The sequence below is a fragment of the Acinonyx jubatus genome, chromosome E4, assembly GCF_027475565.1.
Source record: "Acinonyx jubatus isolate Ajub_Pintada_27869175 chromosome E4, VMU_Ajub_asm_v1.0, whole genome shotgun sequence".
NCBI classification, from domain to species: Eukaryota; Metazoa; Chordata; class Mammalia; order Carnivora; family Felidae; genus Acinonyx; species Acinonyx jubatus.
Window position 1 is genome coordinate 10,999,620 of NC_069395.1, and position 72,089 is coordinate 11,071,708.

Genomic DNA, 72,089 nt, shown 5'->3' on the forward strand with positions numbered 1-72,089 from the left:
AACGTTAAAAAAAATTTTTTTTTAAAAAGAAGGGACTCTGAACTTGCATTTCATGGTGGGATCTGCAAATTATGTAGCTGGCCTTATTTGAAGATGATATAGATTTATCTAAAGATGATAAAGATTTATAGAATTTTTTAAAAAGGGAATAGCCAAATTCTTAGAAGTAATGAAGGACTTGGAATGTAGGATCCATTTTTTTTAATTAATGTAATTTCTTCAAGCTATTAGTAATCAATTAGAAAATATAAAATACTTATATTTTATAAAAAAATATAAGATATTACTTCTAAAAACTAATAAAGTATCTTCTAGAGAAAATTTCAGCACCCTAATAAAGGATCTAAAAAGAAAATCTAATTAGACAGTCCAAATTCTTGGGTGAACGAAAAAAATATTATGAAGGTAACAATTCTCTCTCTAATTCATCTATAAATGTCACACAGTCCTCACTATAATCCCTGCTGGAGGCTTTTTTTTTTATGATTTAAAAAAAACTTTTTTTTAACATTTTTATTTATTTTTGAGAGACAGAGACAGAGCATGAGTGGGGAAGGGGCAGAGAGAGAGGGAGACACAGAATCAGAAGCAGGCTCCAAGCTCTGAGCTGTCAGCACAAAGCCTGACACGGGGCTCAAACCCACCAACTGTGAGATCATGACCTGAGCCAAAGTCAGACGCTCAACCAACTGAGCCACCCAGGTGTCCCCTGTAAAAATTTTTTTTAATGTTTATTTTTTAAGAGAGAGAGAGAGCACAAGTTGGGAGGCACATAGAGAGAGAAGGAGACACAGAATCCAAAGCAGATTCCAGGCTCTTAGCTGTCAGCACAGAACCAGATGTGGGGCTTGAACTCACAAGCCATGAGATCATGACTTGAGCCAAAGTCAGTTGCTTAACTGACTGAGCCACCCAAGCACCCTCCTGCTGGAGTTTTTTAAAGTACTTAAGAAACTTTCTCTAGGGGCACCTGGGTGGCTCAGTCGGTTAAGCATCCGACTCTTTATTATGGCTCAGGTCATGATCTTGAGGTTCACTGAGTTTGAGCCCTACATCAGGCTCTGCACTGACAGTGTGGAGCCTGCTTGGGATTCTCTTTGCCTCTCTCTGCCCCTCTCCCGTGAACACACCCTCTCTTTCTTTCTCTCTCCCTCTCAAAATAAATAAATACATAAACACTTAAAAAAAAGAAACTTTCCCTAAAATTGTTTATGAAGAGTAAATGCCCATGAATAGCAAAGGCAAATGAGACCAAAGTGAGAACTAGTCAAAGTAATAAAATCAAAAACAAAAAACAGAACAAAACAAGACAAATTCCTGATCAATAGAACTGAACAGAAAGCCCAGAGCAAGGTCCATGCAGAACCTAACATGTGATAAAGTTGGCACCATGAAACAATAAGGAGAGAATAGGCTGCTTGGTAGACAATTTGGGGAAAGCTGGCTCATTCTATGAAGGAAAAAAAGAATCATAAAGCCCCTACTTACCATTTTATACAACTGTATACTCTAGAGAGATTAAAACTTTAAATCTGAAAAGTAAAAGAGTTACATTCATAGATGGTACAGGAACACAGCTGCCTTCATGGGTGTCTGACATGCACAGGGGCCGACACTCAGAAGAACCCGTGTTTGACTGGACGCTCTACTGTTGTCGTCTTGAAATCGTTAATTTTACAAAGGGTCCTGTACTTTCATTTCACACGGGGCTGGCAATTTATGTAGCCCATTCCGCAAGGGACTCTGTCTATGCGACCTAGAAACAGGGAAGAACTTCTTATAAAAAGCCCAAGTTAGAAGGCAAAAGTTGATTTTTGCCTGATAAAAAAAACAGCATGGATGAAGTCATCAGGCATCATCATGGATTGGGGAGAAGTTCTTTGTGAGGTCCCAAACTGGTGACATTAACACCTAAATTGTGGGAGGTACAAAGTAGGCAGCTACCTTAACTCTTTCCAAATTTTCAACTTAATTTTCATAGAAGCAATAATTTTGTTTCATATTATTGTTTATAATTGCTTTATACTCTATTTTAATATCTGTTTTCAATAAAAATTGCGACTGACCTAAACAAGTGTGTGAACAAACACAATCACCTCGTGGGAAGCATTGCACTCAGTTGGTCACAGCAGCAAGGAGAGGGCATCTTGCAGAGGGACCTACTACTATCTACAAGTTCAGAGTACCTCTGGCTTCAGAGTTAGGTTTTACGGAGGGACCAGAGTGTCCCTCAGTAATCCCATGAGTCAGTTAAGTGGAAGTCATTTCATTAAATGCTTCAATTATAGGGCAAAAAAAAAAACAAAAAAAAATCCTTCTAAAAGAACCCAGCCTTTTGTGCCGGTTCCCAAAATTTCCCTTTGGAGACTTTGATTTGTTGTCAATTTTCTTTAAGAGTGTGTTGACTTCCGGCGTGGTTATGTTTGACTCTAGGATGGTCACTGTCAGTTGCATGGCTTTCATAGAGCGTAAGAGCCCACAGAGACACCTGGTGATGCATTTAAAAGTGTTTTCCTGCAGTAAGACATACACTTAAAGCCAACAATTAATGTACTCACTATCACTCCTGTTCTATGAGCTATGCTCCATAGGAATATGTTTAGCAAATTACAATTATGCAAAAAAAGAAAAAGAGCATTGCCTAAAACTAACTTTGCTTCCTTAGAAGGGAGCATTTTTAACAATGTCACAAAAAGACAGGTGATTACTTTGGTTAAAAAATATGCACAAGTTTCGTTTGGAAGTTATGCATGAAGGAAGAGCGCTTCGTGGAAATACTTGCTAACTCCAGGCTTTTTCTCCAATCAGCAAGTTGTCTCCTGATAAGTGCCATTTTGGGGGTGTCTCATACATTATCCTGTTCTTACTGCCAAAGGAAAGCTTCTGAAGTTCTTCTGTTGTTGTTTGATGTTTGGAGTGGTTGCCTGGTACATAGTCCTTATCAAACTAAAGATAAGTTCTTTCTACTCTTTTTTTAAAAAGTTTTTTTAATGTTTTATTTTATTTTTGAGAGAGAGAGAGATGGAGTGTGAGCAGGGGAGGGGCAGGGAGAGAAACACAGAGACAGAATCTGAAGCCGGCTCTAGGCTCTGAGCCATCAGCACAGAGCCTGATGCAGGTCTTGAACCCACAAACTGTGAGATCATGACCTGAGCCAAAGTTGGATGCTTAACTGACTGAGCCACCCAGGTGCCCCGACTTCTTTCTACTCTTATTAGGAAGTTTTATTTGGTGGCTGTTGGGGTCTCTATCAAGATTGTCATGGGGTTTTGTCACTTTGAATCTGGAAATGTAAAACATTGCTTTAATAGATTGCCTCTGTTGAATCATTCTTACAAACATATTAGTTTTTTTTACAAGCTGTCAGATCTTACTTGCATGTATTTATTTATGATTTTGACATCTATAGCCATGAGTGAGGTTTATCTTTACTTTTTTGGTCCTCTCCTTGTCCAGTTAGAGTGTCAGGATTTTGCCAGCCTTGAAAAGGGGGTTGGAAAATATTCTATATTTTTTAATGCTCTGAACGGTTTAAATAACAGAGGAATGACATATTTCTGGAAGCTTAATAGAACGTGCCAGGAAAATCACTTCAAACTTTTCTATAAAGATAGGCCTGTCTTTAATAATTACTTCAACATCTTTTATGATTATTGTTCTTTTCAGGTTTTATATGTCTCCTTCAGTCAGTATTTTTACTTTATATTTTTCTAGAAAGTCATCAATTTCATCTACGTTCTAAATTCAATGATATGAAAGTAATACGTTTATTTAATTTTGAAATCATTTTGTATCTGGTTATTTTCCCTTTGTTGATTTACAATGTAATTGGGTTATTTCGTTTGTCTGCTTGTTTTGTTTTGTCTTGTTTTGGTTTGCACCTAAGCCCTTTATTCAAGAAAATAAAACGTAACAGTTCATATACAAATTCTTTTTGGGGAATGATTACATTTTATTTTATTTTTTTAACATCATTTATGGTCAAGTTAGCTAACATACAGTGTATACAGCGTGCTCTTGGCTCTGGGAGTAGATTCCCTTGATTCATACATACAACACCCAGTGCTCATCCCAACAAGTGATCTCCTCAATGCCCAAAACCCATTTTCCCTTTTCCCTGCCCCCCCCATCCCTTAGTTTGTCTTCTATATTTAATTTTTTTGATGTTTATTTATTTTTGAGAGAGAGAGAGAGAGAAAGAGGCAGAGAGACAGACACAGAATCTGAGGCAGGCTCCGGGCTCAGAGCTGTCAGCACAGAGCCCCATGCAGAACTTGAACTCACGAACCGCAAGATCATGACCTGAGCCAAAGTAGGACGCTTAACCAACTGAGCCACCCAGGCGCCCCGTGTTCTCTGTATTTAAGAGTCTCTTACGGTTTGCCTCCCTCTCTATTTGAAACTATTTTTCCCCCATCCCTTCCCTCATGGTCTTCTGTTAAGTTTCTCAAATTCCACATATGAGTGAAAACATATGATATCTGTCTTTCTCTGACTTACTTATTTCACTTAGCATAATACCTTCCAGTTCCAACCACGTTGTTGCAAATGGCAAGATTTCATTCTTTCTCATTGGCAAGTAGTATTCCATTGTATATATAAACCACATCTTTATCCATTCATTAGTTGATGGGCATTTGGGCTCTTTCCATAATTTGGCTATTGTTCATAGCGCTTCTATAAACATTGGGGTACACGTACCTTTATGAATCAGACTCCTATATCCTTTGGATAAATTCCTAGTAGTGTTGCTGCTCGGTTGTACAGTAATTCTATTTTTAATTTTTTGAGGAACCTCCACACTGTTTTCCAGAGCGGCTGCACCAGTTTGCATTCCCATCAACAGGGCAAGAGGGTTCCCATTTCTCCACATCCTCTCCAGCATCTATGGTCTCCTGATTTGTTCATTTTAGCCACTCTGACTGGTGTGAGGTAGTATCTCAGTGTAGTTTTGATTTGGATTTCCCTGATGATGAGTGATGTTGAGGATCTTTTCATGTGTCTGTTGACCATCTGGATGTCTTCTTTGGAAAAGTGTCTATTCACATCTTCTGCCCATTTGTTCACTGGATTTGTTTTTCGGGTGTTGAGTTTGGTAAGTTCTTTATAGATTTTGGATACTAACCCTTTATCCGATATGTCATTTACAAACATCCTCTCCCATTCTGTCGGTTACCTTTTACTTCTGTTGATTGTTTCCTTTGCAGTGTGGAAGCTTTTTATCTTGATGAGGTCCCAATAGTTCATTTTTGCTTTTATTTCCCTTGAATTTTAAATAGCTGAATACTTACCTTTTCTATTAAGCTTTTTGAAAAAAATCTTTTTGTTTAATTCAATATTGTGTTATTTGTATTAATTTCATAGATTTATACCTCATCAACTTCTGCTTTACCTGTATTAATCCCTTTCATTTACTTTGTATAGGTTTACTTGTTTTTTTTAATATTTTAATTGAATGCCTAATTATTTTATTTTCATTCTTTCTTATTTTCTAAAATAATCATTTAAATTAATACATAGTCAGGGCACCTGGGTGGCTCAGTCAGTTGAGCATCCAACTTTGGCTCAGGTCATCTCGCGGTTCCCGAGTGTGAGCCCCAGTTCAGACTCACTGCTGTCAATGCAGAGCCTGCTTTGGATTCTCTGTTCCCCCTACTCTCTGTAGCTCCCCCGTTCATGCTCTCTCTCTCAAAAATAAGTAACGTTTAAAAATAAATAAATAAAATAAAATAATACATAGTCTCTTGAGTACTGTTTTACATTGGAGTGCTGTCATATTTTCATGCAGAAATTCCATTTTCATATATTTCTAACTGGTCTTTAATTCTGAATGAACTCTTCTTAAACCTTAGTTTTATTTGGAAGAGTGCTTATTAATAATAAGTGGACCCAAGATTTGACTTTTCTTTCAATAATCTCGTTTTATTGCCTTATAGTCAGAGAAAACACACCTATCGATTTGCATTTATGGAACTTATTAGAGGGCCAGTTCTTAAAAAAAATTCTATTCTTTAAAAAAAATATATGTATTTTCCTGTTTCTTGGTTAGTAAGTTATATATAGGTATATTTAATCAATGTGTTAATTCAGTTTTTAAATTTGCATCTTTATGACTATTTAATTTAACACTTTCTGAGGGACAGATACAAAGCAGTTCACCATCACTGTCTCTGGATTTTTCCTTGTATTTCCACCAGTTTTTGCTTTATCTATTTTGAGGCTGTTTGGGAGGACTGCTCTTGACTCAGAGCTTTTGCACATGTGTATTCATTGTGTACAGAGAAACATGATGCTGTTTACTCTGCCTGGGAACAGTTTCCCACCAACCTCACCCCTACTAGTCACATGACTTGCTCACTCCATTCAGGTCACCTCCTCAGAGAGGCATTCCTGACCACCCTGCCAAAACAGAAGTCCTGTCATGTTCAGTCTTTTTACCTCCTTACTTGTATTCATAGCCCTAATAACTACCAATTATGTTTACACATCCATAACTTTGTCAACTTCTTTCACTAGAACAGAAGCTATTTGAAGGCAGCAAATGTATTTCTGTAGAGCAATGTTATATTATATATTATTCCCAGCATTTTGACAGTGGCTGGCACATTGTAGATGTTCAAGAAATACATATAGATGTTTATTAATAAATAAGTGAGTGAATGCACACATTTCCCATACGATTTATTTAACTTGCTTAATGATTTTTATTTGAGTTTTATTTTGTCTGTCATTAATAGTTTTAACATATTATCCATATTCAGAATTTTGGTGACATTTTGCTTCAGGTAGATCTCTCGTGAGCAGCCTATATCTGGTTTTTGCATCTTTACTCACTTCAGGACTCTGTGTTTTAACATGGAAATCTAACTCATTCACCTTTACTGTTATTGCTGATGTGTTTGGATTTACTGCTGTTGTTTGAAGTTGTCTGTTACTATTTCTCCCACCGTTTGTAGCTGATATGTGTGGATATTCCACAATGTGCGAACTCACACCCCAAATACTTCTTAACGTTCAAAATAACCCTATTATTCATGTTGCAAGTAAAGAAACTGAGGCTTAGGAAGGTTCAGTAACTTGTCCAAGATCCCATAACTGTTAAACTGCCAAACCAGGACTCAGGTATTAGCAATCTGTCTCTAGAGGCCATGCTCTTAACCTCCAGATAACACTGGTTCTCTTGTCTGAGTTTTCTTTTTGCTTTTCCCATCTCTCTCATAGAAATGATTTGAACACTACATTATCTAATGACAATATACAAATTTTAATTAACCATATTTCAACATATTGTCAAACGAAATGGATAATTATTCAGCATCTACAACCCATCCCTCCTAAAAAATACAAGACTATTAGCATGCTTCCATTACTGGTCCTATGGGTAAAGAATTTTCATTCTAGGTTGTCATATTGTTATTAATTTTATTTTTCATTATGTTTCTTCAAACTTCTGGCCAATAATTTCTGCCTCATATTCTGGAAAGCTTCTTCCTGCCTACTTTCCATATAACTAATATATTCTTCATCCATATCCATTCTATTACTTGGCTCCTTTCATTTAATTTTGGGAAATTGATCACAAGATCATTAATGTTTTAATTTCTGAATTTTTTTTCTTCTCTTATTTATCCTCTGTCGTTGCAATCTGTTCTCGGTTTGTACGAAATAGGCTCATAAATTTTTCCAAAGCTGCTTGATAGAATTCTTTTCTGATTTTCTCCTTTCTTTTATGCACTATTTCTATTTTTTCCAATGCTGGTTGTTGCTTTATTGTCATAGATTGTTCTCAGCTAATTCTTACTGTCCATTCAGATTTACAACTAAGGGGATTAGCACTTATAGAAGTCTGTTTTACCAACCCGTACAAGGGGAGGATGACTTCAGCTTCTGTGTGCATAGCTAGGTATGCTAGCAGGCAGGTTTCCATTTGGGTGCATGAACGAGGAGCAGGAAATCCCCGATTACCAAAATTTAAAAAAAAAAAACCCTTTCCATGAGGAGTGTCGTCATGTTTTATGGAGTATTTCACTCCTGAATAGAGTTGAGTTTACTTTTGTGGTCCTCTGCATCTTTTTGGATTTCTAAAGTTAACTCAGCCTCTGCTCCACTTGTCTCTTGAGTCCCCCTGGCATGGGTACACCTGGATCTCCCCAGGTGATACATGCTATTAATCATCACGATGAAAAGACTTTTTTATCAAGTATTTTCCCTAGAACATATGTTGAGTGCTTTGTTTGAATTATCTTGCTTCCGTCTCAAAACCACCCTGTGAAGTTGGGACTTTCATTGCCCATGTTTTATAGATAATGGGACCACGGCTAAGGGTGATAATGAACATGAAACTCATGATGATTAAATACCCTGTCCCAGGTTACATACTTAGCAAAAGGATGGAGCCAGGATGTGGATCTAGACAGGCTGGCTTAAACACAGGTCCATACTGCCTCTCTCTGATATGTTGCCACTTTTCTCTAACGAAGTAGGGGATATGGAATCCTCTTTAACCCTTGATTGAGTCACGGAGCTTGGAGGGAAATTCCAGAAAAAAAAAAAAAAGTCTGGATGAGACAAAGGGATGGATTATAGGAAGGTGTGCCTTATGCATTGAGGCATGAAATTCTTATATCTGGGAAGGCAGACTTCTCATAATGGCTTACCCAGGCCACACTTTGGAGATTTAAGGGTCTGTGATAGCTCAGTTTCAGACTGTTGTTGCTATGATTTATAGCCGGGATTCAGCCCTGCACATAGCAGTCATGTGCCATGCCTTTCAGATTCTAGGGCTCAAAAGATTGCCCCCTGTCATTTCGACCCCAGTTTCACAGGAAACACAAGCCACCCTTGAGATGACAGACCTATCTTCTAGCCGTTGACTGGATGTTCAACCCGTGGGCTCTGCAAAACTTGAGCTATTTTTAGTTTATTGTAGCTGAAGACACGTTGGGTAAGACTTGTTTAAGGCCCCCTGCCAGAATCAGCTTGCCACACAAACCAGCCAAAGAGGCAACACAGCAGGCCAATTAGCCAGCGGCTGTCTGTCAACCGAATAAACGAGGTGAGTGGACAGCAAGGGGCTGTCTTTGCCACAGACAGTAAGCAGAACACAAGGATTAACTTTTCTGGGCTCTGAGCTCTGCAGGGAAACCTGCCATTTATTCTATCTGCACGGTCAGACTCCTTGATTGTCATCAGAGACGCTAAAGCAAACTCTCTTTTGGCAAAGCAAGGGGATCTCAACTTAATGGCCACAGAGAAAAATCTGTTTTCCAGGTTGTCAAAAATAATGCTAACATGAACCCTCTATCAAAACTCTGGTTGTGAGGAATGATTTTTATCAAAAGGTGCCTAAAAGCTGTCTAAACATTACACAACAAAATGGTTCAAGAGCATAGATTCTACGATCTGTTTGCTTGGGCTAGTTGCCACTCTTCCTAACTCTGTGTTTTCGGACAGATTGTCTGACCTCTCTGGTCTTTTTTTTTTTTTCTCAAGTTAGTTAATATACAGTGTAGACTTGGCTTCAAGAGTAGAACCCAGTGATTCATCTCTTACATAGGACACCCAGTGCTCCTCCCGAAGAGTGCCCTCCTTAATGCCCATCACCCATTTAACCCACCCTGCCATCCTCCACCCCATCAACCCTCAGTTTGTTCTCTGTATTTAAGAGTCTCTTGTGGTTTGCATCCCACTCTTAGTACCCTAGTTGGTCTTAGTACCCTAGTTGGTAAATGGACACAACGGTACCCACATCATGGACTGGCTTTGAGAATTAAATGAGACAATCCATATAAAGTACTTAGAACAGTCCTGGAACAGAGGAAGAGTTTAATGGATATTGATCGTTGTTGTTAAATCTTCTCAATTTTAGGGGCGCCTGGGTGGCTCAGTCAGTTGAGCGTCCGACTTCAGCTCAGGTCGCCATCTCGCGGTCTGTGAGTTCGAGCCCCGCGTCGGGCTCTGGGATGATGGCTCAGAGCCTGGAGCCTGCTTCCGATTCTATGTCTCCCTCTCTCTCTCTGACCCTCCCCCGTTCATGCTCTGTCTCTCTCTGTCTCAAAAATAAATAAACTTAAAAAAAAAAATTTTTTTTTAATTAAAAAAAAAAATCTTCTCAATTTTAGCTGGCCTATAGAACCAAAAAGTGAGTTATTGTCATCACCAAACTAAATAAAGGAAGTACCAGCATCGAGTTCACACATTTTGTGTTTAACTGAACCAGAATGCAACCCTCAGCTGTTGGATCATGAAGTCTTGGAATTTTGTGTGAGCATCACTAAAATTTACTCCTCGTAGAATAGCTTTTACTGACTTGTTCTTTGGAATTACGCCAACTACCCACAAGAAAGGATCTTATGAGACAGACTCATTACGTCAGTGATTGGGGCTCTGGAAGGGATCGTGTTGGGACCGTTGCCGGCCACATCACACAGCACTTTCTGCATTCAGGGGGAGAAATTCCTGGGAAATCAGTTTTCAATAAAACTGTGTTTCTTCTGAACAAGTGGTTTGTTTTATTTTTCTTATGGAGAAATGTGACTAATCATGATCCTTCTTTATTTTGGCTATGAAGAAGCTTAGAGTCAAATTTGTTGCCTTTCTTTAGTGCTTCCATGTACTAATCTTATTCCAAATTTATGTTCTTCCTTTTCGTATTTCCCCTGTACTCTCAGTCCCTCGGTAATATATTGTATCCCATTGAACAGTGTATATACACTTCTATAATGCCATTTTGGAATAAAATCGGAATGAACGTATAAAACAATCTAAAAATATAGCTCACTACATGTTCCTCTTTTTTCCTGGATTTAGTTTTTGCTGGTCCTGCCGGTTCAGATGCAATTATTTTCCCAGGATTGGATAAGCCTTACTGGAACATATGAACACAGTACTCAGAGCTTAGTGATATCTAGTAGGTAAATAATAGATGGAGGCTAGGCTGTGTCTATTTTCCACAAATTTACAGAAATTTATGAAAAAAATGTTTCATAACCAACCATATGCTAATTTTTTTCATACACAAGTAATTGGTTCCTAGGGGCAGAGAAAATCAGGGGCAAGGGACTAGAAGAGGAAGCAATTATATCAACTTATGGACAACCTCCTCAGAAAGCCCCTCTCTATTCACTCGATTCAAGTCTCATTAACATTCCCCTTCACTGTATTCTCTGCTATCTTTGCATTTATTATATTCAATGTAATAAGGATTGTTTCCTGTTTTTTACTGCTTTTCTGATGCCCAGGATAGTGTGGTAGATAGATAGATGATAGATAGACAGATAGATAGATAAATAGGTGATAGAGACCCAATTCATTTTTTGAATGAATCCATCAAGGGTGCAGAGGAAGGACACTCGACAGAGTGGAATACCTGGTAGACTTGGAAGATTTCTGGGGAATTAACATGTATGTTGCATCTATTAAATAAAAATATGTAAGCCAGACAAAGAAGAGGAAGGAAATTCTAAGAAAGGAAACAGTGTGTGCAAAGTTACAAAGCTGTAAAAAGCATGACCTGCTTGGGGAATTACAAATATTTCAATTTGTCTCCAGGCTGGGTTAAGAGGGAATAGGAGAGATGAATTTGGAATGTGAATTTTATCTTGAGCCTTATAGAGAGTCATTGATGAATTTTAGGAGGGGGACGGGGCAGGTTATGAGATGATCACATATGTGTTTTAGAGAGATTACTTTGACTCCAGTGAGGACTGTGGATTGATGGCAGACATTTAGGAGACCATTACATCAATCCAGGAGAGAAATGATGAAGGTTGAAATTAATTAGGTAGTGGGAGTGTGATGGAGAGGAGAGGTACGCTTGAGAGGTTTTAAGGTGGTAGAATCAACAGACTTAGTGATCAATTGCATAGGGACGATGTGGGAGACAGAGGAGTCTGTAATGCTTCTCACATTTCTATATTGGTGTACAGGATGGATGTTGGTGTCATATTCCCAAACAAAAAGTAAAAGAAGGAAAGGGGAGTGTGATTAAGTCAACTTTGAATACATTGTGGTCGTGATGCCATGGGTACAGCCAAATAAAGCAGGCCTTTAGATACAAGGATCCAGAGCTCCAAAGACTGATTTGGCTAGACACTGCATAATTTGAGAGGCATCAGTGTATAATTAATAGCTGACGGCGTGAGTAAGATGTGTTTTCCAAGCAGATTAGAAGAGGGCAATGGATAGAACACTGAAACATTGGACTTTGGGAGATGAGCAGAAAAAGAGGATCCAATGAAGAAGGCTAAGAAAGGGAGCTAGAGTGAAAGGGAAAAATTAGTGAGGTCTCAAGCCAAGGTAGAAAAAAATATCAAGAAATCAGAAGAATCTTGCATTTCCAGAAATTTTACAGTCTAGATATCCTGAGAAATTCTCCTTCTTGTTTTAAGTTTAGAAGCATCTGAGTTTATTCACAGGCTAAGGGCAATTGACTGGCATAGCTGAAAATAGAAAAAGAAAGATAATTGAAGAAGAAGAAGGGCCAGAAGGGTGACTGACATTCATCCATTAACACAGGATACAAGGAGAGAAAAGACTCAAATAAATAAAACCAGAAAAGAGGAGACATTACAAATTCTACCACAGAAATACAGAAGGTTGTCAGACACTACAGTGAATAATTATACACCAACAAATTTGACAGCCTGGAAGAAATGGATGCATTCTAGAAACATACCTTTTAATGATAAATCGTAAAGAAATAGGAAATCTGAACAAAGCAATTACTGGTAAGGGCACCGAATCATTAACCAAAAACCTCCCAACAAACAAAAGTCTAGGATCAAACAGCTTCACTGTTGAATTCTACCAAACATTCAAAGAATTAATAGCAATCCTCAAACTCCTCCAAAAAATAGAAGAAGAAAGAACACTTCCAAACTCATTTTATAAGACCAGCATTACGCTGATGCCAAAATGAGATAAGAAGGCCATTTGAAAATAACATACCAATATCCCTAATGAATATAGATACAGAAAGCTTCAACAAAATATTAGTAAACCAAATTAAATAATACCTGAAAAGGATCATACACCAAGACCAAATGGGATTTATTCCAGGGATGTAAGGATGGCCCAGCGTCTTCAAATCAATCAATGTGATACCCCACATTAACAAAATTAAGGGCAAAAATCATATTATCATCTTAATAAATGCAGAAAAATAGCTAACAACATTCATCATTCATTTATGATAAAAACTCTCAACACAATGGGCATAGAGGGAATATTCCTCAACATAATAAAGACTGTATGTGACAAGCCCACAGCTAACATATTTAATGGGAAAAAGCTGAAAGCTTTTCCATTAAAATCAGGAACAAGACAAGGATGCCCACTGTCAACACTTTTATTCAACATTGTATTGAAGTCCTATGCCAAGCAATTAAGCAAGAAAAGGAAATAGAAGACATCCATGTTGGAGAGAAAGGAGAAAAACTGTCACTATTTGAAGATGTCATGATCTTATATATCCAAAACCCTAAAGATTCTACCAAAAAAAAAAAAACCCTGTTAAAACTGATAAAAGAATTCAGTAAAGTTGCAGGATACCAAATCAATACACAAAAATCTGTTGCATTTTTATATAGTAATAGTGAATTACCAGAAAGAGATTTTTTTTAAATCTCACAATTGCATCAAAAAGAATAGAATACCTGGGAATAAATTTGGCCAAGGAATTAAAAGACCCACACACTGAAAGCTACAGGACATTAATGAACAAAATTAAAGGCACAAAGAAATGAAAAGCCCATGTTAATGGATTGGAAGAATTAATATTGTTAAAATGTCCATAATATCCAAAACAGTCTACAGATTTGATGCAATCCCTATCAAAATTCCAATGGCATTTTTTCACAGAAATAGAGACAATAATCCTAAAATGCATATAATTGCAAAAGACCCCAAATAACCAAAGTAATCTTGAGAAAGAAGAACAAAGTTGAAGGTATCACACTCCCTGATTTCAAACTATATTACAAATCTATAGTAATCAAAATGGTATAGTATTGGCATAAAAATAGACACATAGATCAATTGAACAGGATAGAGAGCCCAGAAATAAGCCCTCAAATCTATGGTCAATTAATATTCAACAAACAATCCAAGAATATACAATAGGGAAAGGATAGTCTCTACAATAAATGGTGTTAGGAAAACTGGACCGTCACCTGCAAAACAATGAATAATCCACTGTCCCATACCATAAAGCAAAAACTAACTTGAAATGGACTAAATACTTGAACATAAGACCTGAAATCATAAAAAATATTTTATTATTACTATTATTATCATCATTTATCTTGAAAGAAAAACAGAGGGAGAAAGCAAAGGAAGGGCAGAGAGAGAGGGAGAGAGAGAATCCCAAGTAGGCTCTGCACTGTTGGCACGGAGCCTGATGTGGGGCTGGAACTCACAATCTATGAGATCACGAAATCAAGAGTCGGATACTTAACCACCTGAGCCACCCAGACATCCCATCAATAAAACTCTTAATAAGAAAATATGGTAAGTTCCTTGACATAAGTCTTGGCAATGATGTTTTTGAACCTGACACCAAAAGCAAAACACAAAAGCAAAAATAAACAGATGGGACTACATCAAACTAAAAAGCTTCTGTACAGCAAAGCAAACCATCAACAAAATGAAAAGACAACTTACTGAATGGGAGAAAATATTTGCAAAACATACATATGATAAAGGGTTAATACCTAAACTATATGAAGAACTCCTATAACCCCATGGCAAAATAGCAAACAGTCCTATTTAAAAGTGGACAAGAGAGGGGTGCCTGGGTGGCTCCGCCAGTTAAGCGTCTGACTTGAGCTCAGGCCATGATCTCACTGTTTGTGAATTTGAGCCCTATGTCGGGCTCTGTGCTGATAGCTCAGAGTCTGGAGCCTGTTTTCGATTCTGTGTCTCCCTCTCTCTCTGTCCCTTCCCCGCTCATGCTCTGCCTCTCTCTGTCTCTCAAAAATGAATAAACGTTAAAAAAAAAATTTAAAAAAGGATACATGGTAACAATGGGTGTAGATAATTATATATTAAATACATAATTGTAAATTATGTTATTGTCTGTAAATATATAATTATAATCAATATATTGTATATATATACATATATATGATTTTATAAGGACATTAAAATGAGAAAGTGAAAGCAGCCAAGGATAAGTATTTAAAAACAGTAAGAAATGTTCACAACAGCTGTTTAGGGAAATAGGAAACTAATTCAAGATCTGTAGAACCATGGGGCATGATTTACAGCCTAACTGACGTTCAAAATGGCAGATTTGCAGGGAAAATGTCATGCATACTAGTATGATTTTTCTCCAGCAGTGCCCAGCAGGACGTCAATGGAGGAAAGAGAAGTTTGAATTCAGAGTTGAGATTTTGCTGGGCTTTGGACCAGAAGTACAGGGAAGTTGAGTAGGAATAGAGGCACGTTAATGGTGAAGCCAACGAAATTTAAGCTGGGGTCCTCTGCCCTGTACTGCTGGGAGGGCCAAGCAGAGCGCTCATGTGATCATACCGTTACTTCAATTTTAGGAAAGTCAAGTGTTTCATTGGTTCAAGCCACTCTATTTTTCCACCCTGGCTTCAGGTCTGCCCCACTTCTCTTGTCAGGTCACAGGCATTTTTGTGATCCAGCTTAAGGGAAGCTGAGCGAAGGGTTGGGTTTATGTGATTTGCAGACACTTCCAGCTACTGTGGAGTTATGGTCCTACAGTTAATTTCAAGCTAGGGTTGGCTTTCAGAGAATTTCCACTGCTCCTTGGTCGCCTGACCCTGTGAGATAGATTCAGGGCCAAGAGTCCTCCTGGGGTGTGCCCGTGTCCTATCGTGCCCAGCACCGAAAGGATGTGGGACGTGGTTAATGGGTGCTGACAGTTCGAAGAGCACTGAAGATTAGTCATTGCACGAGAAAACCCGAACCGCCAGGAAATCTTAAAGCTCATAAATGAAAGAAGCCTGAAGGAAATTTCCCCAAATCTGACCATAATCCTAAAACTGGCATGGCATTACCATAACAAGTTGTAAAGCTGGAGGAAAATTTACTAACTATTGATGATTAAAAGTAAGTTTTAATCAACCAAACCAGGTCTCAGCCTGCAACTGTAGCCATCCCATTCATGGTGAATGTACTTACTGGCCACTGACTGTTTTCTTTTCTACCCTACTTGTGTCTACATACTTATGCATTGGCCTTATTGTATCATAAAGGTTTCCCTTGGGGCACCAGGCGGGGGTGACTCTTTATCTCAGGGTTGTAGTTTTGAGTCTCACATTGGGTGTAGAGATTACTTAAAAATAAAATCTTAAAAAAAAAAATAAAATACAGGGTGCTTGAGTGGCTCAGGCAGTTAAACATCTGACTCTTGATTTCAGCTCAGGTCATGATCTTATGGTTTGTGGATTTGAGACCCGCGTCAGATTCTGTGCTGAGAGCACGGAGCCTGCTTGGGCTTCTCTCTCTCCCTCTCTCTTTCTCTCTGCCCCTCCCCACTCTCTTTATCTCTCAAAATAAACATTTAAAAAGATAAAATAAAAAATAAGTGTTTCCCTTTTATTATAGTTAGGGCATGATATTCTTTTTAAAAGTATATGTTCAGGGGGTGCCTGGGTGGCTCAGCTGGTTAAGCATCCAACTTCCAGCTCAGGTCATGATCTGCAGTTAGTGAGTTTAAGCCCTGCCTCCAGCTCTGTGCTGAGAACTTGGAGCCTGGAGCCTACTTTGGATTCTGTGTCTCCCTCTCTCTCTGTTCCTCCCCCACTCGCACTCTCTCTCTCTCTCTCTCTCTCTCTCTCTCAAAAATAAATAAAGATTAAAAATAATAATAATAGAGGCACCTGGGTGGCTCAGTCGGTTAAGCGTTCGGCTTCGGCTTAGGTCATGATCTCATGACGTGTGAGTTCGAGCCCCGCATCAGGCTCTGTGCTGACAACTCAGAGCCTGAAGCCTGCTTCGGATTCTGTGTCTCCCTGTCACTTTGTCCCTCCCCTGCTTGAGCTCCATCTCTCTCTGTTTCTCAAAACTGAATAAACGCTAAAAAAATTTTTTTACTAAATAATAAAAATTAAAATTAAATTAAATTAAACTATGTGTTCAGATAAGTCACTATTTATGATGATTGATAATGAAAAGGATGGGGATAATGAAAAGGTTCTTATAAAATATTTGCTCTAAAAAAGAAGCATTAATCCTGGTCAGTTTGAGAACCAGTCTTCCAGGCCAACCATGTAGGTGGAGCTCAGATTCCTTTGTCAGGATTCTGCTCTGTGTCTCTCACCTCTATATATGCTTCCTTCAATTTGTGACCTTTGACCACCCTCGCCAACTTTGAGGAGGGCAGAGCTGTGTCCCTAGCCACTGCAGCCCATTTGACATAAATGATCCAATTGACATAAATTCCAATTGATGTAAATGATCACTTTTGTCTCACTCACACTGGCTTTCTCTCTGTTCCTCAAAGACATCAATCAATGTGCTCCTGCCCAAGGACTTTTGCGCACTCTCCTTCCCATGTCTTTGCATGGCTTGAATCTTATTTTCAGGTCTCAGCTCTAACATTACCTCCCAAAAGGCCTTCTTCTGAATGCCCTGTTCAAAGCCGCTCCCCTATATTCTCCATTACACAATCCTATTGGGTCTCCTTCATAACACTTACCATTCTCTAAAATCAGCTTATTACTTTACCTTTTTAGTGACCTTCCCCTCCCATTGAAACAGAAACTCTCTGACAGCAAGGACCCAGATTCTTCCTCAGCTCTGTACGTGCCACCATCTAAACCGTATCTGGCACATCGTAAATGTTCAACAAGTAGTTGTTGAGTGTATTAATGAATCCAAACATACTGGTATGCTTGGAGGCCATAATAAAATACCACAGACTGGGTGGCTTAAACAACAGATACTTATTTTCTCACAGTTTAGGAAGCTGATAGTCCAAGGTCAAGGTGCCTACAGAGTTGGTTTCCTCTGAGACCTCTCTGGTTGACTTGAACATGGCTACCCTCTGGATCCCCCTTCACATGGTCGATCCTCTGTTCACAGACACCTCTAGTCTCTCTCCACCTGCGTCCTAGTTTCTCTTTCTCATAAGAATGCCGCTCATTGGATGAGGGCCCCACCTTAATGGCCTCATTCAAATTTAACCTCTGATATCATTACATTCTGAGGAGAGCTAGGGGTTGGGATTTCAACAGTTGAATATGGAGGGTACCCAACTCAGCCCATAACTTCACGAGTGGCCCCATCCCTACCTTTAATGCACTTGCAGTATGGGAAGCAGGCATCATTGCAGCCTCAGGAAGCCATTAAGAAACAGCCTAGGCCAGCTAGTCGTCAGGTCTCCCCAGGTGCCTAGAATAAGGACAGTGGAACCTTTGGTTGGTCACTAACACATCTGAAGCCTACATGGAAGGAGTTTTCTAGAGATGGTTCTAAAGCATAAGAAAGAGCATCGCCACCACCCCCATCCAGTGGTTGTCTCCTGGGCTGGCGTCTATTAACGTCCCCCCCGCCCCCGCCCAGTGGCTCTCTGTGTGTTTGGCCATCTCTAAGACAGATGGGGCCAGCTTGCCCGGCAGGAATAAAGGGTGAGGGACTGCAAGCTGCAGAAAGCAGTCAGTGCAGGGGAGGTCTGGTGGGCAGGATGCAATCAGCCTGCACCATCTGCAGCTGTCTGGGGATCAGATTTCCAAATCACCTGCTCTGGGCCAGGCTGCAGGAACCGGGCTGTCAGACAAAGACTGGTAATTACCCCAGACTCATCTACACCTTCCCTGTCCATGTCCTAATTGAGGTTTAATGGCTTTGGTCACAGGAGGGATCCTTTCCTGCCTTTCTAGACATAGATTCTTTCATCTGAGCATTAAGCCAATTAGTTTTAGCATCTGGGGTAATTGACAGAAGTCAGGCCTGACAGCGTGGAATTCTCAGGCCAAGAAGGTCTTTGTGGTGGTCGTTGTTGTTGTTGGTGGTGGTGGTGGTGGTGGTGGTGGTGGTGATGGTGGTGTGTGTGTGTGTGTGTGTGTGTGTGTGTGTGTGCGTGCGTGTGTGTGCACAGGTTCTCAGTGTTATTCAGATGCAATCTAGATGATGGGGACTGAGGTAGAGATGGAGAAGTCAGAGCATATGAGGCATCTATGATGTAAGTGACATGACCTTTATTTACACCTTCCATTTCTATCTTAAATACTTCTTTTACAGGGTAGGCACTAGATTTACCATATAAGATTGAGCATTAAGATATTATCCTTTTAGCATAGTTTATGATCTATTTAGAGATGGCTCTGGAGACTGACTCACCCCCACTGAGTGGGGTTTCTTCTTTCAATTACCTGCCTTCATTATCCTGACTGCTTGCCTTTCCCTTTTGCCCCCCTCCCCTCCACTGTCCAGTCACCCACTCCAGCAAAGACAGTTCAACTAAACAGATCCCTTGAGATTAAACGGACTGACCACAGACTAGGCAGCACAAAACTCTAGCTAAAAGGCCTGAGGACAGTGATCATTTTCTCCTTGGTTTTCTTACCTGCCAGCCTGTAGAAACAGTTGGCCTCCAGGAACGTTTGGAACCCCTGTATAAATGGAAATGTGGTCTCAGTTCTTGGCAAGTGCACATTAAGGGTTCAGGCCAGACTGCTGGTCCCCCCTTTGTGTGGGTTGGATTGACTTCACCCAAGAGGCAGGAAACAGCTAGGGACATGGATTACTGGTGCAGACGTGGATGCCCTACAGCCAGCACCCGATGGGATTTTAGCTCTGCCCTCTAGACTCCGGAACCCGTACCATGGCTCTACGTAACCCCCGAAGTGGTCTCCCCAAGAGTGGGATGATTATTAGAACTTTGCTGTGGAGCAGCCAGTTGGCTCAGATTTTCCTTAAGTGTGAAACAGAAGATCATAACCTTCAAAAATACTCTTCTCAGAAGGGGAGGTGTGCATGCTTATTGAGTTATTAGGTGATGTTCTAGTACTGAATGGAAACAGGAAGTGGTGAGTGGACCTTCGAAAGCCCGTGAATGAGCAGGTCCTCTGCTGATTTGTATATTTCAACTCTGAGCCCAAGGTGGCCTTCTCGTAGGTCATATTATGGGAGGAAAGCAACGGACATGCACAGGACTTTTTTTTTTAGATATCCAGACACACATGAGTGAAACATTCATGGGGGTCATACATAGTTCATTCTTGAAAAGATTATTCCAATCAATCAACCCACAAGTGCCTCCTAACCTATTCAAGTACACTTGAGATGCTACAGAACACACGAAGGATAACATCCCTTGACATGTTTACAACATCATTGAGGAGGAAAGCGGAGAGCAATAGAAAAAAAAAAAGGGAAAAATTACAAAACCAGCCAGGGTCCAATTAAGTGTTGGATTATATAATTTACAGCAAAAGTACTCTCGGGAGGCCAGGAGGAAAAGAGAGAGATGAAGACAATCACTCATATCTATGGAGTACTTACCATATGTCGAGCACTTTGTAAATACCTGCTAGGCATTCGCTTAATTACTAACCTTTGCAACACTCTACGAAGTGGGTACTCTTATCGTTTCCATTTTACAAACGCTTAAAGAAGTTAAATAACTTGTATGAGGTACACACTTAATGAGTGACTTACTACTTTTCTTTAGCCAAATAACTAAGTCACACAAAAAGACTGTTACGTTTAAAACAAACAAAAAAATCCTGTGTATACCCATCACCCAGCTTGAGATATAAATGTTACCAAGAGACGGAGCTCTGTGAATGCCCCTCCCGAATCACATCTCTCCTTCCTCCCCCTAGAGTTAACCCCTCTCCTAAAAGCACAGCTCAGATTTTTAACTTTTTAAAACTATATCCTAAAGAAATGAACAAAAATGTTAGCCATCAGAAAGATGTCACGAGGCGGTTCATTTGAATGGTGATTGGGATTTGGATTAGCAAAGAGAAGGGGCTCTGCGGCAGTGAGAAAGCGTGACAAAGGACCAGAAGGCTGGGTTAGGAGAAGGACACCTGGGACAAGTCTTGCCTGGAAGAGAGGAGACATACTGGTGAATGCTCAGAATAAGATGTCGTCATTACAAAGTCAGATCATAAATGGCCTTGATCAAGGCAATGTGATAGGCAAGAAATGACAGAGCAAAATGAGGTAGTCATGCATAAGTCATGCTTTTCAGACTTCACCAGTGAATCATTCTTGTTTAGCATTGTGCAGAGGACCTTGCCCAGGGCCTGCTACATAGAAGATGTTCAACAAATGTTTGTTCAATGAAAAATCACTCAATGAACTACAAGAAAGACTGTGTGCCCTCTGGCTCATTAGAATTGCCAGATGTGTGTGTGTGTGTGTGTGTGTGTGTGTGTGTGTGTGCATGTGTGTGTATGTGAGAGAGAGAGAGACAGAGAGAGACACAGAGAGAGAGAGAGAGGAGAATGGAGCAGAGCACAGAAGACCGGTATTATTGAACATGACAAACTTTACTGAGCAGTCGAAGAGGTTTGCTTAGAGGCAGATGCAGTAAACCTGGACCAGTTCACAGAGAACATCAGCACATCCCAAGAAAAATCCGAAAGAGATGAATCTTTGTTCCACAGATGAAAATCACTTGAGAACCCTTGGTGTCACATTGGTGACAGCCATTCAGCTCCAAGAACCAGGCTTCTTTGTTCCCTAGAAGAGGGGATGTCGCCGTTCCCCCAAGGGACTCCAGGCCCAGAGAGTTGCAGTCTTATGATTGCTTGTACTTTCCTTAATGTTATATTCCATCATCAAATGTTCTAGCAGGAGCTCTTACCAGTACCCAACCTTCATGCCTTTTCATTGTTTATGGGCTAATGTCCAAAATTACTGACATGGCACACAGGGAAGGATTTTTATACTTTGGCCTGTATTTACTTGTCCAGTCTCATCGTCCGTCACTAAATTTATGCTATGCCAGGGTTCTTTGCTCTTTCCCAAGCAGGCTGGATGCTTTCCTACCTCCAGATATTTGTACGTGTGATTTTCTCTAGCAAATATGTCCCCTACTCCCTTTACCATCTACAGCATTCCTACATTCTTCCTGAGGTGCAAACCACATGGTACACCCTCTATGTCATCCTCCCACTCTTCCTCAGAGTTAAATTAATTTCTCCCTCCTCTGGGTGCATATTTCTATTACAGCATATATCCCATTGCATGGTAATTATGGGTCCATTTATCTTCACAGCTAGACTATAAATTCCTCAAGAGCAGAGACTTTATCTCCGAAACACCGGGGGCCGTCAGCACAAACCATTATACACTGATTTCTAATTAAATATCTTAATGGTATTTAATTATATGGTTAATTATAGATAGCCTCAGTTCTAGGGCAGTATTATATAGATATAGATATAGATAGCCTCAGTTCTAGGGCAGTATTGAAGTTGAGACATACACCCGGGGTAACTTTTTACCCCCTTGACCAGCCCTCAGTCTACCTCAAGAACAACACCTTGTTGATGGTCACGGCTTTGGAAAAACGCTTGCAGAGCCTGGGCGGGGATGCACCTGTGCGTTCGTGTCAGAAAGTTAATGCGCAGATGGCACCAGCTCCATGGCAGAGTTGAGGCTGCCCTCTCCCTGAGTCATTACGGGAGAAGGAAATTCTGTTCCACGGTATTCATGATTCAGTTCTATAGAGCCACAATTCTGAGCCTTCACGAAGACCTGACATTTGGTTATGATCAAACAAATGCCAACAAACTACACAGTGCAATTGTTCACCAAATGCAATACGGAAGTGACGATTTTTAAACGACTCATCCGTACGTGATGCCGGATGACTTGTGTTGTGCATCTCCCCCCCTTTGGATAGATCTACATATCCGGTTTCTGAGGCTCTAGATGTGGCGACAAACTTTTAATTTTTTGTAAGGGCAAACTTTTTCAATTACAAACACGTAAGATCTCCCTGGAAGCAATTGGATAAAGAGCTAGTCTCCCTTTATATGCAGGGGATGCATTCCAAGACCCCCCAGGGGATACTTGAAACCATGGATAGTACTGAACCTTACATATAGTATGTGTTTTTCCTACACACATGTACCTACGATAAGGTTTAATTTACTGATTAGGCACGGTGAAAGATGAACAACAATAACTGATCGTACAACGGAACAGTTATAGCAGTACATTGTAATAAAAGTTATGCGAATGTGACCCTTCCCTTGCTCAAAATATTATTGTGTTGCCCTTACCCTTTTTCTTGTGGTGACATGGGATGATAAAATGAGATGAGGTGAAGTGAGGTGAAGGACAGATAGCATCAGGCTACCATTGACCTTCTGTTATCACAGGCATAATCCGCCTCCCGACCGTGGCTGACCACAAGTAACTGAAACCATGGAAAAAGAAACCACAGATAAAGGGGCCATACTGTAATGGGAAGTACAAGGTGTGGAGAATACTGATCACTTCTGATTTACCAGTGACCCCAGCGAACATAGCGGAAGGCATGAAACTCCCTTTCTAGTCTCTCCACATTCACTTCCAGTTCTGTGCACCCCTCTACGCATCCCCACCTCCTCGCTATCTCAGCAGTAACTGAAACCTTCGAGGCCTCGCGGACTCAGGGCTGGGACACAGGATTGCTCAGACAGATTAGTGGTTATGAATGATGAAACCTCAGCTTCGCTTTCAGTTGATTTTCACGGATGACTTCAGGAACCTAAGCCGGACTCTTGGTACTGTCATTATTGGAAGGTGCCTTTCCAGTTGCCAACAACAGGCTTATCAAATAACCCATTACACATAACCCATTTCTAAGGCTGCCATGTTGGATAACTCATGGTGGGGAACCGCATAGGAAAATAAATCCGCATGTCTCTTGCACGGTATACAAGAGGAAGTCTTTCATAATAAGACGTGAGGTAGCTGACTCCTGCGGTGCATTCCTATATGACAGACAGTTGTTCATTTCGGCACAATTAGCACTTCTGCCCAGGAACAGATCTTTACATTGCTAATGAGACATCTGATGCATTATTGAGGTTCCCTAAATCTCAGGAAGTCAATGACTTGTTATACAGCTAGATTTGGAGTAACCAGTTCAAGATAAATGACTCTATTTGCTATCATAGAAGATACACATCTTCCCAGGGAGACAAATGGTCAATTAAAAAAGAAAGGATGAAGACATCTGGGCATTTGGTTCCCTTTGGGAGCTTATTAACTTCACAAACAAACATGCCTTTTCATTCTCAATTAGAAATAATTTTGAGATAGATTCATCTGATAGAGGACAGCACTAATGGGTTCAGAATCGGTCCCTCTGAGTATTGCACTCTCGGTCAAAGGTTTTCCTAGACATCAAGAGAAAGACTGTCGACAGATTTGGAAGTTACTTACCTTATGGGAGAAGAAGAGATAGGTGGCTAAAACTTCTCCAATCATAATTTTCACAACTGAAGTTGTCTTGCTCAACTTGGTAGGCCCATTGCTTCTTTGACAAGTCTGAAATGTCTAACAAAAAGAAGGAAGAAAAAGGAGAAGAAGGAAGTAGAGAGGAAGCAGAGGGAGAGAAAGGAAGAAAGAAAGAGAAGGGAAAAAAATGGACCACAAATAAAAATGTTTAGCCATAAACTGCTTCACACTTTTCATCTGGAGAATGTCATGAAATAGCAACATTCCTCATTTTTCAGGCTTTCTCTTATTTAAAATATTTCTATGCATTCATAATTTTCTTTTTAATTCTCAGAAAGAGAATCTTGCCTTTGTGACTTATGGTGTCAAGGTCTCATGAGTCCCAACTCATCCATCATTGGTTATAGAATAGTTGAACACTTCATTAAAAAAAAAAAATTACGTTCCTTTATTTTTGAGAGGGAGGGACAGAGCGTGAGCAGGGGAGGGGCAGAGAGAGAGGGAGACAGAATCTGAAGCAGGCTCCGACCTGGGGCTGGGGCTCAAACCCATGAACTGCAAGATCATCACCTGAGCCAAAGTCAGATGTTTAACTGACTGAGCCACCCAAGCACCCCCAGAAACAAAAATTTTTAATTTACATATATAATATATATGTTATATATGTATATTCTAATATGTATCTTATAAATGTATATATTTAATCTTTGCCCATTAGATGCTGAGTGTTTCCATAATTTATGTTATTCATTCCTCACTTACTAGTTGACAGAGTCAGTAAGTGACATAACAAAGATTCAAAGTGAATACTGGCTCCAACCTCGGTCTCCAATCACCAGGAGATATGACCCCTATCAATTGGTTAGTAGTCTATGCATTTTACTAACTCTGTCATCTCAACCACATTACCTAATCTCAGAGAGACCAAGTTTTGTCATATGTGACTTGTAGGTGGTAAAAGCTAGTCTATCATATTTTTACGAGGATTCCATAGGATAAAATGGAATAACATCCAACAAGTAGAGGCCACTTAGAAAACTTTAGTCCTCTTCCTTATAAATAAGACATTTGAAATTACGGAGCTTCTTACTTTGCCCCAAGCATCTCCCTCCATCTTGTTTCTCAACGGTTCTACTGAGAAAATAAATAAATAAATAAATAAATAAATAAATAAATAAATAGGAGGTTGCTCTTTATGGCTTCTGAAAACGTTCATCTCAGTTGCTTCCACAAACGTGAACTCAAAGGCATGGAGGTAGACTTTGAAGAAAGTGTGCCTCAATTGCATCGCTAAAGCAGGTGGCCCATGACTCTAACTTTTCCAAAAGCCAAGTCATTCCTAAAGTCAGCAGTTCAATCAATGGACTCTGACTCATTGGTGGGTCATAATATTCATTTCCTGGGTTACAACCAGCATTTTCTTAAATACAGTGGAACACAAAGAAAACCAAATAGAATTTGAAATATCAGTTTATTACACACAGATAGGAAAAAGAAAGTAAGTTTTGTTTTGTGTGACTTATTTCGGTTGTCTTTCATCGGTGCACACTACTTTACCATGTAATTGTCACTTCAACTCATCGGTGGTTTCTCGGAGGTAAATATCACAATCAAGGGGCTCTTAAGGAATTTCTTTTGTAACTGAGGCTAATATAAATTGATAATCTCATATTAACTTGGTTCAGAAGTTGCCTAAATCTTTTTAGCAGTACTGATCCACCTGCAATGGAGTTTGAGATCCAAAATTAATTTATCAAAGGATTGGAATCCAAAGGTCCTAGAGGATTGATGGCTGGTATAGTTCTTGTCTAATCCATTTAGCTACCTAAGGGTGTGTCCTCGGTCACCTTAAGTCTGAAGAACTCCACCAAAGCTTTCTCGGCCAGCAATAGCCCTACTAGTACAGAACAAGTGAAATGACACCACAAGGAAGCAATTAGTCAAATCGATAGGGTGGGACATCTCTACAGAACACAAATCTGGATATCAGCAACAAGTCTATTGCATAAAATTTACAAAGGAGAAGGAGAGGGAGAAGATGAGCTGTAGAACAAGGGAGCTTTAGGGGTGAAACAACTAATGCAAAGACAGGACCCGGCTTGGATTCTGAACAATAAAAAGGCATGTTGAGGAAATCCGGGGAAAAATAAATATGGACTGGGTATTAGATGATTTTAAGGAACTCTCATTAATTTTGTTTGGTGTGATATTGACATAGTGATTACAATAAAAGGAGAAAGCCCTTATCAGTCAGCAGTGCATACAGAACAGAGAAAAAGACATAACATCTGTACTTGCTTTTAAACCTCTGAGTAAAGAAGATGTGTACATGTGTGAGAAGGATTAGATAATAGAAGATTGGTTGAAAGTTGAAAAGTGTGAAAGTTCAGGATAGGTACGCAGAGGCTCCTTACACTATTCGCTCTACGTTCGCATTCCTGTAACAATTTCCAGGATAAACAGTTAAGTGTAGTTAGCCCCAGCACAACAGAAACGCCAGTGTAAAACTTCAAGACTACAATTTTGTGCTCTCTTGTATAGCCATATACCAGGGGGACCCAAGACGGCATTCACCAGGTTTTGTGCACTGACTTTGAACGCTTTCCAAATGTGATCATCTGGTGCTCGTTTTTTTTTAAATAAAAGATCACATGCGCTGTTAGAAGCATCAAAACTTCATTCTATTCATCTTGGGCAAAATATTCCTCCCGGTACTGCTTTTTTCCTTGAAAGAGGAGGAGGGCAGACAGAGGCTGGGGGTGAGAGGTCGGGGAGGAGAAACAACCAGTGAGTTTTCCACTTTCGGGAGAATGGCAAGATCCTTGGGGAGACAGTAAATTGAAATTAAGGCTGTTCCAGGCCGTCTACAGGATATGCCTGCAAATGTAGACATATCTAAATGGTGAAAAAGTCTGTTTGTGCCCATTCATATGAAGTGAATGCCTTGTAATGTGCTCCAGCCCCAGGGAATGGTGGCTGGATTCAGGAGCGGAGGCCGGAAGAATGGGATGGATTTGACATAAGTACTTTTAAGTGCTCTGAAGGCTGCGCTGCTCCCTGTGGTTTAATAGCAAGGTCCACTGGGAGCTACAAGGAAGGAGCCGAGTGAATCCCTACAGCTTTTCGTTTTAAGGATAACAAATCTTAAAACAGGTGTGAGCTCAGAAAGATCCTTTTACTTCTTGTTTTTAGTCTGTTGTGGCCAGCCAGCTCTCTGTGTATCATTATCATTCCACAGAGCGAGGTCTGGGGTGAGGGAAGGGAAGAGAGGTAAGAGAAGCTGAACAAACAAGAATTGCTTCGAGTGACTAATATTCATTAAGTCCACTGGTCATGCGCTATGAAATTTATTAAACTGCGGTTTCCAAGAGAATGTATTAGTGGAGCTAATGAACACAAATAAAAAAGAGGCCTCCAGGAAATGACTTCCTGGGCCTGGATGAGACTGCTGAGTAATGTGACAAGAGATTATAACTTTAAAAGCTCCTATTATAGTCTAGGAGGCTGATTATTGGAAGGGGCTGCCCTCGTAGGGGAGGGAAGATAGGAGGGAGACTAAAAGTCCGACTCCTCTGAAAAAGGGGCCTAATGCTTTGCATTTATATTCATTAAGGAGGGAGGCTGTGTGCTGAAGGCCTCTGAACCCCTGTGCTGCCATCTGGTGGAGAAGGTGCTCAAGAGGTCATAGAATACAGACGACAACCGCCATCTTTAAGACGTCAGGAATTGGAAGGTTGGCTTTACTGTTTCCTGAGTAATTAACCACTGTACATAATTTGCTTTAAATACGGTACAGAGAGAGCTCATTCTGCTGTCCTATTCCATCTGGATCTTAGCAATTAACACTGTGTGGCCTTACTCGCAGTACTAGGCTAAGTTCTTACCCATCCTAAGGACGTCTGTTTTCATAACATGGTCCAGTTTCTCCAGGCAGAAACCTTGGCATTATCCTTGACTCTCCTCTTTCTCCCACACCTGTCATCCAATCCAACAGCGAACACTGTGGCCTCCCTAGTCACCGTATCCCAGGGCGTCTCCTTATCCTGTCACCCTGATTTGAACTGCTGCCGTCTCTCTCCCCACATGCCTCCAAATAGCCCCCAAATGGCGGGCCTTGCCTCCCACCTCGCAGTCCGTAGGCTGTTCTCCACCAGTCACTACGTAAACCGTTAGAACCTGTTAGATCATTTCGCTGCTCTGCTCAAAACCTTCCGTGGCCCGTAAGCTCACTCAGAAGAAAATTTAAAGTCATACAATGTGTTTCAGGCCCTAACCGATCCGGCCCAGCTCCCTCTCACTTCATCTCTTATGCTTTCCACTCAGTCTGGTCCAACCGCACTGGCCTCCTTGCCAGTCCTCAGAAAGGCCACACATCCCTGACTCAGCTCCCTTCGCCTGGAATGCTGTTTGCCCCAGACATTGGCATGGCTCTCTGTCTCCCGTCCTCCCAGGTGTCCTGCCAAAGGTTACCCTATCCAGGAAGCCTTCCACTCCCATCCTACGTAAAATAATACCTCTTCCTCTTCCTTCAGCATTTTTATTTCTTTTCTTGGACTTATTTTATTAGCAGCATTTATCACCTCCTAAAATGTTATATACTTATGTGTTTAGGTCCTTATTCTCATTTTCCCCAAATCCCCTTACAATGGAAGTTCCATGGAATTAGGGATTTGGGGGGAATATAGTATACTTAACATAATTCGGGGTTTTTTTCTTTCCTAGCACTTCAAAAGCTGGCAATGCCAACCTGCTTATAATCATTAAAGACTCTTACTACCTATAAGCCCCGTAGAGGCAGGTATCGTGTCTGACTTAGTCCCCTCTATCTATTGCCAGTGCTGAGGACTGAGTCTGGTAAATGGTATACATACAATAAAACTGTGTGGGGTTTTTTTTGGTAGGTTTATTAAGCTGTGCCTTAGAAAGTATAGAATGCTTCACAAATTTGCCTGCCATCCTTGCTCAGGGACCATGCCAGTCTTCTCTTTATCGTTCCAGTTTTAGTACATGTGCTGCTGAAGCAACCACAAGCAGCTTTTTAGTTAATAGCTTTACGTATTAAATTCACTCATTCTAAATATCCGATTCAATGATTTTCCACTCGGATTTTACGGAGTTGTACAACCAATTCCACAATCCAGTTTTAGAATATTCCCCCAAACTCCAAAAAGTACACTCACGTCTATTTGTAGTTTATTCTCACAACACCCTCAGCCCCAGGCAACCAATGATCTGCTTCCGGGCTCTATAAATTTGCCTTTTCTGGAGATTTCATAGATATGGCATCATACATATGTAGTTATTTATGGCCTCTTTAACTCAGTATAATGTGTTTGAGGTTTATTCAAGCTGTAATGTGAATCAGTATGGTTGTTATTTCCTTGTTATTGCCAAATAGTACTGCCTTATATGGATACACCGCTTTTAATCCACTCATCACTTGATGGACATTTGAATTGTTTCTACTTTTTGCTGTGAACACTCACATACATACCTTTGTATGAACAGGTTCCACCCACCCCCACCTCCCCCACCCCTGCCCGGAATGGATTTCTAGCAGGGAAATTGCTGAGTCATATAAAGTCATGTTTAACTTTCTGAAAGCCTACCAGACTGTTTTCCAAAGTGAATGTGCCATTTTATATGCGCATCAGCGACACATGACTGATTGTCAGTATCGTCTGTCCTTCACTTCATAGACATTCTAGTAGATACTCACAAGAATATCATTATGGTTTTCATTTGTTTTTCTCTTAGAGCCAACGGTGTTGAACATTTTTGTTTAATTCAAAGTAATTATTAGCAGTTTTAGTATCTTCATTGGCAAAATGCCTATTTGAATCTTTTACCCACTTTTATATCAGTTTGATTGCCTTCTTGTCATTGAGTCACAAGAGTTCTTTATATATTATAGATTCTGGTACTTCACTAAAACTATGACTTGCAAATATTTTCTTCCTGTCTGTGACTTATCTTGCCATTAGTTTAAAAGCGTCTGTTGTGACACAAACATTTTAAATTTGGATAAAGATTAATTTATCATTTTTTTTAAGGATCATGCTTTGGGGGTCATATTTACGAATTCTTTGCCTAGTCAAGATCACAAAGATTTTCTCCAATATTTTCTTGAAGAAATGGTATACTTTTAGCCCTTATTCTTTGGTCTATAATCCACTTTGTATGGTGTGAAGTAAAGCTCTAAATTCAGGTTTTTACAGGGAGAATCCAATTGTTCCAGCACTAGTGTTGAAAAGACCATTTTCTCCCCATTGATTGTCTTGGCATCTTTGTTGAAAATCAATCATCCTTTAATAAAATGGGTTCCTTCTGGAGTCTCAGTTCTGTGCCATGGATCTATTAAGTATTTATCCCAGCAAAATACCACACTGTTTTTGTTACTCTGATGCTATAGTAAGTTTTGAAATCAGGTAGAGGAATGCCTCCAATTTTGTTCTTGTCAAAATTTGTTTTAGCTATCTAGATCCTTTGTATTTACATATAAACTTTAAGAATTTTTTTTTTAATTTTTACAAAAACGTCTGCTGGTATTTTGATAGAGATTGTATTGACTTTATACACCAATTTGGGGTGAATTGCCATCTTAACCATATTGGATTTTTTATTAAGTATCAAATTGTTTTGCTACTTTTATTTCAAACTGTTTATTGCTGATGTATAGGAATACTTTTTGTATATATATATATAACTCATAGATTAATTCTAGTATTTTTGTGGATTCCTGAAGACTTTCTACATTCATATCACATCAGTTTCTTGAAAAAATGTGTATTTTGCAAAACACAGAGTAGAATATTCTGGGTAGAGTGCTCTTAAATCAGAAGTTGAGTTGCTTCAATGTATAGCACAACTCTTCCATGTATGATTGACTGTGGAATTGTTCTTTCAATTTTGAAAAGTAAGGTATTGAAATTTCCAGCTACTAGTAAATCATCAATTATTTCAATTCTCGCTAGTTTTGCCTCGTTTGTTTTGAGGTTCTGTTGTTAGATATGCATATATTTATAATCATTAGATATTCTTGATATATTGGCATTTTTACCATTATAAAACGTCCCTCTTTGCCTGTAGTAGTAATTCTCGTCTTAGACTCAGTTTTGTCTAATGTTAAATGATCACTTTAGCTCTTTCATGGTTACTATTTACCTGCTATATCATTCCCCATCTTTTACTTTCAACCTATTTCTGTCTTTGAATCCAAAATGTATTCTTGTAGTCAGAAAATATAGTTGGATTTTGCTTTTTTGATCCATTCTGATAATCTCTTCCTTTTGATCAGGGCATTTAGACCTTTCACATTTAATGTAATTATTGATATCATTGGATTTATACCTGCCATTTTGCTATTGGTTTTCTATGTTTCTTATATTTTTGGCCCTCTGCTCCTCTTTTTTTTTTTTTTACTTTTTTAATGTTTATTTATTTTTTGAGAGAGCATAAGTGGGGGAGGGGCAGAGAGAGTGGGGGACAGAGGATCCAAAGCAGGCTCTGCACTAACAGCACAGAGCCCATCGCAGGGCTCAAACTCACGAACCACAGATCATGACCCGAGCTGAAGTTGGACACTCAACATACTGAGCCACCTCTGCTACCTTCTTTACTGTTAATACCTTTAGTGTTAAAAAATATTTTTAGTGTATCATTTAAATTTCTCCGATGATTTTTATTCTAATACTATTTTATACTAGTGACTATTTTAAAGATTACAATGTACATTTTAATTTACCACAATAGAATTCATAGGTCAATATGAGTCAATCTGGTAAGATGTAGAAACTTCAATAAACACATTCCTTTTCTCCTCATTTGTATTATGATTGTCATATATACTGCATCTAGATATGCTCGAAAACGAACCATACTGCGTTCTGCTTATGGCTTTATATAACCACAAGAGTAACTTCAGGCTACAAGAGACACAGGCCCTCTGGCTGCCTACCTTATCACTCCCACCACGCTTAGCATAGTCGTTGCCCACTATTCATAATCAAATGACACCCCTTCAACCTTGACAATAAAGCTGAATGTTTTCTTGGCCTGCCCGACTGCCAAATTCTGCAGGCAGATGGAGCTGGGCCCCTGTGTGGGGTGGAATGAGTACAGCCCTAGGCAAGGAATTACAGACTCTCACTGTTCTTGCTTGAAGTTCAGCACTGTGTCAAGCATGAAGGATCTGCTGATTGTTGCATGCTTTTGGCTCAGTTCCAGAAGTAGTTGCTTCTATCAGTTTTGTCCAGCTTCATAGTTGCCTTTGGAGAGAGGGTCTGCTGATCACCCTCACATACCCGTGTATGTGACTTCTGTAACCCCAACTAAACTCTAAGCTCTAGGAGGCAGCTCCACATTTTTTTCGTTACTTACGTACTCATTAAATAAGAAGAATTGCTTTTCCTTTTTGTATGTTGTCTTGAGATGGAAAGGACTTAAACACATTCTCGCAACCCTGGAGATGTTACTGCTTGGATATGTGATAGGGAAAATCACAAAATAAGCATTGCCAGCACTGTTCTCTTCTGAAAGACAAATGCCTGACAAGCTTCACTGACTAAGGTTGGACAAGGCCCGGGCAAAAAGAGTCCTGGATACCAATCTGGTGTTCCAGAATTCGCTCCCTTCAAAAGACAGGAAAAGAAAAGATAAATCCCCCTAAAATGGAATTTGGTTATTTTTTTATGGGAACTTCTGTACAGGAGGAAACATAGAAATATTTTTCTAAAGTATGTTGAAGAAAACTTTTCTAAGGCAATATTTAAGAAATGAGACTATAATTAAGTTTCTGTCATGTTTTATATTGAGATATGTCTGAGGCTTGGGAATGGGTTAGAGGGCCTTTTAAAAGTCCCTCCTAAGTATCTTCAAATCTTGATTTATGGATCCCTCTACCACATCTATATCCGTAGTGGTATCTTCTGAGTTAAAGCACGGAAGATTTATCAGTTTTCAACACACAAGAACCTCACACATTTATCTCTCCAGTGTCATGACAGTGGACTTTCACAAGGCCTAAAAGCTTGGCACAGACTTGAAATTGTGCTTTTATTTTTATACCTTTCCTATATTGAAAGACAAATAGTAGAGAGAAAAGTGAACTCTGTAAGAGAGGGAACACAGCTGATACCCAGAGTGGGCCACCCAGAATGCACCAGGATTAATGACAATTTGGCCTGACAGCATCCTGACCACAAGAGATGAAGTCACCCTAGAAAGTGTTTTGTAGAAGAAAATAAAATCAACAGAACGAGAAAGAGGAGAAAAAGCATGAAGTCTGAAATATACATTGCCCAAGTATTTTTCCCCATTAATTTTGGAAGCCCATGAGTGTTTCCAGGGAAATTTAATCTGCATGTTTCTGAGCCATTTACACTTAACTCACCACCATGTTGTTTTGTAAGAGCCATTTGTTGTCCAAGAAGCCTTCTGAACCTTGTTCATAAAGATTTTTATTAAAGTGATTGTTTTCTTTTTCCTTAAAATGAAATCATGCATTTCCAGATGGAAAGGAACATTGAAGTGAACCCTACATTTAAAACTTGTGAGGCACAAGACAGATCCGGTTTTGATCAAAGTGTATCCCCATACAGATTTCTAACCCAAGGTGTTTGGTTTTGGTAGCATCACAGTAAAGGGTTTAGTTGAAAAGACACAGGCTTATTACTCCTTGGGAGAGCCAAAGTGAACCCTCTTGCGTTTTTTTTTGTTTTTTTTTTTTTTTTAAAGCAAGGCTTTTAAGGAACTCAGCCAATCTACCAATCAACTCCTCTTTAGAATCCGTCCTGGATAAAGCTTGGACTTGAGTGCGTGAGGTGAGACACTGGAAATACTAGAAATAGTTCACGATCTGAAGGACTTTGTAGTCAAAGGGACTAAGCTGTTAAATGAGAGCAAAACTATCTCCGACCTCAGAGGATCACCACGAGGATTAAATGAGATAATTGTGTAAGGTGCTTAGCATAACTGGAGCATAGTAGTGAGACCTCAATACATTTTAGCTAAGAAACAACTATTATAATTTATCTTTATGAATGTTTACCTTGACAAACAGACTCTAAGACAAGCATCCCAAAACATTCATTAAGATAAAAAAGATCACTCTCCATAAATGCTCATTTATGTATTTGCTCATCTGCCAACTCCAAATAACCCTTGTGAGAATGAATGACTTGTGGGGCTCACGATATTTTTGCACTGTATTTTGAAGCCATTATTGAAGGTCTAGCTAGAAAACTACCATGAGAAAAGCCATTTTTGTATCAGGAGAATCAGGTTGAATCTGGCTCATAAACTGACTGATGTGTAATATATGTTGAAGGATTATATGAATTTAGGGCTATTTATACCAGTTAATCTTTAATGCCAATAAAGAGTATTTGAGGAGCTCTTTGTTAAATCAACTTCAGGATACTGATGTATTGTATGCTTCTTAGCATATCTGCGATGGCTAAGTTTAAGTATCCACTTGGCTGGAGAATGACTTAAATGATGTAATCAAACTCTAATCTAGGTGTTGCTGTGAAAGTATTGTGTAGATGTGGTTAACATCTACAATCAGTTGACTTTAGATAAAAAATATTACCTTCAAAACTGTGGGGTAAGTCTCAGTCAAGAGCAAAGAACACAAACTGAGGTTTCCTGGAGATGAAATTCTGCTTTAAGACATAAGCATTAACTCTTGCCCCAGTTCCCAGCCTTTTGACTTGCCCTATGGATTTCAGACTTGCCAGCCCCCACGTTCTGATACCATACCCATCCATCTTTAAACATGCTGATGACTACTCTATCAGAGTCAAGGCATAACCCAGAAAGTAATAGGCTGTTTTGCCTAGTAATTTCTGAAGCAACCTACATCGTTTCCCTTTTTCATCTGGACAAAGTTACGTTGTCTTTGCCGCCCATCTGTCACCCTTGTTGACTCAAGGGCATAGAGATGTGCCTACCCTAACTGTTGCACCATATGACCGGGCAGCACGTGATACAACATTTATTCAGTCAACAAATGTTTTTTGACTGCCTGCTCTGTGCCAGGTACTCATCCAGGCATGGTGGAATGAAGCTGTAAAAAAAGGCAAAAAAAAAAAAAATCCTTCCCTCCATGAAGCTTACATTCTCATAGTCATGGCAGAAGATAATGAATAAACAAAGAAGTAAAATGTATTATAGATATGATGGTGGTAAGTCCTTTGATGAAAAACAAGTCAGGAGAGGAGATAAGAGATGCTAGAGGGAGGTGTAATTTTAAATAGGTTGGCCAATGGAGTCTTCCTAAAACATATAGCCTTTGAGCAAAACCAATGCATCAATTGTGCATTGAATATTGCTAAATATTCTAATTAAAAATGACAGAAAATCCTGATTCAAAATGGCTGAAACAATGAGGAAAACTATTTTTCACATAACAAAACCAAGAAAAGCTAGCATTTGTTGAGGGCCCACTATGGGGCAGATGCTCTTGCAAGCACTCTACATATATTAATTCACTTAAGGCCCCCAATAGCTTTATAAGCCAAGTACGTTTTTATCCTTGTTACACAGATAGAGAGACCGAGGCTCAGAGAGAGTAAGAGTTTTCCAAAGGTTTCATAGACCAGCAAATGGCATAGCTCCGCAAGTTTGTCCCTAGCCAAGTTTCTTCCCTGGCTTGGACCCCAGCACACCAGAGGGAGGCAGGTGCCTGGTAGAAGGTATCAGGACTCTGTCTCCAACCTTTGGTGTCTCTCCTAGCTCAGATCTCCTCTCTGTGTTGCCTCATCCTTAGCTGTAGTGACACGGCTGAGCATGTCTGTGGGCCACACCAAAGACAAGGAAGAGAAGGCCAGTCTTTCCTGGGTCCCTCTTGGGCAAGAGGCAGTCTTCCCCAGGAGGCACCAGTACACTCCCCTTCACAGAGCACAAGCTCACCATGATCAACTGTTCTGAAACCAACCACTACTAAGGCAAATGGGATTAGCCAGGTTTAGGTCAAACTAATTCTTTTCAGGGTAGGAAGGGACACTGAGAGTTCAAACGCAAAGGCCACTCTAGTGAGGTCATGAGGACTGTGCTTATGGTACCTCCATCAGCTGAGGCCCAGAAGGGGAAGAGAGAATGTCAAGTCTTTCATAGCTGGAGTGCATGACTCCATCGTACTGCCCACCTTGGAGAAACTGAATGTTTGATCTATGTATCCTGTTAGTGGATCTCAGACATGAATCCAGGGGTAGACAGAGAATGTGGTTTTTCAGAAAAGGCCCCAACTCTGTTTGGGGGCACCTCCTGCAAATTCTGTTTTGAATCCTCAAGATTTCGATGCTGACCCGTTTTATAGTATCCTCTTCTAACTGACGTCACCAGAAGTGTTGATACCTACCAAGAAGGCTGTTTTGGTTTTTTGTTTACCTCATGGTCCCAAGTAGTTAAATTTCTGATCAGATCTTTTCCAAAGCTTTGAGTCTAACTAAATCAAGAGATGTTTGTCTGTATGCTAAAAGGGAGAGCAGAGAAAGGCCTTGGGCCCATCTCTGAAGCCAGACTCGAGTGCAAAAGCAGGAAGCATATAACTGGAAATTATTTTGAAATTTATCTAGAGATAATGCATGATGATTTCAACAATAACTGATGTTAGAGACGGTGCATGATAATGTTTATCTGTTCCAGTAGAAAGCCAACCAGTTAAAATGCCTAATCACCCACCCAATTTCATTTGATAGCAAACACTGTTAGGGAGATTTTTCATTATCAAACATGCTTGGGTTTTAGCCCTGTGCAGCACTTGCCTCCAATCAAACTTACTATCTCCCTTTCTCAGTTTGGCATGGGAGTATGAGTATTACAAATATCTATATTGTCCCAGCACCCTATAATGGTATTACAATGACAATTTTATTAGGCCCATAAAAATTTTGCAACTTCCCTGCAGCACACTGTAATTTCACCAACAGTTGTAAAAGGTCTTAAATTATATTTGTGCAAAATTGAGATGAATGGGTTTGAGCATTAATGCATTTCTCATTGTGTAATAGGGACTTTTTCTTCCCTCTGTCTTTGCCAAGTACAGAGAAAATGCTATCCCACTCAACTATTTGTCAACTCCCCTTAGAAACATTTAATACTAATAAAATTTATGGATTCAGTTTCCAAAGGATACTGCCAGCAGACTTCACGATTACTACATCAGTACTTAAATACAGCCATTGTTCACCTTATAAAAATCTATATGCAGCCTGACAGGTATAAAATGTAGCTTTGTATGCTGAGTCAGCATCAGAGAGTTTTTTGGTTGAAGCAGAGTTCATGAAATAAAAGTAAATGTGTTCTCAAGTCAGTGAGGAAAGATTGATCTGAAAACATTCCCCCAATAAATATGAAACTGACAGACTATGATACTTATGCCCCTTCTCAACAGAAAAAAAAAATCATAATAAAGTATGATTCCATTGACTCCATAGGTAGGAAATAGGTTCCTTAATTTTAAAGGTTTTATGTATGCTCACGCATAAATGTAAGTATGAGCACGTGAATTACAAATTTTAAGTAAAGTGCTGCTACCTTTCAGATAGGAAGATTGTGCTGACAGGCCCTTTGGTTTGCATTTCTAGAAGCTGTAACGGCTTTGCATCTATGCCTACCCTCATGCATGCTGTCCTTCGCGGGGCCTGACTCTTCAAGCCACAACTAATTGTTCCCTCCCAAACCCTCCACATGTATCACTTTCTAATTTGTACCATAGTTATTCATGGACAAGTTTTCTCATTCCTACAGGATATGATCTCCTTATTTTATGCATCTTTTATCTTTAGCCGAGCCACGTTGACTTGCAGATAATAGGTGTTTATCATGTACTTGCTGAATTAACAAACGGAAAAAAAACGAATGAATGAGGTGTCTACCGTACAAGCTCTGCAATCTGTAACCTGTAAACTAACCAGTTCATGAAAGTAAGGAATTTACAACTGTGAGGTCACCATATACGTGTGTAGGTGTGTGTGTGTGTGTGTGTGTGTGTGTATCAGTGTGTGTTAAGCTAAGGGGTGAGGACACCGAGGAGGAGAAGACAGTGGGCCCTCAGCAAGTGTGTGTACCCCTGGAGATACATGCTTTCCAAGGCACCACTGGCATGGATAATGCTAAGAGCATTTAGTTTCTCATCCTCAACTTCCATATCTGTTCTTTTAAAAAGGCGTCTGCTTGAGGAAACGTCTGGAGTTGAGATTTCCAGTCAGTTCTCCCTCCCGCTGGTTGACAAAAGACAGACGTACTTCTGACACTGAACTTTATGATCCTGTGTTGTTCTGAGGTGTAGACCCCCCACCCCTTGCCTATCAAACAGACCATTAGAAATACTGGCATCTGTGGAGGCTTCTGTGTCCATCAAAGGCACCATAAACCAGTGAGAGGGCCTCTTGTATTTCCCTATCTTAAGCATACATTTATAAAAGCAAAATGTGGCATCGGCCACAAGGTATTATCAACCCATTTGAGATGTTCTGAATTTAGATATGTTTTAGAGTGGAAAAGCAAGGGGGATAGTTTTGTTCAGTGACCTTATCTTTTCCATTTCCCCACTCTTTTCAAAAAATGCATTGTTCCTATAATAAATATGATATAAATATAAGTGTAAATGTATTCATAAATGTAAGTCACATAAATATAAATCAGCTGTGCCCTTTTATACCCAGATGCAAACTCATAACAAGCCTCCATGCCTTACTTAGACATCTTAAAATAAGAATTCACGAGTGAATTCATGAGTGTCAAAAGTAAGTGAAAAGTAACTGAAAGTAAGTGAAAAGTAAGTGAATAAACACGTTTATCGGAATTGAAGTATGAAGTTAGGCTTTTCTCAGTTAATCTGATTTGGAGATTTGGGGTTATGTGGAAGATGGTTCTCACAAACTAATGAAACCACACACGCAGCTCCAAGGTCTTGATAAAAGTACATTTAAATTTGTGATGGGATAAAGTAATCTTACACAAAAATATTATATGGGATAAAAAAGGTATATTTGAGTTCACATGATGTTCATTCCTTCAACATCTTCTAAATATATTAGATTAAACAGGTGCCTCAAAGTGAAAGAGTACAGGTATAATTAATCATCTTTTTTGAATGGGGATGTGCTTCAAAAAAAACTGAGAGATTGGAAAAAGACCTAATTGAATTGCCATCTGATGAGTTATCAAAAATACTTTTTGATGACAGATCTCTTATGTGACTTTTAGCACTTAATTCAAAAGGAATTCATCCCCATCTAATTTATTGTGCGAACAAGACATCTCATGCTAGTCTATTAAAATGAAAAATAGAAGTAGAATTGATTCCAAACTTCATTTCAATCTGGCAATAAAGAGAACAATTGAAAATTAAATATTTCCTATCATTAGAAAAAGCACTGCCTATAAAATTTTGTATGACTGTATGAATAATAATTATGAATTGTCATATTATAAATAATTATAAAATTATGACAGAATCATGGGGGTTTTTTTTTGACTGGCTAAGCACAAATAATGACTGTGCTAATTGAATGAAGATGATTCAATCCAGTAGAAATTGTTTCCAACATGGGTCCTTAGGGTCACAGGCAATTTAAATTAAAAATTAAAATTAAACATTTAATTGTATAATGTTGCCAAGAAGAATTATAGGGTGCTCCACAAATGACTTCCAACCATGAAACTATTATGTAACTAGGATAAAATTCTGTGAGGGAAGTAGAACTGAAGATATAAGTTCAAGGGAAAAACAAGGAACAATGTAGAGATTCCAACTGTTATAACAGGGATTATTTATGTATTTTTAAGTAGATGATGGTAGAATCACATTGCTACTTTATGTAAAACCCCACTGGACATATTTGAAAGAGTGATGTAATCACTTGTATTAACTGTCAATACTGGCAACATACAAGAACTTTCCTTAGCCTCAAAAAGTTAAAAATAGAACTACCCTATGACCCAGTAATTATACTACTAGGTATTTACCCAAAGGATACAAAAATATAGATTCAAAGAGGTTCATGCACCTTGATGTTTATAGCAGCACTATCAACAATAGCCAAATTATGGAAAGAGCCCAAATGTCCATCGACTGATGAATTGCTAAAGAAGGTGTGGTGTGTGTATATATATATATATATATATATACCTATATATATATATAGGTATATATACATATATATACATATATATATATATTGGTATATATATATATGTATATATATTGGTATATATATATTGGTATATATATATATATATTGGAACATTACCCAGCCATCAAAAGGAATGAAATCTTGCCATTTGCAATGACATGGACAGAGCTACCGTGTATTATGCTAAGTGAAATAAGTCAGTCCAAGAAAGACAAATACCATATGATTTCACTCATATGTGGAATTTAAGAAACAAAACAGATGAATATATGACAGTGGGAAAAAAAAGAGGGAAACCAACCATAAGAGACTCTTTATGATACAGAACAAACTGAGGACTGATGGAGGGGTGCTGGGTAGGGGTGAGCTAGATGGGTGATGGGCACTAAGGAGGGCACTTGTTATGATGAGCACTGGGTGTTGTATGTAAGTGATGAATCACTAAATTCTACTCCTGAAACCAATACTGCACTGTATGTTAACTAACTAGAATTTAAATAAACATTTGAAAGAAAAAAAAAAGACATTTCCTTAGTATTGTTTAACTTATGCAAAATTTTAAGTGCCAGTATAAAAATAAGCAAAGAGGCATTTATTTCAATATTCTTTTTTAAAATGTAAGTTAAAAAGCTTGAAGTCCACTAATTTCAAGCCAGTCCCTATGCTCGGAAAATATCCCATCTAGTGGGAGAGCAAAAACACATAGACAAAAATCAGTTGACAATAAATAACACTCGGCAATCTAGCTTTCATTTCTTTTTTCTCCTGGGGGCTGAGAGTGCAAATCAGACAATGATGTCTGGTCAATCCATTCAAGAACACTTCCCCCAGCCGTCTCTGGGCTGGTCTTTATGCCAGATGCTGGGGATATAAAAGTTAACAAGACTAGGATGTTACCCTAATAGAGCTTCACAGGCTGATGGGTGAACTTTCAAGCATAAAACATACAGACCAGGAAACAGCCTAAGAATTTCAGCCATTTAGGGGCTCGTGGGTAGCTCAGTCAGTTAAGTCTCCAACTCTTGATTTCTTACGGTTTGTGAGTTTGAGCCCCACGTAGGGCTTTGGGCTGACAGCGCGGAGCCTGCTTGGGATTCTCTCTCCCTTTCTCTTTGCGTCTCCCCCACTTGCTCTCCCTCTCTCAAAACAAACAAATCAATCAAAACTAAAAAACAAAAAAAAAAAAAAAAAAGAATTTCAGCCATCTAAATGGACTTAAAAAAAATAAGCAAAGAGGCATTTATTTCAATATTCTTTTTTAAAATGTAAGTTAAAAAGTTTGAAGTCCACTAATTTCAAGCCAGTCCCTATGCTCAGAAAATATCCCATCTAGTGGGAAAGCAAAAACACATAGACAAAAATTAGTTGACAATAAATAACACTCGGCAATCTAGCTTTCACTTCTGATCTTTCTGGGCAATGTTGATCTTTGATGGGCAATGTTTCATCTCTTCAAAAGATGATAAAACTGGTTTCATGTGCCATGTTCACAGCAGCGTTTATGCACAATTGCCAAAACGTGCTAACCACCCTAATGTTCACCAACGAGTGAATGCATTCCCAAAAGGTGATATATACATACAATGGAATATTATCCAGCCTTAAAAAGGAATGAAATTTGATACATGCTAAAGACGCACTAAGCCAGATACAAAAGACAAAAACTGTCTAATCTCACTTATACAAGGTACCTAGAGTAGTCAGACTCCTACAGACAGAGAGCAGAGTAGTGGTTCTCGGGGTCCCGGGGGCAGGGGTAGAGGAGGAATGGGGAGTTAATGCTCTGTGGGTAAAGAGTTTCAGTTGCGGAAGATGAGCAAATTCTGGATGGCGATGAGGGTTGTACAACAGTCTGAATATACTTAATGCCACTGAACTGTATACTTAAATGGCTAAAATGGTAAATTTTATGTTATGTATATTTTACCATAATATAAAAGGATAGTATAAATGAATTAGTTAGCTGTTTCATGACACATTTCTTTTTTTTAAATTTTTTTAATGTTTATTTATTTTTGAGACAGAGAGAGACAGAGCACGAATGGGGGAGGGTCAGAGAGAGAGGGAGACACAGAATCTGAAGCAGGCTCCAGGCTCTGAGCTGTCAGCACAGAGCCCGACGCGGGGCTCAAACCCACGGACCGTGAGATCATGACCTGAGCGTCCGAAGTCGGACGCTTAACCGACTGAGCCACCCAGGTGCCCCAACACATTTCTTTCAAAATACATGCACTAAGCACCCCTACATTCAGGCACTGTGCTGCTCGAACACAAAGACCAAAAGATGACTCCCATCCTCGGGAGTCCCTTAATCTAGTCCTGTTTGAGTGTAAATCCAGATTCTGCAGCCAGGGAATATGAATTTTTAATACGGGAGCAAACAGATGAATCATGGCCCTGAATTAAGTAAACTTGAGCTGGGCTTCTGCAGCCCGAGTATTCATTTCAAGCAAATTAACCAAAACACTAATAAATGCATACCTTTTGGTCAGATGTCTCTACCCACATGCATCATTTTTTTAAGTAGAAATTAGTCTCACAGCTGGAATTTTCAAGAGCAACACCGACTTCTAAGCCTCGTGATACAACACAATAAGAAGTTGTCTTTAAAGTGGTCAATAATTGCGTTAAACCAACTTTCTTTAAAACTGTATGACGAATGTCCAGTCAAAAATAAAACATAAAAAATTTGCCCGTGTTTAACTCAAATCAAATGAACTGGAAAACTGCCAAGTCTTGCTTTGTTTTATGCTCTGTAGAGACAGGCTTAGTCCCTCAGTCCCTCATCTTTTCAACATTTGTGGAAAGTAGATCGCTCATGAGTATTATTCTCCCCACGTAGATGAGGGGAAAACAGTTCTGTTCTTTGGATAAAATGAAAATGTGGTAGTAAGAGACTCCCACCCAATTCCCTTCTTAAACAAAACAACAGCAACAACCAATGGGGGCAACAAATGTCACTGCAGGAAGCAACTTCAGAGATAATCAATTCTTTCAAATCCTAGATTGGGAAACAGAGGCTGAGGGAAAGTAATTAACATCTCTGAAGGACCAGAAAGGCAACAACACAGATGATTTTTTTTTTTAAGTTTATTTATTTATATTTAGAGAGAGAGGGAGAGAGATCACTAGTCAGGGAGAGCGAGAGAGAGGGGGAGAGAGAGAGAGAGAGAGAGAGAGAGAGAGAGAGAATCCCAAGCAGGCTCCCCACTGTCGGCATAGAGCCCAATGTGGGGCTCCAACTCATGAACTGTGAGATTATGACCTGAGCCAAAATCGAGTCGGACACTTAACCGACTGAGCCACCCAGGCACCCCCAGCACAGATGATTTGTTTAACCAGTCTCCTGGTACCCAGTTCTGTGCTTTAATAACTTTATCAGCGTGAATCTAAGAGGTAGAAAGTGGAAAGCTCATCCCAACCATTCTATTACTTAGAATCACATAGAGCAAAGCATATAAGTAATGACTGGTTTCCGTTGGTGGTCGATTGTGTTTATGACGTTTAGCATCAACACCAAGTCTGTGCTCAGAGTCTGGCTTGGCTGCTCCCACACCTACCAATTGCGATGAACTTGGTGAGGAAGATCAAGGGTGACAGCAACTAGCTGACCATCCCAGCATTTCAGAGGTCTTTCCCAGAGCGACACTCTCTCCTGACAGGAGGACATTGATCATCTGTGTGTCCCAATTACTGGGGGAACAGGGTAGTCAGCCATAATAAGCCTGTGATGTAAAGGCGAAGAGGAGGAGAAAGACAGGACAGAAAGGGCTGCCCAACACCCCCACAAATGTGCACATACTAGAGAAAGCTAATTTCCAGAATACACTGGGGAGACGGGACGGGATGTAGAGATTTTCTACATGCCCTCCCAACCTAAATCCCACTTGCAAAATGGAGTGTTGTAAAAATAGACTTCAGGATAATGGGGGCCTTGTAGTTGGGGGAACAGGAAGGTAGAGCTGACCAAATTTAGAAATAATAAAGACTTTCACAGTGAGGTTTTTCTATGTTTTCTGATTATCAATGACTACTCTGATTTTTTTTTCCGTCTCAATATTCTCTACAGTAAATCAGAAACCACATGACTCTTTTTTTCTCCTGCTATAATTTACAGAGAAGCAAGAAAAACAAATGATACTGACTCAGATTCCAAAGGACCCAATAGGATCAGATTTCCAGGCAATAGTTGTGAATAGCATTTATCCAGGCATATAATTTTGTTCAATATGTTACTGTGTGTGTGTGTGTGTGTGTGTGTGTGTGTGTGTGTGTGTGAGAGAGAGAGAGAGAGAGAGAGAGAGAGAGAGAGAGAAAGAGAGAACCAACAAACAGAGGATGGAAATAGGAGGCAAAGGGAATAATAACTTTAGTTATCTGAAGAGACATATTTTTTTATGCTATACCCAAATGCTATAAATCCCACTATGTTGACTCGGGGCTCAAGAAGGAGAAAAGGGTGAGAAAGCAAGAAAAGAAGGAAGACAGGAAGGGGGGGGGAAGAGGGAGAAAGAATAAAGAAAGAAAGAAACTAAGAGAAAGAAAAGAAGGGAAAAGCCTCACACTTGAGTGAAAAACTACCACTTACTTCAGAGAAAAACAAAGCGGAGGCCACATGTTGGGGAGTAAATGCGTTTCCACATGTGAACGCCAATATATTATTGACTTACCCTGAGTCATAAATATGACAATTTGCCTCATTTCATAGTGAGGTCAGCTCAGCCCAAATAAGCAGCTATCCTCTGCTTACTTAATGTTCCTAAATATGAGCTTTCCCCAAAGCTCTCCGCGCATATAATATAACACCATGTGCATATGCAGTGGGGAGGAGGGATCGGGGAGGTGACAGAAAGCAAGCTGTGAACACAAAGATACTTTTAAGCTGAATACTTGTACATGATATATAGAACAGAAGATCGTCCATCATGGTTATTGAAACTGTGACCAGCGAAGCTATAAACCTGACACGAAAGAAGAGAAAATATGACTTGTTAGGTTGAAAAAGCACCAAAGAGGGAATTATAAAAGGGAAAATTTCATGACAAATTAGTTTGTATTTTTTGTTTTCATTTCTGACACATGGAAGGAAATGCTATATGTTTGCTTAAGGAAGTGCAAATTTCTCCACTTCATCCATTTAAAATCTTCACCCTTAGGCCTTTGTACTGAAGCATAAAGTTTGGAGACCTTAAATAGTCATAATGCTTCCCTGAAGAATTTGGCCTCAGAAACATACTGCAATTCAGAAGGGCTAAAAAGGAAAACCATTTTACAGCAATTCTGGCGGGGGCTGCTTAGGACGACTCATAAGGAGCATCAATCCCTTCTCGTGGTTTCTTTACCATATTTGATGAAATATTAGATTCAATTGGAACAAGAGGCTGAAGGAAGAAGGCCATAAACTTGGGAACAGTGCTGTAAAGCACAAGCGTGCTAACGTGAAAGAAGTTTCAGACTTGGGGGCGAGGGGAGGAATGCCCAGCGGCTTGCTCATAGAACGGTCGTGGGTCATGCAGTGTGGGCTGGAAAGTTACAGACCCCGAGCGCCAGTCTGGTGCTTCGTACACATTCCCCTTCTGCAAACCACAATTGGGGGCTGATTGGTAACAAAGCCCCCGCTGTGGGGAGCAAGTTAAAGCGGAGCAAATAAAAGAAGAAAGCTCGAATTCAAGAGAAAGTCCTGATAATCCCCTATGTTACAACGTTTTGCAGTCCCCGTGTCAGGGGTGGGGACGTGGTGGGGAGAAGTAGAACATACAGGTAAGACAAGATGGTAAGAAGGAAACTCTCCCAAAGGCAATAAAATTACGATAACACTGTATCGGTGGGAAAATGGCACAACCTTTCAGTTACCACTTCCATTTAATTTTTAAAGATGTCAGTCTTCCTAAAGATCTGCCAGAAATGCATCGAATTCGAGAATCAGAATCAAAACCGTGACAAAACATCCTGACCTGCAAAATACTTCGAAAATTTAGCTGAGAGAATGCACAAGCAGAACTAGCTAGGAAAATTCTGAAATGGAAGATGAATGGGGAGAGGGGGATTACTTGCCCTAGCAGATACTAAAATTAATTATAAAATGACTATACCTAAACCAGCCTAATTTTAGGGCAGGAGTGAAACTGAGTATATAAACAGTACCAAGGATATATGCAAATTTAGTGCATACCACACATGGGGTTTCAAATCAGTGCAGAAAACAAAAAAGACAATGCATGCTTAAAATGATGTCAGAGCAATCTGCTAGCCACTTATAAAATAAACTGCTGCATCCCAGCTCATTCCTGATTCCAATATAAATTTGAAATGAAGCAAACATGTAAGTTTTTTAAAAATGCAAACATAAAAGCACTAGGAAAATACGGCTGAATACTTCCATACTTGTGTGATGGAGAAAACTGTTCCAAGCATGACAGAAAATTCAGAAACCGGAAAACATAACATAACTTTGCTGCATAAAAATAAGATAAAATACTGTGCAAAAGAGAAAACACAAAGTTAAAATACCAACCACAGACTGAGAAATACACACGAAGGTGACGTTTTGTATATTTATATTAGAAAATTATATTTGTAAAAATACATCAATGTGTTTAAGTTAATACGCCTAATATACAAAGAGCTCTCAGAAATCAATAAGGGACAATGCAAAAATGCAGGAAGAATGTGTAGAAGCAATTAGCAGAAGAAACACAAACAGTCACTATAATTTAAGAAAAATATTAAACCTCACTATTAATTAAACTCAAGGAAAATGGAGAGAGACATCGTTTTTTACCAATCTGATTAGCTATGATTTTTCACACAATTAAAGTATCATTGAGAATCTACTAGTAAATGCTTCTTTGTACCACTTCTCATCACCTTTACGGCTACCAACAAGTCCAAAAACTAGCCCTTCCAGCCTCCCGCAATAACCTGGAGATTTCACCTTTGCCCTGCTATAGGCAATTCTTATAAGAAGCATCATTGGAAAACATAAATCACATAAATTTAGGGACGTGGATACTGCCTGTGGGGGGTTGAATTCTGATGCCGCTTGAGCAATTCATCTAATTGTTCTGTGCTTCAGTTATGTCGTGTGTAAAATCGGGACGATAGCAATGGTATCTGATTCTTGCACTGAGTGGATTAAACGAGTTAATACATGGAACATTCTACAACAACATCTTGCATAGAGCCAACGCTACCAAGTACTAGTGATGAGGGAGGTGCTGCCCACTGCTGCTGATGTTAATGGAAATGGTGCCACCCCCCTGCAGGTTATGTTCCCATGGCATCACATCAGACTCAGGATAAAAATACAAGATGCTCGTCACAGCCTAGGGGGCTTTACTTCATTTGGCCCCTACCTATCTACAATCCAACCTCTGGGCCTCCTTCATTCAGCTGCAGGCGCCCTACCCAACACCTTATACACCCTTCCGTCTTTGTCTCCTTGTATTTACTTTTTTCTCACCTACACAATTCTTTGCCCAGACATGGCTCATCATCTCAGACCTCTGCTCATTAGAGCAGCGATTTCCCTGACCACTCAATCTGAAATAGTCCCTGCCTCCACACCCCCACCATGATGAATATTCTTATACATGATAGATTAAAGCATAAATTAATCATACTTTCCAGGGAGCAATTTCACTACATGGGCTGTAACTTAAAATGAGCATTCCTCTTCATCCAGTGATCTCGCTCTTAGGCAAGTATACTAAGGAAGTACTCCAACAAGTATGTGAAGATTTATACATGTTTTTCATCAAAGCAAGGTATATAATAAAGAAAAATTAGAAATGATCTAAAATCTTGTTGATAGGTGCATCGATTATCAATTTGCTGTGAAAGCAAACCACCTCAAAAGTTGGGGATGTTGGGGCGCCTGGGTGGCTCAGTAGCTAAGTGTCTGACTCTCCATTTCAGCTCAGATCATGATCTCATGATTCATGAGATCGAGCCCCGTGTCAGGCTCTGTGTTGACAGCACGGAGACTGCTTGGGATCTCTCTCTGTCTCTCTGTCTCTCTGTGTCTCTGCCCCTTTCCTGCTTGCACGTGCGCTCTGTCTCTCTCTCTTTCTCAAAATAAATAAATAAACATTAAGGAAAAAAAAGTTGGTGATGTCAATCATAACCATCTGTGAAGCTAGTGAGATATGGGCTGGCTATGGGGGCTGGGCTTAGCCAGCTGGTTCTTCTGGTCGGAGCTGACCTTACTCCTATGTCTGCAGTTAGCTGTCAGCTAGGCTTGTTCACGTGGCAATTTGACAGGATTCCTAGAGAACAAATAAAAGTATGCAAGGCCTCTTGAGACCTAGGGCCAGACCTTGCAAAATATCAGTTCTACTTTATTCTTTCAGCCAAAGCAAGCCACCAGGTGGGCCCAGATTCAAAAGATGGAACAATCGACCCTACCTCTTCATGGCAGAAGCAGCAAAATCACACAGCAAAGGAGCATGGGTATAGGGAGACATAGAAAATGGTGCCCGTTTTGCCAAAATAAGGAAATGGTTTCATTAATTATGGTAATTATTCCATTGGGCTTTTCTCCCTATTAAAACTGATGATGTTGAGCTCTATCAATTCATTTGGAAAGATGTTTATAGCATACTTACAAATGAAGTGTATTACAGAACTTCTGATTTACATGCTACATGCAAACACATTTATATCATAAAAGATATGGGAAAGGATGTTTTCCAAAGTGTTAACATTGCTTAGCTCTCAGTAACAGAATTTGTTCTTCCTTTCTTTCTTCCTTCCTTCCTTCCTTCCTTCCTTCCTTCCTTCCTTCCTTCCTTCCTTCCTTCCACCCTGGCATCTTTTCCTAGGGTAAGGTGAATAGACACTACACCTAATGCCTCATTCAACAGCAAGTTAGTCTAGACATTTTCTTATGTCAGCAGAAGAGCAAAAGCATTAGCAAAAACTTGCAGATGTAGTTCAATTCTATGCTTGCATCAAAACTACTGAAGCACGTTGCATGGCCAAATTCAGAATCAAGGAGCGGGGGAATAGTCCCCCCTTCTTGATGGGAGGAACTGCAAAGCCCCACTACAAAGGGTATGGATGGGAGGAGGATGAAGGAATTGGGGTCATGAATGCAATCAATTATCACAGGGATAGAGTGGTGATCTAGCTGGGAGGAGAGGGCTAGAGGATTTTGAGGATTTTGTCCTGAAGCTGTGCTTGCACGGCAAATATATTGTCTTTGCTTAGAAAAGTTATTTATTTAGGAATTGATTGGAGATGAATGGGGAATTATGAGGGAAAGTATCCCCAACTACCACAGTTTGACATCCATGTCTGCTCAGTGTTACTATAAAAATAAATGAGATAAATTTTAAAGGGTTTTGAAAATCTTGATGCTATGCACAAGTGAGCACTCTATGTTGATTTCTAATTGCCAGTAAATGTCTTCTGGGCTTCCTTTCTTTTCCTTTGAGTATTCAGGCAATGCAAAAAATCATTTCAATAATCAAGTGAGCCAAAGATGTTGGGTAGATAAATCTGTTGCTACAAAAACAAAGACAACATCACATAGTGTCTACCAAAGCCAAACATAAATTACCTTGGGGAAATTCACAACATTAGTATCTATAATTGAAATTTGGCTAGATTATTATCATTATTCCTTCTAAGACTTGCATTTTAAGTCTATCAAAAAGCTTGGTGATATTTAAAAGCCATAAATTGCATCAAACTATTGCTTTCATTAACATGAGTCTCTTCGCTTACAAGGATTCAAAAATGAGTCATTCTTCCTTGAAATGCCTCCAGTTGCTGTAGCAGCTGTAAACTGTAGGAGTTGATACTCCTTAATAGTGAGGTTAAAGAGTCACTGAGTCCCACCCTTTGGAAACTACTTTGGCTACAACTCTCATATGAAGTTCAAGGCCTTCATGATGAGGCCTAAAGCCTTTAATTAATCTATTTGCGTCTACAGCTCCTGTGGTCCCTGAGTACCCCACCACTGCATAGCAACAACCCCTTATATTTACTAGTCTCTTTCTCCGAGCAGCATTACGCATGTTTAGATGTTTTACCCAGAGTCCAGCTGTGGGGGGTGTGGGAGGGAAACTTAGCAAAAATCTCACCAGGGAAGTTTCTGCTGCCTAATAGGAAATATAGAGATTCTTTACAAAGCCCTCTTAAGATGTAAAAAGTCTCTCCCTTTCCCCCAAAGAATCATCTAGCCATCGACTGATTGTCTTTTCTGTTCATTTTCTGTCATTGATTAATTCAACAAATATTTACTGAGCACTTCCTCTGTACTAGACCTGGTGATAGGCACTGGCAGTAAAACCCATGCCATGGGTTGAAATAAAAGCCTAGGCAGACTTCTCAAACTAGTTCATCCATCTTATAACTCAACAAAATCCATCACATTCCCTCTTCCTGCCACACTTTTCCTTCAACTGTTGCAGAATATAATGAGTAAGGTGCTCCACTCTCCTATTCCTTGTATGAGTAGCCAAGGTGAGCTCTGGATGAGGCAATGGCAGAGGTATGCTGTGTCTCACATCTGTCCTTTGGATTTGCTTGTGTTTATTATAGTTGCCTTTTCAAGAAAGAAAGAAAGAAAGAAAGAAAGAAAGAAAGAAAGAAAGAAAGAAAGAAGAAGGAAGGAAGGGGAAAGGAAAGAAAGAAAGAGAGAGAGGGAGGAAGGGAGGGAGGAAGGAAGGAAAGAAGAAGAAAGGAAAGGAAAGGAAAGGGGAAGAAAGAAAGAAAGAAAGAAAGAAGAAAGGAAGGAAGGAAGGAAGGAAGGAAGGAAGGAGAAAGGAAAGGAAAGGAAAGGAAAGGAAAGGAAAGGAAAGGAAAGGAAAGGAAAGAAAAAGAAAGAAAGAAAGAAAGAAAGAAAGAAAGAAAGAAAGAAAGAAAGAAAGAAAGGGGGGAAGAAGGAAGGAAGGAAGGAAGGAAGGAAGGAAGGAAGGAAGGAAGGGAGAAAGAAAGAGAAAGAAAAGGGGAAAGAAGGTAAGGTAAATTGAACAGGCTAGACTTATTTGGTTTGAGATTATTTTAGACTAGCTAGCAAAGAATAAAAAGAGCTTCTCACATGGCCCAATATTTCAATTACAGTTTTGCCCTGGAGTTTTAGGGCTAAGTTCTAGGTAACGTAGCATTGCTTAATTTCCTTACTTGTCAATGTTCTAAGTTCATATTTTGCCTACAGACATTGTCTGAGATCTGGGGCAATTTGGGATGTTGTATAATTCCACCTATAAAAGGCTCTAATCTCACTGTCATCTCTAACACTACGAAAATAATCTCCTTGAACACACATACCCCCTTCATATGCCATCAGCACCTTTACCTAAAATGTCTTTATTCTACCCTTCACTACATTTGAATGAAAATGTAGCTGTACAATGTGAAACAGTAGTCTTTCCCCCCCATTTTCAAACATGTGATCCCATTTCCTTCTGGCTTCTGTTGATGTTTGTGAAAAGTCAGCTGCCAATCTAATTGTTCTACTTTTGTAGACAATCTTTCTTTTTTGTTGTAACTGCCTTAAAGATCTTCCCTGAAGTTTAACCACGACATTTGTGTGAGATTTGCTTTTGATTACCTTGTTTGGAAGATTGATGTCTTTTATTAGCTGGGAAACATCCTTGCCTTATCTTTTAGAACATTGCCTCTCCTGTACAGTGTTGAAATTTTTCATCTCATCCTTTAAATCTCTTCATTTGTAAATATATATATATTCTTTTTCTTTTCCAATTCCCATTTTTTTTTATCTGTGTGCTGCCTCTGGATAATTTCTTCACATCTGTCTTTTACTCATTCCTTCATCCATTATCTCTAATCTGCAGTATCATTAGCTACTATTTTTATGACTTTTTTTTTAAATTTCTACAAGTTTTACTTGGTTCTTTTTTAGAATCTATTTTGATAATTCTTTGTGTGTTTTTAATCCTTTCTCTTTAATGTCTTTCATCATCTAAGGCATATTTTCTTATCTCTTAAAGATAGTTTTGTTATTTTAGTGTCTCGGTGGCCTAATCCTTCTATGTTTCTTTACATGATTCTTGCTTATGGTGGATTGTGTTTTATAATTTTGGATTATGAGCTGATCTTCAACAGGTATTATTATGGAAATATTGTGTAGCCTAGATTAAGAGCTTGTCCCTCCCAAGAGGTACTTTACTTCTGCTAGTCAATCTGGGTATATTATCTGACCATGTTGATGTCTGGCTATCCCTGGGCCACACTGGTGGTACAAACATTGAACTATAATCCCACATGAGCACAAGTATCTGGTTTTTTTTAAAGGATACATTTTGGGATTTGTTGTGACTGTTGTGTGTGTTTATTCTCTTGTGAGCTTGCAAACCCAGGCCTTCCAACAACAGATGTTGGCGAGGATGCAGAGAGAGAGGATCTCTTTTGTACTGCTGGTGGGAATGCAAGCTGGTGTAGGCCACTCTGGAAAACAGGATGGAGGTTCCTCAAAAAATTAAAAATAGAACTACCCTACGACCCAGCAATTGTACTATTAGGTATTTATCCAAGAGATACAGGTGTGCTGTTTCAAAGGGACACATGCACCCCAATGTTTATAGCAGCACTATCAACAATAGCCAAAATATAGAAAGAGCCCAAATGTCCATTGATGGATGAATGGATAAAGAAGATGGGGTATATATACACAATGGAGTATTACTAGGCAATCAAAAATAATGAAATCTTGCCATTTGCAACTACGTGGATGGAACTAGAGGGTATTTTGCTGAGCGAAATTAGTCAGTCAGAGAAAGATAAATATTGTATGACTTCACTCATATGAGGACTTTAAGAGACAAAACAGATGAACATAAGGGAAAGGAAGCAAAAATAATATAAAAACAGGGAGGGGGACAAAACATAAGAGACTCCTAAATATGGAGAACAAACAGAGAGTTACTGGAGGGGTTGTGGGAGGCGGGATGGGCTTGGGTAAGGGGCATTAAGGAATCTACTCCTGAAATCATTGTTGCACTACATGCTAACTAATTTGGATGTAAATTTAAAAAAATAAAATTAAAAACAACAATAAAACCCAGGCCTTCAGATCTTGAAGATCAAACTCCTCTCCACAGCCAAGGTAACTAGAGTGACAGTCCACATGTTTACTATTTCTTTGTTAATTGTTTCCTTTTTTTCCCACAAAATTTCCTTTCTTTCTTGAAAACTTGACTATACATTTAATACCATGACTATTATATTTTAATCTGTATTTCTAGATGTTTCCAGAAAAGACGTTTCATTCCAAAGTTTATCCAAAATATGTCCAGAAACTACAGTTCTGCACCATTTTCCTGATGTGGTCAATTCAAACTATTACCCAAGGAGCCTGACATATGTCTGAATATTAACATAAAGCATTTACAAATGTGTATTAATGAGTGACTTTTTTATAGTTAGAGGCAATATTTGTGTTCAATCATGTGCCAGATAGGTGCTTACTACTACTTACTGACAAAATTAATTAATTAAAATGTTCTTACTTTTAAGTTTTTTGTCTATTATGGCAACTCTTTGTTTCTTTACACAAAGAATATCTTTTATCGCTATTGTTAATTTTAAACACGTTAATTTTAAACATGAGTGACTTCAAAGTAATGTTGGAGGGGTGCCTGGGTGACTCAGTCATTAAGCCTCCAAACCTTGATTTCAGCTCAGGTCATGTCTCATAGTTCGTGGGATTGAGCCCCACATTGGGATCTGTACTGACAGCATGAGGCCTGCTTGGGATTCTCTCTTTCCCTCTCTCTCTGCCCCTCCCCATGCTCATCTCTCTCTCTCTCTCTCTCTCTCTCTCTCTCTCTCTCTCTCAAATAAATAAACACTAAAAAAATAAAATAATAAAGTAATGTGGTGAATTCTACAAAGCATGAATGAAAATTCATTTTAGTAGTTTGCCTATAGTCACTCCTTCAAGAACAAAGACTTACTAACAAATTCCTGAGACGTACCTGGTTGCTGCAACAAAGACATTTGGAAATGAGGATCGTATTTCCAGTTTTTCACCTTAAAAATAAACCTTAAGGGGCGCCTGGGTGGCGCAGTCGGTTAAGCGTCCGACTTCAGCCAGGTCACGATCTCGCGGTCCGTGAGTTCAAGCCCCGCGTCAGGCTCTGGGCTGATGGCTCAGAGCCTGGAGCCTGTTTCCGATTCTGTGTCTCCCTCTCTCTCTGCCCCTCCCCCGTTCATGCTCTGTCTCTCTCTGTCTCAAAAATAAATAAATAAACGTTGAAAAAAAAATTAAAAAAATAAAATAAACCTTAAATACATCCTGAAGAGGGATTGATTTTCAAAGCCCACCATAAAACTTAGATTTAGAAATAAAGATTACTCATCTCTCCGGTAAAGTGAAGACACTAAAACAAGTTCTGTAGACTTGGTCCCTTATAGGCTGGAACCAAAAGGAAGCAATCAATAGTCAAATAAAATAAATATTTTTAAGGTTTTTTCTTTTATATTTATTTTTGAAAGACAGAGAGAGACAGAGCACAAGGCAGGGGTGGGGTGGGAGGGCAGAGAAAAAGGGAGACACAGAATCCAAAGCAGGCTCCAGACTCTGAGCTGTCAGCACAGAGCCCAACGCGGGGCTCAAACTCACAAACCATGAGATCATGACCTGAGCTGAAATCGGACGCTTAACCAATGTAGCCACCAAGCTGCCCTTAAAGTAAATATTTTAACATCTATGTTGTCTTTACAAAATGTAGGCCCATAACTTAGTCACTAGGCAAGCTACTGTTTAATTATTTCCTTGCTCTACATATGTCTAAAAATAGGGCCCTATGCTTCCAGCAGGGTGGTAAGCAGAATGACCGATGTTTCTACTTCCTGGGGTTGTGGCCCGGCACTTAGTTCACTGCTTCCTTGCCAACAGGATGCAAAAGGGCATAAGTTTCCCGCCAAACACGGATGCCAGGGAAACAGGGATGCCTTGCAGGCAAATGCCATAGTCCAAGTAGGAAATTTCATTCCTTGAGGGAGTACAAAAAGAGCCAAACGAAAAAGCCCAGAGAATAGTGTGTACATATGCAATGTTCAGCTTGCTGAACAACGTTGAGATTCAAGTTGCCATCTATTAAGATAATTTAACAGAGATCATCTATCTCAACTTCATGTCCAAAGTCAAAAAGCATGACGTCCTACTGCGAACTTACCATCTGAGTGAAATTAAGCAGGTCTCTCATACTGGTTTTTTTAACCCATAAAATGGGAATAATAAAAATACCAATCCCATAGGATTGTTATTACAGGTTTAGCAAGATCATGTCAAACAATTAACAATGTCTGACATTAATAAATACTCAAATATTTGCCCTGAGTATTATACCAAGAAGCATTTGAATACTTACTAATTTTTTGTGCCAAATACTTGGGGGATGTAAAACAAATCAGATCTGCTAGGAGCTTAGATTCTAACAGAAGAGATGAGAAGGCATGAAATTGTAAACTCCATTAAGCAAGGACTGAATGTGTCTTATTCACATTATGTCCCAAGTGCCCAGAAGAGTTCCTGGGGTATAATAGGTAGCTAATAAATATTTGCTGTATGCAAAGATAACTAACTCTTTTACTTCATAGAGAATGAGATGAATGTTAAAGGGGAAGAGGAGAAATACAAGAGAAAATGTAGGTAAGAATCAGGACCTTGAAGGCCAAAGAAAGCAATTATACACAGTTTCTCATCTATCAAAGGGTGATAATTATTACACTTGCCCTCCTTCCCTCACACAGGTTACTGTAAAGTTCAAGTAAGTATACACGTACCTGACCTCAGCAGGGGGAGGAGGCAGGTAACCAAAGGACAATGAATCAACCTGCAGAAAGTTAATGATAAGTGTTTACTTATGTTTACTATGTGCTAGAGACTAATACTGTTCTAAGCATTTCACCCATGTTAACTAATTTTACCTTTGCTACCACCTTGGGAGATAGGTATCATTATTCTCATCCTCATTTTTCAAAACAGGAAACTGGGACACAGAGAAGTTCAATTACATGCCCAAGGTCACACAGCTGGGAAGTCACAGAAGAAGGATTTAGTCCCTGGCAGAGTAGCTCCCGAACCTGCACGATGAAAGCAAAAAGGTGCCTCGGCTGCCAGCTACCGCAGCCAGAGGCTGGGACCCTCCTCTGTCATTTTACTTATCAGAGGACACTCTTGTGGTTGTTCTGATGTTTTGTGTTTCTTTGGTTTTTCAAATCAAGCCCTTCTGAACTCCATGCTCTGCATCTGTCTCTCTCTCTCCTCCGGCAGCCTTCTTCAACGCTTTGTACCACAAGCTTAATTTCATTATCTTGGCCGCTTCCTGGGAGGAGGAGGAAGGGGAAGAGTGGGCTATAAATATCCCTTCCTGAGTGCCCCCCGAAGTGGGACCACCTGCCGGCCTGGGTGAGGTGGCCCAGCAGAGCCTGGCTGCGGAGAGAAGTTTGCGTCCCATCTTTCAACAGAGGTTTTCAGGACCTCCTGAGGGCTCGCTGCTGCGAACTGGGGGGAAAGTAAACAACGCGTAAGGAATGGTGGCATTGCAGGGTTTTATCATCTCCCTGCTTAATTATATCAGTGAGAACTCGAAAGCAAGTGGTGGGCAGATAAAGCATCCTGAGGAAGCCCGGGCTCGAGGGTTTTCTGGGCCCGCAAACTACACAGCACTTTCTGAGGCCCTCACCCTCAGGCTTTTCTTAGGAACATCCTATCCCCACATCTTTCCCCACATCTCTGGGTATGGAAAGACACAGAACACGTGTTCTTACGACCAAGGCACGCGGGGGAACAGCACCAGTGGGGCGCAGCGTCCCGTTCCACGGGATGAACAGAAACACGTTCCGCAGGTGTGGAAGCCCGTCCACATGGTAAACGACAAGTTACCCACGGTCAGAGAGTAAATCAGTGATTAAACTTGGTTTTCAGACGCCGTCCTCGGTGCTCTTGAACCCGCAGCTGCGTAAGGTGGGCGCAGCGATGGGCCAGCCAGCTCTTCTAAGGATCTACTCGCCCTGGACCGACCGTTCCGGAGGTCAGCTCTGGGGCAGAGCTGAGTTAGCAGAGGGCTGTTTCTGCTGTTGCCAAACAGCACGATTTCTCTCCCAACACCCGCACGAAATCGCGGGTGCGCGGCACACGCACGCACAGACGACCGAAAGGAATTTTTATTTTCTCCCATCCCAATCCAGAGTCAGAAACAGCTGCCAAATGAGTCCCTCCGACAGCACCTCCTACACAATGAGACGCCGGAGCTGCAAACCGTGCTCTGCGGGCGTTTTAATTGTGAATCCAGATGCTCTATCCGTTCGGTTCTCGGCACTGACCTTTCACTTGAGAGTCCATTTGTCAGTCTGCTCCATGTGTCTGAAGAAATCATCAAAGCCGCCCCGCCGAGGAGCTCCCCATAGGTTTCGCTCGGTGTGGCTGCTACATAGCTACACAACAGGGGTGGGGTGGGGGGGGGGGGAAGCGGGGGTGGGGAGACAGGGAGGGTTGGCAGCTCCCCTCCCCTCAGGACTGGCTGGGTGCATTCTGTTCCTCAGGGGAGACTGAACCACCAGGGGGTGGACCCTGAGTGTGTTCGGGGAGGGAAGGAGGAAGCAGAGGCAAGGAGCAGCCTTCTCGCCGCCATTCCCTTGCCCAACAAGACCCTCCAGTGAAATGAGAGCAAAGACCCTCTAGAGGCTTGTCCGCTTTGCAGTCTGAGTTTCAATTTTCTGCCGACACAGCCAAGGGCTCAAGTCGGGAGAGAGATGTTCTTTTGCACAGAGGGCCAGGGAGATAGGGATCATCAGAGACCACTAGAGAGGCAAAAGGGGCGGACCCTAAATGAGGGAATGCACATTGGAACTATTCTCTGTTTACTAGAAAGAACTAGACAGGGCCAGTCGCCATAGCATCCCTCCGCCATCCCGGATTACCGCGAGCTCCCGGTTCTATTTCCAGTGCACCCACAGGAGTAGCACACTATCTACAGATCTTGTTCTTATACCACCCACAACTACACCTTGCCTGTCACCACACACACACACACACACACACACACACACTCACACACACTCATTCACACCACCACCATCACCACCATAAGCAAACTATAACTCTTTCTCAGTCCTACTGAACTCTGTTGAACGACAAGTCAATCTAAGAATGGCAAATTGTTGCTAAGTGAATGCAGTGGAACAGCATCCTCTGTGAGTTCAACAGGCGGCATTAGAGTTCGTTCTGCCACTATACCTTCCGTGTGAGCTGGGGTATTTTCCTTCACAACTTCCATTAATTACCAAACCATACTGGAATGCCCTTGTTTTGCTTTGTTTTGCCCGAGTGGGCGAAGTTAGAGAATGGTCTTGAGCAGCCCTCCTCGCCATGTTAATATATGGAGGGCAACTAAGCATCTGTTGTCCTGGAATTAGTATTTGATGGGGCCTTTTGTTGTTTTTGTATTGCTTGTTTGCTGTACAGAATAGTGAAGAGGAGAGAGGTAGAGAAGATGGGCCCGTCGTGCTTTAGAAGCCCAGGACATTCTAGGAGAAAAGGGACAAGAAACCCACAGCTTGAACACCGTGATGTTCAGCCTGGAAGATTTGGGGGTGTTCAAAGATAACCCCAGTAAAGGTCCAATAACAAAGAAGAGCTACAAGGCTTACAAAATAAAATTTCCTATAGGAAGGGGAGAGACTGGGTTGTCCAGAAACACAACCCGTATCTAAGGCAGTGTGGTTCACAGAACTAATGCATTAAAGCCATGAGGGAAAGTGGGAAAATTTGCTTAGAAAGGGGCTTCCTTTGCTGCCGGCCATGACAAAGTCACTGGTACCATACTAGCCCTCACACAATAAAAAGCCATGGAACTAGAAAAATATATGAGCAACTGTTATCAGGCAGCAGATAACAGGCAATGAAATGCTGTGATTCCTGAGGAAAAGAGGAAGCTGTGCAACTGTACTAGAAAGAAGTTCACAATCTTAGTGCGTTAAGCCGAATGCACACAAAACATGGCGATCCCACCGAGTGGACTAAGTATATATCAGAGTTCAGGGGAGGGAAGTAGCTAGAATCTAAAGGACAGGTAACCAGAGAGGAGGGAAGTGTTCAAAAGCCCAAGGGAGGAAAACTGTGTGTCCTTGGCTGACGACTGGGCTAAACATGCATAGGACAAGACTACTTGAGGGTTTCAAGAGAGTTGCTACTCTGAGTTTGTGATTGAAACAAAGATACTAGAGAATGGACAGTACTTGGGGATGTTGGAGCTCTGGCACAGCCCGAGTAGAGGAACTACCCGAGGTGTCGGAAAGGCCAAGCCATAAGAGTAAGGACTATACTCTAGAGTGATTCCTACTCTGTATCTGCCCTAAAAATGCTTCTAACTAGGCTCTGACAAATTCTCAGGGGAGAGAGAATTTGGAGATTGCTTCCCCCTAGCCTCAAGTAGGGATAGGGGTGGGAAACACTTTAGGCTCTCCCTAAAGCTGCCATAATAAAGCAGAAAGCAAAGTCTTTAGAAGTTCATCGCTTCTTAGAAGTCTTTAGAAGTTCCTATATTGCACTTACATGTGTAATCTAAAAACAAAACTAAGACAAATATCATAGATACACAGGTCACATTGGTGGATGCTAGGGGTGGGGGCAGGTAAAATGGGTGAAGGGAATCAAAAAGTATACGCTTCCAGTTATAAATAGGTCATAGGATGTAACATACAGTATAGTGACTCTAGTTATTAACACTCTATTCCCTATTCGAAAGTTGCTAAGAGAGTAATTCTTAAAAACACGAGAAAAACACTTTGCAACTATGTATGGTGACAGATGCTAACTGGACTTACTGTGGTGATTATTTCACAATGTGTACAATTATCTTATCAAATCGCTATGTTGTACAATAACACCTGAAACTAATATAATGTCAATTACACTTCAGTAAAAAAGCATGAACAATGGATTTGGATATGAGTTGACTCTCCAAAGCATTATGCTGAGGAGAAGCCAGCCACGTGAGAGTCGATCCCATATGATTATATTTAACTGAAATTCTAGAACAAATATAACTAATTTATTTTGATTAAAATTGGAATAGTGGTTTCCCGGGGGCAAGAATTGACTGGAAAGGGAAATTAGAAAAATTTCCGGATGATGACAATATGTTTTACTTTAACGGAGGTGTTAGTCACAGGGACGTATACACTGACAGATTCATGTGACAGTACACTTAAATTCTGTGATTTTGCTGCATGTAAATTTTACCTCCATTTTTCAAGAAAAATTGTACTTATAAAAAAAAATGTAGATTGGATAATGTCATTCCTGGGTTCAAACCCTCGAATGTCTTTCCATCTTAAAGTCAAAGCCTGGTCCTTCCGATATTCTCAAGGTCCTTCCTGCTTTGCTTTCCCACTATATCTAAAATTACCCTACTGCTCACTCTGCAGGCACACTGGCCATTTCATAGTTTCTTGAATATGTGAACATGCTCCTCTCACACCCCATTGAACACACATTCTTTTTTTTATCCATTTACCATCTGTATCCCCCCAAATAAGCGTAAGATACTTTATCTGTTCATATATAAATCTCCAGTGACTAGGGTAATGCCTGGTGCATAATAGCTGCTCAAAACATATTTCTTGAATGAAAAATTTAAATACATGAATGATCATTTTTTTCTATTAAAAACATTTTGTGTTTCCTTTATTCTCAATGAGGACTTTCAGATCAAGAGGTCTAAGCTCAATGGTATCGCTGACTGGACCTCTGTCTATCTGAAGCTATGTATCAATGGCCAAGGCTCCCAAAATCCCTGTTTTTACTGGGGGGGAGAGTTTAAATGTGTCAGAGTAAGGAACACCGAAGGAGATAAAAAGTTTTTAATATCCCCAAAGGCTTTCTGGGAGGAAGAAAGTTCATTGCCAGATCCAGGAAGTGAATTTACGGTATATAAATGGAAGGCAAACTCGTATAACTTTAACCTGGTGGGAAAGGAGCTTACCTTGAATCAAGGGAGCCAAAATTCATCTAATCAGTCCCCACAAACAGCCGGCATTAACTTGAAGGACAGTTTTGCTTGCTTCATAGGGATGATTTCCTCCTATTTCTCCTAAGTCAGTCCCAAGGAAAAAGCATGCCATGCTCTCAGAGGGAGAGGGTTTTCCCTACTGAAAGAGGGAGTATAGACAGACACAACATGGAAAGCCAGGGCAGTAACAAGCCTTTGGTGAAAAGAGGAGTCTTGCACCAAGAAAACGACCCACCCCAAAGTGACTACAGTGTCTGAAATTTCCCCAGGAAGGCCTACAGTGAGGTTATCCAGGTAGAATGAATAGCACCTTGAGCAATTGTACATACAGGGAGGACTAATGCTGGCCATCTCAAGCAGGAAAAGAATTTATCGGAAGGATAGCGGAAACTCCCAAACCAATATGAAGGCTGGAGAACCTGACTCAGAAAATGGATGGAAACCAAGCCAGAAGCATAGCTGAGATCACAGCACTGGCACCAACAGGTGCCAGTCAGCAGCTCTCAGTTATGTGTTCGCTTACATTCTCATCATATCCACCCCAGACGTGAGCTGACCCCACCTCAGAACTCCTTCAGCTCCTGCCAGCACAAATAGCTTCTCACCTGCCCCTTGGTCTGTACCTCAGCCCCTCAGGGTTCAAGGTCCTGCATGGGACCCTAAGTAGAATTGCCCAAGTCTAGGCCAAGAGACACATCTCTCTGATGTCAGGAACCGAGAGAGGAAATATGTGCCTTTTTTATTTTCCTAATGAAAAGTGGGGTCCCACAAGCACACCTATTTGGAGAATTTCTCCCAAATAAAGAGAATGTTAAGATTCTTGATAGTCAAGCCTACTTTAATCTATTGTAATCAAGTCTCTTTGACTGCCTTACGATCTTATAAACACTTCCTCCCAAATTTACAAAAATATTTGTACACAGTGTAGATAACCCATTTCGTGCAACCAATAACACTCTTACCATTTCCCCGCAAACAGAGAAGATACAAAGTTTAATTATTTTCTCCTTCCGCCTTACGTCCAAGTTCTCTGGCCATTGCCATTCTTCCTGTTATAATCCCATCTTGAATTTCTAAAACTGAAGATTAAATGCTAATTACAACCACCACCAAAAAATTCTATGTGCAATAGGCATTTCTACATACAGGCCATAGCTAGTATTTGTAGCTTTCCCCCAACTGTCATTCCACATTTTCTCTGCCTCCACAAACACAGAGAAGGACAACCTAAACCTAAATCTTCACTCTCCAGAAACCTAAGCCCTTGCCTCTCCTGCTTGGATAAGCTTGAAATAGTCTTCTAGTCATCTTTACTGCTCAAAATAATAGTGCAAAAGATGCCCTTGGGTGGTCCATCCTTTCCTTATTTTTACTAGTCAGGATCATTCAACCCACCAAAAATCCAGCTTTCTCCTCTCGTGATTTTCCATGGCATGAGAATTCCCGAATGTCCAAATAGCTGGTGTAGCTCCCAATTTTACAGAAGTAGTGTAATTTCTTAGTGTAACCAATTCTCCATTGGGTACTAAACCAGCAGAGCCCAGAAACGGAATGCAAAAGTTTGAGAGTGGGTCATTAGATATAATTCTGCGTGATACCCTCATGATTCTCCCCCCGCCAAACTCCTGAATTTGTGTGTTCTAGGACAGGGAGAAAGAATGCCATTTATTGATCATTAATACAAAGTAAATGCTTCATCCTGAGAGACAGCATCACAAATTTGCAAGGTATTGGCTACCAGCTGGTGGCCAGCTAGTACCATATCTGAGTCTTCAATAGATCATTCTGCCTTTCTGTAAGGTCAGTGGCATCTGGATAGTAGGACCCATGGCTAGACCAGTGAATTCTATGGTCGTCAGCCCGTTGTCTTGTTTCTTTCTCTGTAAAGTGAGTTTCTTAGAACAATCTATTTGCAATTTAAATTTTTATTTTAGGACAGTTTGCTAAATTATTTCAAAATTTTATTCGAATGGCATTATCATGTATTAAAAGTCATCTTAACTGATATTTCAGGAGATTTGGAAAATAAATATCAAGAAAATCACAATGACTACAAAATAAAAGAGTCTAGAGTAGGGATTCTATTATGATGTTTAAGAATTTGAGTAAGTTATGGGGCACCTGGGTGGCTCAGTCGGTTGAGTGTCTGACTTCAGCTCAGGTCATGATCTCACAGTTCGTGAGTTTGAGCCCCACGTCAGGCTCTGTGCTGATAGCTCAGAGCCTGGAGCCTGCTTCGGATTCTGTGTCTCCCTCTCTCTCTGCCCCTCCCCTGCTCATGCTCTGTCTCTTTCTGTCTCAAAAATAAATAAAAACGTTAAAAAACAATTAAAAACAAGAATTTAAGTTCCTCTGATGGAAATGTGAGCAAATGCCCAGTGGGGCAGTGAAAACAAACTTCAATTTAAAATAGCTGTCTATTTCAGCGGGTAATTTCTTGCCCTACCACAATGGAAGGGTGCAATATAATCAGTTTCTACCAGGTAGCTGACTGGCCTTCCGGGGCAGAGTACCATCCTAGTGTTCAGAGCTGGTTGCTACTCTGGCCACTAGGGGACTCAGCTCAGGAAAACCAGGTCACAATGATGGAAGGAAGTCCTTGTCATTAGGTTCATGTCATTAGACTCATTCCTGCTCCCTTAGCTGTTTTGTTAATGAGTCCATTGATCGGGTACCAAGCAAAGACTGATGGTCATCTTTAATAAAAGTCACTTTTTTCCTCCTGGTGACTTAAAATTTCTTCACAGTGGAACCATTTTTGGTGAGCATGCCAATTGGGCACAAAAGTTCTCATATTCTGGGCTCATGCCAACGAGTTTATCCAACTGCTTCCCTAAACTTCTTCATCACCAATTCTCCAATATTTTTTTTCTTCCAATCCTCTGATGGTCCCACCAAATCATTAGCTACTGCCCCAAAAATATTGGCTCTAGATTGTTGCTATGGGCAATCTCTTTTGGTTAACTTGATGTACCACTAAACATCTGCTCCTAGGGGAATTTTTATTCTCCATTGTGCTTTGGGACCACCCTTGAGCGGAGTTAATGAACCACAGCAATCTACAATCCAGAAAATTGGCCCACTGCCGTTTGCTAGAGAGGAGAATTTGATTGGCCATAGGAAGAACACTGAATCTCTCCAGGACGCTGCAGGGAGTCTGGACTGGGATGGAACCTGGGTGCGACATGGTCCTGGGATTCCTACAGCTGCATCTGAAGAAGCCCTGGGGCAAGGCTACCAACGTTGTGCCTCATATTCCCTCTGGTTCTGCCCCTGCTTCCTGGTGTCACTAGAAAACCCCACCAAACTACTCAACGCACTTGGGAGGTGCACCCACCAGTCTTCATCCCAGGTCTACACTCCAACACAAACAGAGGCTGCCAAAATACATCCTGCCTCTGTGGTGGGCAGAAATCTGGAGAAATTCAGTGGGGCAGTGGGGGTGGGGTGGGGAATGCTTTAGAAATGGTTTTATTTCTGAGAACTTGAATTTCTAAAATGCCCCCCTCCAACAACCACATTTTCTTGGAGTTCAAGATCAGAGATAGACTACCCTGGTGGCCTTTTAACCCTAATTAACCCACAAGCCCATTTGGTGTCCCCACCTCTTTTAACTATGTGATGTAGCTTATGAAAAGATGTGGCCTCTAGTCTGTCAAATACTGCACATTCCTCAGTTCTTGCTCAGGCCACTTCCTTCCCTATGGAGCCGCTGCCTGACTTTTCCAAAGCTGATATTAATATCACAGACCATTATAATATAGTTATTTTCATGGAAGGCAGGGAGGAAGTCACGTGGCATTAATTGGTCCCATGGGGTCCTGAAAGTCTCCATTTAGCATGTTGTTTTTACTCACATAAGCAGCAATGAAGTGGAAACAGTGAGGAAGTTGCTATGATTGTATTAAATGAGTATTTTTTTTCTGGGACTTGTTTGGCTAATGAGTCATTATTCCGTTTTTAATTGTATGAACATATGTAGTAGCTGGGTCAAAGGTACATGTGCATTTTCTAAATGCACACACCCTCCCCCCACCACACACACACACACACACACACACACACACACACACACACACATCTAGGCCACTGTCTGTTTGTTTTATTTTAGCCTCTGTTGTTGTGATGTTAGCTCATTGAAAGGCTGGGACAGAGAAACTATCCAGAGGATATGAGTTTTTATAGTTTGGGGGGAAAGGAACTCAAAAGCTCCTGAGCATTGAAAGATATATTTTATCCTCTTTAAGTTATTAAACCAGTAGGGCTTCATATCAAAATGTTGCTATCACCAGAATCCATTACTTTGTGTCTGTATCATCAATTTTATTCTTTAAAACCCCATCATGGGGGTGCCTGGGTGGCTCAGTTGGTTGAGCATCTGACCCTTGATTTCGGCTCAGGTCATGATCTCATGGTTTGTGAGTTCGAGCCCCACATCGGGTTCTTTGCTGACAGTGCAGAGCATGCTTGAGATTCTTTCTCCCTCCCTCTCTCTCTCTCTCTCTCTCTCCCTCTGCCTCTCTTCTGCTCTGTCTCTCAAAAAAAATAAATAAATAAACCATTAAAACAATTTTTTCTAAACACCATCATGTACATCATCCTTTTCGATCTTTATAATGGGCCTGTGAGGTAGGTTGGGCCAAAATTATTGGTCCATTTTCCAAACTGAAGCTGATGTCACAGAGGCACAGTGACTTTTTAAAGATCGTGTAGCTAATAAGTGATGGCCCACAAACCAAGGGAACCCAAGAAATAAGTTGGGGCTCTAAGGAGATTTTGTAGTGGCTTAGAGCCTTTCATGGGTTAGACCGCAGGCATGGCAGATTTGGGAGGGCGAGCCTGAGCTGTTCCCAAATTCCACAAGCCCCTTCTGCCTCTCCAGGTAACTCTGCATTCTTGGACTGTCTCCATTCACCACAGCAATGAAATTCTCTTTTTCAGCTAACAATTGACATGAATGTGAACATGAAAACAAGCAGATGATAAAAAGCCCTCTTGAAACATTTTTTGTCTGAGGGTACTGATACTAGAATAATGCGCGGGTTCCTTGGACACAGGGGATAATTCTTTTGACAAAGATGTGCCAGGAAAACACTGACTCTATCTCTCTCAATATGGTGGAGGTCATGGATTGTGAATTCTACGTTTCCCAAAGATTCTGAAACAAGAAAAATAAGATTCTGATAAGAAGAATTATGATTTTTTTTTCCTCAGCCCAAAAGAGCTTTATGTGACTCACCCTGAAGGCTAGATATTGCTATGGGTAGACTTTTGTCATTCTTTATACAATACTGGTGAAACGTCCTTCTCACAGTCAATAGGTCGTTCAGTCTGATAGTAAACAAGTTCCCTTTACTTAATTTAGTTAGATCAAGGTACTGAGAAGGCTGTTTGGTTCACACAAGAGCCAGTTAACCTTATACAGGAACAACCCACAAATAGATGAAAACTACTCCACGAGACAGATGTGACACCTCCTCGAGGGATTCTGTCACCCAACCCTTACACAACCACTCACATGCATCCCCGGGGCCAGAGGAAGCATGGCTCTGTGCGAGTCATTGCCATTACCAGAAGCATGACTCAAAGGGACACTCCTACAGGCAATGTTTGGCCACCTCATCTTTGCAGAGTAGAGCGCATCAGCGCATCGAGGAAGTCCAGAATCTCCTGCGGGACTGCTTGACACGAAGCTGTATACAAGCCACAGGGAATGTAGCACAGCTTACTGATCCGGCTTGTGAATGGACCCAGGCCGTTGATTCTCCTCCTCCGTCTCCTCCCTCCTGGTCATTTGATTGCTCATAAAAGCTCGATGAGGTCAGTTGGAACAGTAAGTAAAAAATGAGCTCATATGGTCTATTTAGCTTCTTTTGAGTCATTCTAGTTCAAGTGTATTTAGACGAGAAGGTTGAATCCATTGGCTGGCTTGAGGTTTGGGAGTCATCTGCGGACTTTGATTGCCCAGACTCTCCCCTTCCAAACCGAAATGAGAGTCACAGAAGCAGCGAATGTGAGGAGCTACAGAAATGGAGTAGAATTATTTTTTAGTTTCTCACATTTTACGTAGAAACGGATGCCTAGAGAGCTTAAGAGACTTGGCCGATGCCATAGAACTTATTAGGAGTGCTCGAATAAAGTACAAAAGCCATTTAATATTTGATAACTAGCACTGATTATATTGAAGGTATCTGTGTCTACTGAATATACATTCCGTATATTTTTATTAAACATATATATTCAATAAATCTCCATCTTTGGCTCAGGTTTTAAATAACAGTTGTTTTCCATCACAGAACTGCAAGGACGATTTTTATAAGTCATCTGTTAATAATATTTTGTTTCAGGAGCACGCTATCCATCAGGCAATCATAAAGCCTGCTATAGGGTGGCAGGCCATTTGTTTTACGGAAGGGAAGGGAGTGAGATATATCTGGTGACCAAAGCATGAAAATGCCTTGGAGCCATTAGCCAACCTGCTACTGTTTCTGTGGTGAGATCTTAAAGGCTGCCCAAAGTGAAGCCAACTGTTCCACGTAGAAAGTTGTGGGGGGAGAGGGAGTGCGGGGGCAGATGGGAGTAAAAATAATGGACCCCTCCAACCACCTGTGTTCTCCTCACTGTGCAAAATCTCCCCTCTTCCATCCAGAAGATCTGATTTTAAATTTTGCCAAATCTTGAAAAAGGAGAGGTTCTCTGTTGATGCTGGAAAGGTTAGCAGGGCTTGGCATTAGGGGAGATGAAATTCTAGTTACACTAGGGACAGCTTTCATTTCAATTTATAATAAAACTCTAAGTCAAGGCCACAGACAGTCCATAGAAGATTCAATTCAAGAGCAGAAAGGTCTCCGGGGAACAGAGTGGGCACAGGAAGTGACTGTCACACAAGAGGAGGCAGGAAGACTCTAAGAAGAGGAAAAAATATCAGCCTCCAGCAAATAAACCAGGCTGTCCTCAGCCCTTGGAAAAATCAAGAAAGGAATATTAACAGGACTGTGGATTGAAGAAGAGCCAAATAAACAATCCTTAATGATAGCTTGCCCTATAGATTCACAAAAAGTAACCACTGGAGAAAATGACAGGACCAGAGTAATTCCAGAGGAAGCTGAAGTAACAAACATACCTTTCATTTTCTCTGACGGGCCCGGAAAAATATGTTCTGGCAACATGGAGTTGTCTCAGAAATCTTATTGGCCGGATTAATTCTTCTCATTTAAATGTTGATATGTGTGACACACAGTATTTTCTGTTAATTAAGCCTCTTCACATAACTTTTGTGGGAAGAGTGTTTGTCTGGTATTTCAGACATTCCTAAGATTCAAGGGAAGAAGATTCTAAGCCCAGCAAATTTCTAAGACACTAATTACCTAGAAGAATTCACCAAACTGTGCTCCCTTGGCCAGGCTGCTGCACTATTTCAGAGCAGGAGAGAAATGGTCTTCTGTTATGTTTTGCTTTCCCTTCTCGTCACCCTACTTTGCTTGGTGGCGAATCATGGAAGGTTGGAGGGAAAGCCAAAGAGTGTGGAGGGACATCAGGGAGAGTGTGAAGGTGCAGGGGAGAGGGAGGAAAGAGGGCATTTTGCAGGGTGTCAGGCGGTGGGTCCGTGCCAGGTGGGTCACAGCCTCATGGGAAGCCACTGCTCTCCCACATTCACTCAGTTTATCACGTCCACGTCAAGAAAGAACAAGTAATGGTTCCAGTTTCCTTCAGTCTTAATATAGAAGGCCCCCAAAGGTCCAAAAACAATTTTAGAAAGAGAGCTGGAGGGTGGGGAGGAAAAAGTATTGTGCACCCCTGAGGAAATGGGGGGGGGGACAAACAATATTGTTTTAATGTAACTGTTACAATCTTTGTGGGCTCTCAGCTCTGACCAACCGCATCCTTCTGACCCTGAGACATTTATTGTTACATTTTCTAAAGAGAAAAAAAAACTGTTCTGGGCAGAAGTCTCTGGGTTATTCTATTTTACAACAAACTATTTAAGGCTAAGCTATTAGCCCTTTGACGCATTTGTGTCACTGAGGGGAATGAATAGACAAAATCACAAGTCTCATTTCCCTGCCCCTTGAGTCTATATATAATTAAAGTTATTGAAGAAAGCCAATCTGACTTGACTTAGTAGAAAAGGAATATTTTTTAAAAGCTCAGAAAAATATACCTCTGGAAAAGTCATCAGGAATCAATTGTTTTTAAAAAAACTTCAAATAAGGCTTTCCTTCCATTTATTGTTCAGCCATCTTTCCTTTATTTTTTTTAATTTTTTAATTAAATTTTTTAAAGTTTATTTTTGAGAGAGACAGAGAGAGACAGACAGAATGTGAGCAGGGGAGGGGCAGAGAGAGGGGGAGACACAGAATCTGAGGCAGGCTCCAGGCTCTGAGCTGTCAGCACAGAGCCAGACGTGGGGCTTGAACTCACGATGCGCGAGATCATGACCTGAGCCGAAGTCGGACACTTAACCGACTGAGCCACCCAGGCTCTCCCATCTTTCCTTTTCTGATATGATTTTGAGAATGACCTAAATCTCATGTGAAATGAGGCACTGTCATTACATGGGCACAGAACCCACTCTCTTCTCCCGCTGGATGGGGCCTGGCCCATCATGCCTGTCAGAGGATGGGGAATCCTTGTATTTAATAACTGCTTAGGAATAGTTATTCTGTAACATTTAACCACCAACAGGGTAGAAATATGTATTCGTTGTCAATTGCTACCCAACAGATTATCCCGAAACTTAACAGTTTACCGGAAGAAACATTCGCTCTCACAGTTATTGCGTGTTGGGCATCTGGGCTCGGCTTTGCTGAGAAGACTCTGGTTCAGCATCTCTCACAAAGCTACAGAGATGGCTTCAGCTGGGACTGCCGTCGCCTCGACCGTGGACTCAGGGAGGATCTGATTCTATCTCACTCTTGAGGCTGTTGCCAGATGCTTGCTGGCTGTTGACCAGTGCTTTGCCATGTGGGTTTCTCCACAGAGCGGCACACAATATGGCTGCATGATTTCCCTAGCGTGGGGGTTACAAGAAAGAGAGCAGGGCAAGACAAACACCCAAGATGAAAGCCACGGTCTTTTTGTAACCTCATGTTCGTGTCAGCCCGAGGCTTCTGCCGTATTCTACTCATTGGAAGTGAGTCAGTAAGTTCAGTCCACACTGAAAGGGAGAGATGTACACAGAGGCATCAATACCAGGAGGCGGGGATCACTGAGGGACATCTTAGAGACTGCCTATCACGCAGGATGTGACCCACAAGAGCAGCCTGAGACATCGAAGCTTCAGAGGATTAACATACAAAACCAGGTAGCTTCTATTCACATGGGAAAAAATACCAGCTGAACTGAATTTGTGGTGATTTATACACAGGTAACTTATAAAGGCCATAATCTGAATGGCCTGCCAAATATTGGAAACAAAGTATGACAAATTCCCTGTTATCATCACTATCAAATTAAGAGACTAAAGAGAAATAGCGTATTCATTCTGATGCATTGGTCATGCTACATTGGTTATGGTTACACTTCAGTCATTTGGTGAATGTAGCAACTTGACATATGAACTGCCTTTGAGGGAAATTTGGGTTAGAAGCCTCAAAACTTCATCTCGGAACAATTTATCACTGAACCTACATGGTATAAATGTAACTAATACTACCTCAAGTCGTGTGTGTGTGTGTGTGTGTGTGTGTGTTTGTAAGAAAAAGATGAAAAGGTTACCCATGTTCTGTATATGAGTTTGAAGATCTTTGCAATATATTGAAGCCAGAAGCTCCACGTTACGATAAAAGCTTGTTGACCACAATTCAGAAATTGTGGATCTTGGCCATGTCCTGCTGGATTAACGGGGCTGTAAAAACCAAACGGAATTTAGAAGCAGCTAAAATATTATTTTTTTAAGAAGAAAGAAAAATAAACAACTACAAAGAACTTACCAGCCTATCAGAACATGATTTCTTAATCTAGGAAGGAAATTCACTCTCTCTGATTTGATTTTCTACTCAGAGTTTGTGACTCGGAATTCGTGTTCTCGTTATGCTCCAGAACGTTTTAGGATAAGGCTAGTGTAAGTAAAATACACTTTTGCACAACTCCAATGAGATTGCACATTGATAAAGTAAAGTGTAACGTACCGGGAGCTCGTTGTATTATCTCTGAGTAGCCCAGGTGCACAAGATCATTTATCCAAAGTGACAACGTCGTTACGTGTGCTAAGGAGCAACCATTTTCTATAATCCACACGCGCACATTTCCCTCAGCCAGGAGACTGGCCGCCTCTACTTCCGTAAGCGTGACACGATTACAACTCAGAAGGCTTTTGTTCTCCAGTCGTTGGGACCCCTAAAATTATGTGAAATTGCACAGTTATGAAAATTGTTGGGAATATTAAGGCATTTGGCTCCTTTCCCCTGATCCAGAAGGTACTGTGTGTTCTTTGGATCCCAGACAACTTTTTGGGCAGTTCCAGATAAGGTATCCAATAACTTTACTCTATGTCCCCGTTTTTCTTGCCCTCATTCCAGAAAAAGTTGGATAGCTGCCTCCCAAATAATTTTATTGTGAAGAAAGTTATTATGAA

At 40.4% G+C, this 72,089-nt stretch overlaps 1 long non-coding RNA gene and 1 other non-coding gene across 3 annotated transcripts; both read right to left on the minus strand.

Moving 5' to 3' along the window:
* Positions 1 to 17,144: 17,144 nt before the first annotated feature.
* LOC128313023 (uncharacterized) lies at positions 17,145 to 57,928 on the minus strand. 2 transcript variants are annotated; one of them, XR_008293128.1, is made up of 5 exons: positions 57,825 to 57,928; positions 56,283 to 56,332; positions 24,367 to 24,480; positions 23,217 to 23,353; positions 17,145 to 18,363 (listed from the first exon to the last, which is right to left on the minus strand). It is a non-coding gene; the product is annotated as an uncharacterized LOC128313023 (long non-coding RNA). The 2 variants fall into 2 exon arrangements; XR_008293129.1 differs by having other exon boundaries at positions 57,185 to 57,913.
* LOC113604015 (U6 spliceosomal RNA) lies at positions 29,303 to 29,405 on the minus strand. Its single transcript, XR_003425830.1, has one exon. It is a non-coding gene; the product is annotated as a U6 spliceosomal RNA (small nuclear RNA).
* Positions 57,929 to 72,089: the final 14,161 nt, after the last annotated feature.